The 72,089-nt window shown below is 44.1% G+C and overlaps 1 protein-coding gene across 1 annotated transcript; it reads right to left on the bottom strand.

Moving 5' to 3' along the window:
- Positions 1-42,041: 42,041 nt before the first annotated feature.
- Positions 42,042-47,676, bottom strand: LOC144771879 (uncharacterized). The gene is made up of 2 exons (XM_078656125.1): positions 46,393-47,676; positions 42,042-42,592 (listed from the first exon to the last, which is right to left on the bottom strand). The coding sequence occupies exon 1, from the start codon at positions 47,643-47,645 to the stop codon at positions 46,629-46,631; it is 1,017 nt and encodes a 338-aa protein (XP_078512251.1). The 5' UTR covers positions 47,646-47,676; the 3' UTR covers positions 42,042-42,592; positions 46,393-46,628.
- Positions 47,677-72,089: the final 24,413 nt, after the last annotated feature.

Raw genomic sequence — 72,089 nt, 5'->3', positions numbered from 1 at the left:
TCATATTTAACCTACAACTTGAATCAGTATGAAAAAATGTTGTTTACTCGCTTTAGGTTTTATATGTTTCACCGATTAATCTCCTTCCCTGAACAGAATGACTGGTCCATGAATTTAACTGTTTGCCCGTGTGATACCATCTCTGCACAATCCTCGATACATGTATTGTTTTTTTGTAAATTTTATATTACACCGCGTAGGCGATGGATTGTTCCTCTTTTGAGAGTACTGGGTATACGAGGTTGCCGCCCAGCACTTCTGGCGCTCCAGTTTTTGGAAAATGAACTTTATGCCAAAACTATAGCCTGTTTTCTTAAATTAGGTGTTAAGCATCGTCCTAATCTCTGTTAATTAATTGTACATAGATATTTTTTAAACTGAATGATTGCCATGATTCACCTACAATTGAATTAACTGATGAATCTGTAAACATATTAGGTACTCTGTATTTTAAATGGTCAAATAATTGATGAAACCGCAAATGTATTCTATATCCTGTATGATTTTATACTTTGCAAAGATATTGTTTTTTATATGCACTTTTATGGTTCTCTACAAATTATGGAAACCGAATAAAGATGAAAATGTAATTGAGAGAAAGGTAAGTACTACCTTTGGTGCAGATTTGGGTTTCACAGACTAGATTTAAAAAGAGGAAAAACACTGGCTACATGTTTACAGTTGAGTTCACATAGACTAGAAAGTCATCAAAGCGCCCTTACATCATACCTTGTTCCAGGTTCATCTAATGGCTTTAACACCATAACGGTGACCTTGTGTAATGCCAGTGCAGATGTTCAGTTTGTGAGTAGTGGCTAGATAAGTCAGGGGCATATTATCAAGACAGGCGATAAAATTATCGCAGTTTTAGCTGCAGAAAACTGCCTCTAAAACGGCGATAATGGGCTTGAAAACATGCTCTACGGAATTCCAATTGAAGCCTATGTTAGATGTCCTTCACATCTAACACTGGCTTCAATTGGAATTCCATAGAGAATAGTATCAAGCCCATAATCGCCGTTTTAGCTGCAGTTTTCTGCTGCTAAAACGGCGATAATTTTATCCCCTGTCTTGATAATATGCCCCTAAATTCTTACATAACAAAGTCAGTAAGTTAGAGATGAAGGACCTCTAGGGTGATATTTCAAGTGAATAAACACTGACCCACAGACTTTACAGGTTTGGCTTTCACACATTCTTGTCACATGATGCCTCTGATCAAATTAGTGGGAACGAACTGCAAGGCATGTCACAAAACATTGTTTGGTTCAAGGGTCTCAAACCTTTTCTCTAATAAGAGCTACTTAACTTTAATGAATATCATCCTGAGCTATTGTTATTGAAGTTTTAGTAGTGAGCAAATCAGACAATATTACATTAGTGTCCACCACATGCAAAATTACCAGCAGTGATGCCCTTACTGCTTCAGACCAGGCTGTCACCAGTAATGTAAAATACTTTGTCTATTTGGAATGCTTGTACACGGGCAATACATAACAGCCATAGTTGTAATGCCCCTGGTACCAAGGTAAGAATATGAGTAATAAGTCTCCCTGATGATGCATGATTTATAACTCAAGTAAGAGCTTTAAATACAGTTTACAAGTTAAACCATTTGTTTCCAAACATCAGCTTAAGAGTTCGAAAAATGCAGACATTTGCATCTTGAATACACAGATGCTACATGTTCTACTCGTTAGAGAAGTCAGGTTTAGCTCAACCAGAGTCCAGCTTCTTCTTGCAATAGAATACCAAAACCTTTTATCTGAAACGGAAATCACGGCTCTGCCCGCAAAATACAGACAATGACAAAACTAACATGTTGGAACTTGCTACCCAAGAAGGAATCCAGTATTATGAAACATCTGTTTATACATAGTAGTACAATACACATGCACAAAAGGACAATGGCACTGAATGAGGAAGTTAGTCATTGCTGTAGATGGGTATAAGGCAGTTTGGTGAAACATGCCAACTGCACCTTACTCCTCCATCACAGTGTGGAAGCGGCTTCTCATTGGCATGTGTGCGCGCTCTTGCACGTTTCTGGCAGTCGTTTCTAATTAGCATTTTTGATGTTCCCGCACTGAGTGCGGTTGGTGTCCAGTGTGACAGTTTCAGGCGCCCCCACACCCTATGACCACCTCTTTGGATTCTCTCACTGCCACCAGGCAAAAGTGCCCTTCATCTCAACAATAATAAGTTATTGCCAAACACAGCGACCCTACCCCGAGGTAGGCACCCCTACACAGGTCAGTGCCCAGTGCGGCCTCACCAGTTTCACTGGCCTAAAGCCGGCCCTGCCCACCTACCAGGGTAGCTGGGGACTGTGTGAGTGAGAAGCAGGGTGCAGTGCGGCTGAGCGACAGACCAGCAAATAGTGGGATGCTTACTTTGCTTACACTGTTTAGAAAAAGTGGCGATGGGTGCAGCTTGGGACCCTATAGATGTCTTGTTTCTTTCTTCTTTTTCTCCTGCATATGCGGTCGATACTGAGAAAAGAGCTTGAGCAAACCTGTAGGGCAGCAGCAGTGCAGGAGGTTTAGTGCAATCGAGCGTCAAGAATCTCAGGGCCTTTGGGCCTTTGGATGCTGTTATTATCTTCATTTCCATTGACAGCTCTGTACTCCAAGCCATATAAATGACATAACGACAATAATTTAAATCCTTTTAAAACCGTGTAAAACCTTGTAAAAACATCCAAAGGCAGCAGCAGCAGAACTTTGCCAGACTATGAGACTTAACTCTTTATTGGCTATATGGGCCCTTGCTTGTTGTTTTTTTTAATACGGTTTTAACCGCTGATCACTATAGGAGTCCCAGAGTCCTGTAGAATGAAAGAATTGGCTGTCTTCATGCGGTAGATTATCTTTCATTTTCCCTCCTGTTGCCCCAGGAACTCTATGTGTTCTGTTACTTTAAGGGTAATGTGTGGGGTTTGTGACAGGGGCGTAACACGGGACCCTGCAGCCCCTGCATTGCAGGGGGACCCGACCAACCAGGGGCCGCCCAACCCTTTAAGAGAGGCCCATTCAGCACCAGGCGTGATCGCGAGCAGGGAAAAAACTCCCCTTCACATTGCGAAGCAGAGTTTTCTGCACTCCACTCCGCGAGCTTCGCAGACTGCGGAGAGCAGAAAACGGAGTGAATTTCACCACCCAGGCCTATTCAGCAGAAGGCCAACGAATATCTGTGAGGTATGGGAGACTTGGGGGACCCTCATCACATTCTGCAGGGGGGGCCATCATTTTGTGTTACCTGACTAGTTTGTGGTCTAAAGAGACCAAAAAGGCACAAAGAAGATCAATTGCAGTTCTGCCTGGAGGTTCAAGGTGGTCATATTTTTCAGAAATTGTTTGTCCTAGAAAGCTGTAAGGATTAGGGTCCTCATTTACGAGGCTTTACCATAGGGCAGCGCCACAGGCCTCCCTGCTGCGCTGCCCAATGGTAAAAGAAAAGGGCAAGAATGCGCTGTATCTATGAGATGTGGCACATTCCTGTCCTTTTCCCCTGCTGTGCGCCAACACAGGCACCTTTGCACCATGGTGCAAGGGTGCCTGCATTGATGGGATGATTATTTTTTTGCAGGAAGGGAAACTTTCCTGCACAAAAATACTCACAAGGGCTCTTTTCCTTTTCCGTATATCTAGGGAAAGGTCAAAATGCCATGGATGTTTCTGGGAACGGCCCCAGCAACACCCATTTCATGCATCTTTAAAGGCGAAAACTGCATAAAAGGGGACAATATTTACGAGGCAGCATTAAACCAAAAAAGAGGCTTTGTCCTGCCTCGGAAATAAACCTCAACCTTTTCAAACCTAAACTTGGAGTAAAAGTCTAACTTTAGTAGTAGTAAAGTTAGACTTTTGGTCTAATTTAGACTTTTGGACTAAGCTTAGTCCAAAAGTCTAACTTTAGTAGTAGTAAAGTTAGACTTTTGGTCTAAGTTAGACTTATGGTCTAAACTTAGACCACAAGTCCCAATTTAGCAGTAGTAACTTTAGATGTTAGGTCTAAACGTAGACCTCAGGTCTAAACTTAGACTTTTGCTTTAAGTTTATTTTTGTGAATCAGGCCCATGTATTTTCAAACAGGCTTATGACTGAAACTGTGTGCAGTGTGCTATGTTTCTGTCATTCTAGCGCCCAGAAACTACTAGGTGTACGTGCGCTCTATGAATGTGTATAACATAACATTAAGCTGCAAGAGAAAGATGTTGCACTGCATTGCCTACTGGAGTGCCCTGTGCATAGGACCATAAGTAACTCATTTGTTAACAATCAACCCGTTGCGTGCACGTGATGGCCAATGGCCATTGTGAGCACTACCTCGGTAGTGCTGTGCATGCCTGTTGGCGGACACGGCCCGCACAGTAGAACTCCCGCACCGCGGCGGAATTTGCACAGCGGTTAAGGAGTTAACAGAAACTGATGTAGGTCTTGAAACGTTTGTCTACATAAGTGTTCCAGAGGAACGTGAAATGAAACTTAAAAGTTTAATCAAAGATACTAATCACAACATTCTGTGTCATGTCTGCATAGGTGAAGTAAACACAAAAATGATGGGTGAGATGCTTGAATTAAACTCATCCACTGGCAATTACTTGGGCCACATCCCAGTCCATCAGTTTTTGCCACTGTGCCAATTTAGATTAAACACAGTCATGTGCAAATTAGTCTTTATCCAGCTTCAATAAGGACATTCAAGCACAAATTCCCAAGGCAGATCTTCTGATTACAAGAAATCAAGCAACCCAGAACTTGTTTCTTCCTAGTTGGGGCTCTCACTTTGGGTGCAACTTGGTTCCAGTGGCACAGTGAGCAAAGGACCCACAACTGTGCATACATGCCACACTTAGGGCATCAAACTGAAATCAGCAAAAAAAAGTGGTAGATGAAATGCTTGAATTCATTTCAGCCACTGGAATTACGCAGCCCACATCCCAGTTCATCACACAGATGATGTATGGTCAAGCTTGTGAATAGGACAAATAAGCAAGTATCTTGATCTAATGTTGTACACATACAATAATGATTGCTCAAAAAATTGTGCAGAAATCTTGGAGGGGTGACATCCCCAACGCCATGGATTTAATTGCATGGCTAAATGAACAGTATGATAACCTTACATTCACACACACTATAAGAAATGATTCCTTAACATTTTTGGATGTAAGGACATCCCTGTATACTTAAAGTTACATGACCAGGTTATCATAAACTAGAATACTGACACTTTTCACAAGCCCTCAGAAAAAAATAACCTGTTGAGATTATACAGCTTCCACTCTCGCTTGTTGACAGAAAATCTCTCATATGGTCAGTTCCTCTGTTTATTGTGGAATTGTACCTGGTTCAGTGACTTTAAAAGACAGACAGAGACCTGGCTGAAAAAGTAAGAGCCCAAGATTATCTGGAATAGATTATCCAGAAGACAAAGAAAAGGGCTAGAAATCACAACAGTGAATCTCAACTCAAAACTCTGGTAAAAGAAAGCCAGGAACATGCCCTAGTAGGTATTACGACATAAAATATCACCTCAGGTTGCGTCAATAAAATAATCACAAGGAACTGGCATATCCTGAATACGCGACCCAAAAAGTAGGACTACCCATTTTTTTCACACAAAAGGGCAAAAAGTTTGAGGGTTCCCCTTGTGCATACTAGACCAAGACAGGTGTCAAGAGTGACCACCAACACCATACACCAGTGCTCTGGGCTTTCCGGGAGCAGTGGGACATTATTCGTGTGGGCAGTGCAGCATGTGTCATTTGACATCACCTACAAAAGAATTAGACCTGGACTGACCATTCCCTGGCATCTGTGGAGAAATGGCAATTGTAAAACAAAGCAGGCCATATATATGATAACCTGGCCATGTAACTTTAAGCATATAGTTATGCATGCCAGGAAGGTTTGGATCAGAATATGTGAGCACAGTAGCAACATCTGTTGCAAGTGAAGTACCAAGGGAAATGACTGAACATTTTATCACTAGGTCACACTCTGCATAAGTTCTCAGATGGGTTGTTTTGAAGCAAGTGGAAGGAGAGAATGCATATATTGAGAGTATTCTCTTTGAAAAAGAGCGGCGTTGGATATTATCCACACACAAACAAGAATTAAATTGTGACATTCCTTGGTGGTGTATAATATTGGATAAGTCACATATTAAGAGTCACCATCCTAGGATTCCTCCACTCACATGGAAGGCAATCAGTGGTGTGCATTAAGCGACACACAAGAATTGGCCAGCTGCCTCGCAAGGTACTACACACCAAAAACCATTATGTGATACCAGCCAGATTTTGTCTCTTGGCTTTTAAGAGGCCATGAATGGACTGAAGTAAGTTTCCCCAGCTATTGCCATCACAAAACTGTAACTGAAGTAAAATGAAGCAGCGACAAGTGGGTACTACATTTCCCAGCTAGTCCTGTGCCGTGATATCAGCCCTAAAACACATTGTTGGAGAACTATGCCCTTCACCGTACACTGCGAGTGCTCACCTCAATGCGCAGAACACCTCTTGTCCCGACACGAGGAGACACATCGGGATAACCTCTGAAATGTGCAGGGGGGCTAAGTATTTATAGCTGCAACTGCATGGGGCGGGTCACATTCAAGGCCGGGAGAACTCCAAGTAGGTGGAAGGCAGGACAATTCCCCTGAAGAAAGAAAATCTCAGGGGCTTACTAAATGAGTTTTACGAATGGCACTGCGAGCTCTAAGATTACTATCATGACCATTACCTTATTTCTTTTCATAGTGTCTGACTACTTGAGTTGTCCACCAATGAGGCCTTAAGGAGCTAGATATGATCTAAGGGAAGAGTAGGTCACTATGACTGTTGATTTGAGAATGTGTGTGCATGAAACCACTGTTCACGTGTTCAGTGTTTTTAAGCATTTTTAAATGAGTTGTCTGCCTAATTACGAGCGTGACAGTGTGGGATCTCACGTGTGCGCATGACTTGATGCACACACATAGCATGATGTTGCACTATGAGCGTGACATCTATCTGTGCCCATTGTGAATATATGATAATTGATCTCTCCTTCTGTAATTCTAGACAAAACAGAGGAACATTTCTCGAATGGTCTGTACTAGCGTGCATGCTTTTTTGTGTGTGTGATGGTGCCACATCATTAATATGGTAATACCAGCCACAGTAAAGTAGGGATTAGATCTTTATTGGTTCTGAAGAAAGCACATTCACCCTTAGAAGTACTTATTTAGACTGAAACATGTCGACTCCATTTTGATGTTTGGGCCATTATACCTAGCTACATCACTTTGATTTCTGCCTTTAACTTTGCCAAAGGACCTCAGATTAAAGACACAAACAAGAGGATCTTGCAGGCATTTTTAACTGACGCAATCCCTTTTAGAAAGTGCTTTGCTTACAAAGTACATTGAGCCCACCCACTCACATTAGGTGCAGTGTGTGAGGATCCGATGATGAAGCATGCCACTGGTAGTACCTGGAGGCGAGGATCCTAATAAAAAATCTATGAGATTTTAGGATCTCAGAATTCACCACCTGTAACAGGTAGAGTACAGAGAGGATAGTTTAACCCTCAAAGATTGTTTAGCTTGTGGCATATAATCAAGACCCAAAAGATACACTGAAAATACAAAGGTTAAAGTAAAACTATTTTTAGCTTGCTTATAGAACATTAACAAATATTTCAAGTGCTTTAGAAATTCATTTTAAAAACTCAGTTAAGGTGAGGTTATGGTTACAAATTAAAACTGAAAAACTGAAATGTGCAAGTTATGGTTAGGAACATAATCCTGAACTCAAACAGCATACAAACTATAACTCCCGCTCTAAAATACAATGCGTATGACCTCAAAATATTTATATCAATAAATAATAACACCTAAAAGTAACATGGAATCAAACAACTACACATAATCAAACCAAAAAAATTATACTAAATTCATAGTTGTCTTTGTAACAGTGGCAAGGGTAATTTGATATGAAATCTCTTATGTGAGATCATTTATTTGCACCTGTTTCATAAAGGGTGAAGCTACGTTATGCTAATTTCCAAAGAAAGTCAGCATTCAGAAATCAATTTTGGGATGCAAACTGGCACTAAATTCTTCCTAATTTGTATATGCCCATTGCTAACCATAGCTGCAAATATTTACATTTGAACTAAGTGTCAGCATTTTCTGGAAGCCCAGATAAAACAAATATTGTGCAGAATTTTCAAGTATTGCCTCGATGTGTGCACATGCGCACAAAACCACAATATTTACATCACTGACTATAATGTAAAAATGTTATTTCACGAAAAAATAAAATGGGCAGTTACTGTTGGCAGATGTGATATGCTTTATGAAAATTCTTCTTACTTAAAAATAAAATCAACATAAATAAACACTGCCCAGCAATAATTGCGTGAGTTCACCTTTCAAGTTCATAAATATGTCTAATACCAGTCATATGGAATAAAATAAAATCTTGCAGTATACAAATTTCGACAGAAAATGCATTGAATTCTCCTAATGGGCTTTTGTACTTATTTGTACTTGAATAGATATGCATGGTCTGTCTTCGCTTGTTATGGACTGAAAGTGGCAGACAGTGGGTTTGAGCCAATGAGTGATCGAGCCAGCACTGCAGATTCCACTTGCTGGTTCCGTGGGGCATACCTCATTCCCTGGCGCCTGCCTCTGTCACAGTAAAGGTTGCGCTTTCCACCTTTGGCAGTGCCTAAGTATGGATAATCAATTGAAAGTTCAAAAATGAGATAATTAGTGTCTCGCGCTTCTAGAGGAGCAGACATTTAAATTATTTTTAGACAATAGACTTCAGCTGAAGATGCATCGCTTGCCTATAACACTCAGAGGATCAATGTCAGATAGGGACACTGACCTTGCTATGCATCCCACGAAGCTATGACATTGGTTCATTTAAATACGAGTTATTGAGATGGGGAATCCTATTAATTCAGCATCGTGTCTTTACAAAGCAACCCAAGGTTACAGTTGTTAAAAATATAGAATAAGCATATTCACCTAGTAACCAGGATGGAACTGCGAAATGTGGTATTGCAAAAAGCATCAGTTACACAGATCAAAAACAGCACAAATAACAAAAAAATAAGGGCATTATGGAATGATGTCTACTTGTATTATTTTACTAGGCAACAATATCAATCTCTAAGAATAAAAGTGGTTTAAATGAAGGAATATGACATTAATTATATTAATGAGACAACTTTAGAATAAGTTATGAAATTCAAGCAATGTAGCAAAAACCTCAGAAATGAAACATACTGATCAAAAACTACTAATAATTGAAAATCATACAAGGCCAAGCATATGTCTACTTATAAGTAGAACAATCAATATTATAAAACAGAAGTCATTACAATTTTTTCGAAGAACTACCTGCTTAACTAATTTTTCAGACGAACAACCTGCTTGACTACAATTAACACGTTTTCGAGGACGCAGTAACACCTCGGTTTTCCATCAATGTAATTTTATGCGTAATGGGATTTTAGCAAGAAGACAGCTGATAAAACGCTGCGGTGATCATAAAGCTTGCAAATCTAGAGGGGTGGTTTAGATCAATCAGAATAGAACGACAGTCAAAATGATCAATTATTGAATAATAAATATATATACTTGAAATAATAGTCTTTGACTAAGCTAGCTGTGGACGAAACCGTTCAATTTTATTTTTCCTTGCGAATAACAGCAATTTGCATATGCATGTTCTGGGAAATTCCAGGAATTATACCATTACTATCCCTGGGCGTAGTTGCGCTACTCGAAGCTACGCGAAGATGTTAAAGCGCTACGCGAGCGTCCGTAGTCGCTTGTCGCGCCTGTTTGCGATGATTTTTCTTGTTCAGGAACACGTTTTGCATGTTCGGGATGCTGTTTGCATGCTTGGGGGATAGTATCTCGCGAACTTGCCTACACAGTCGCCTATGTGTGCAGCCATCTTGTTTTTCAATTGCCCCACCCGTTCGCGATCCCTTACTTCCTGTTCTGGGTCGCGTATAGTGTGTTCGCGATGTGCTTTTCATGTTCGGGAATTTGTTTTACTTGTTCGCGACGCTTTTTGCCTGCTCGGGGGAAATAGTGTGCAAACTTACCCACGCGGTTACGATGGGCGTGACCATCTTGTTTTTCACTCTATGCTACGGTTCTGGGCCTGCTTTTCTATCCTCCCTCAATCTTTGCAATCCTTAGTTTTTTTACACTGTTTTTTCAGATTTTTTAAATTAATTATCTATCTCTCTTTGTCCCTAAGTCTATATTTTGCTACTTTTACTTTTTTTCTTAAATTTTCTACTGTTTTATACTACTTCCTTCTTCAAGCTCCTACTTCTTCCCCTAACTTTATTTTTCCTTCTAACTTTTCTTTTCCGCCTCCCACACCCCCCAGAACCATGGCGAAGGGTAACAGCAGTACTGGCTCCAAGGGCAAGGCGCCTGCGCCCAAAAGCCACCTGCCTTGCGGCAGACTGCGCCCTGAAGGGGTGCAGGTCCGGCAGATTTTTTGCGAGGCGGAGGTGGCCACCCTTGTTTTTTTGTGCAGCGCCACCTCCCCTTGACCCTGGCAGCACGCGGCAGGCCAGGCTCCGGGTACCCTACCCAGGAGCGTCACCGCCGGTGGGCGAAGGTGTGCCGGTCAGTGTTTCGCTGCGCAGGTGCTCGGCGCTACTCTTACTTGTTTGCAACTTTGCGCTCACTTGGGCTGATTATGTAGGAGTTTACTTTAGAGAACTTAAGTTAGCTATTGCCAGAGAGACTCTAGTCCTTCCTTTGTCCTCCTGTCAAATATGGGTGGATGGATTGATAGGATCAGTTAGTATTAGTTAATAATTTTTTAGGGCCTGCGTGATGCATCCTCTGTCACTGAGTGCTGCTTACCCCAGTCCTTAGTAGAACCTTTTGTAGTTTGTTTAATGAGTGGTAGGCTTAGCAGTGTCAGTCACTAGCAGAACAGCATATGCAACCAACCAACAATTTGGTGTATGCACAAATATATGCATGTGTCCTCCTCTCATCTATGCAATTTTGAGGGTTAAAATAAATAGAAATGCAGACTTAGTGAACAATTGACCCGTCTGGAATAGGTGGGCTAGGTCAGGTGGTACTTCGGCTTAGTTAGAATTTTGGAATCAGAATAGAACACTGGATTAGTGTTCCTAAATAAGTAGACGGTCCATGAATCTCGCAGTAATACTACTAGTTGATCTGATTAGATAGGTCAATTTGATTGCAATTGTTGTTTCCTAAATGATTTTTGAGCATTTTAAAAAATATTTTATTTGTTTTCACAGCATTCATTAATGTTTGTCTCTTTCTTTATTATATCTTACATGATCAGCAGCACCCAGGGGCAAGAAGGTGGGGTCTGAGTCGGCGAGGCAACCAGAGGACTGCTCCTCTACCGAGGGCTCTGCAGCTGGCCCCCGTAAGTCATCCAATGGTTAATATTAACAATTATATTTCCCTAACTTTTACTGCACCTTATGTTTTCCGAACTATTAATTCTGGTTCCACTTCCTAAATCTTATTTTTTACAAAATCTTCTTTGATCTTGACTATCTGTTTCTAAATTCATTTATGCCGCTAAGTTCTAACTGCCTCTGCAATAATTCTCTGTACTACTAGTATTAGTCTGTCTGTAGCTAAGCTTGCCCAGTTGGCCACTTTTTATTTAAGGTTTTAAATAAAACTCAGATTGACCAACAGCTCTAGCCACTGAGTCCAGTCCTTTGGGTTGTCCTCTTCTAGTCTTCTTAATCCTGAGGCTTTGACAATTCCCGCCAACAAAATGCCCAACCAGATATTTGTCTATTTTTGATAGGATATAGTACATGATACTACTACTGTTGTGGGGATTCTGCACAGCCACATACAGAACTATGCACAAGAAAATAGGATGTTGGTGATGGGAGGTTGGACCTTCCTCACACCTCAGTCAGAACCCACAATCCCCTGACCGACTAGCTATAATGTCTCATTAGGTCCCCGAACCACCACCCGAAGATACCCAATGATTACACAACCCAGAACATAACACCCTTTTGCTCACTCACTCGTGTAAGTCCACCATCACACCAAATGCCAGAGTCTATGTGTAAGTTCAAAAGGTTTATTTTCAACTAACCAGCTCTGTATGGAGGGACGCGTCAACCAGACTGGAGGAGGTATCGCCATTGTCCACAGAAGCAGCATCCGAATCACGACCAACTCTGACGACACCCTCACCGCCGCCGAGCATCTTCACTTCCAGATACACACCGACCCCCAAGACCACCCTCAGAGGCACTCTCATCTACAGACCCCCGGGACCACGCACACAATTCAGCGAAGCCATCGCAGATTTCATCAGCCCGCACGCCCTCACCTCCTCAGACTACATCCTCCTCGGGGACCTCAACTTCCACCTGGTGAACAACAACGACAACAACACCACCACCCTGCTGGACAACCTCGGACTCAAGCAACTGGTGAACACCCCCACCCACTACGCCAGCCACAGGAGCTGGAGCAAGATCACCGCCGACCAGCTCACCACCTCCCTCAGCCAGAACCCTCCAGCCAACACTACGGACCCCAACGAAGCAGCCCGCAACTTCACACAGTGGCTCACCAACTGCGCCGACGACCTTGCACCTCTGAAGAACCCACCCAGCTGACCCGGCAGCAAGAAAGCCTCGTGGTTCACCAACGAACTCAAAACCTCCAAGAAAAACTGCAGCACCCTCGAAAAAGCCTGGCGACACGACCAAACTACAAAAAACCTGACAGCCCTCAAGAACGCCACCCGCATACACCACCAGTTGATCCGCACCACCAAAGGAACAACATTCAAAGAACGACTGGACAACAACACCCACAACAGCAAAGAGCTCTTCAGCATCGTCAAAGAGCTCTCCAACCCCAGTGCCGGAAACGACATCACACCCTCGCAAGACCTCTGCGACTCACTCGCCTTGTTCTTCCACCGCAAGATTGCCAACATACACAGCAGCTTCGGCGCACAGACCACGCAACCAACCACCGAACCAACGCCCCCCACCACCACCCTCTGCAACTGGACCCCGGTCAACACCGAAGACACCACCCGCACGATGAACACCATCCACTCCGGCTCCCCTTCCGACCCCTGCCCCCACCACGTCTTCAACAAAGCCGGCTCCATCATCGCACCCCAACTCCGGGACATCATCAACACCTACTTCACCACCGACACCTTCCCGGAGAGCTGGAAGCATGCCGAGCTCAGCGCCCTCCTGAAGAAACCGACAGCGGACCCCACCAACCTCAAGAATTTCCGCCCCATCTCGCTCCTCCCTTTTCCTGCCAAAGTCATAGAGAAGACCGTCAACATACAGCTCGCCGCCTTCCTCGAGACTAACGTATCCCTCAACCCCTCACAGTCCGGTTTCCGAGCTAACCACAGCACCGAGACCGCCCTCATTGCAGCCACTGACAACATCAGATCCCTGCTCGACAACGGGGAAACAGCTGCCCTCATCCTCCTGGACCTCTCTGCAACGTTCGACACAGTATGCCACCGCACACTGATACAGCGCCTCAACAACACCGGAATCCAAGAGAAGGCACTGGAGTGGATCATCTCGTTCCTCGCCGGAAGAACCCAAAGAATCCGCCTCCCCCCGTTCCTATCCGCAGCCACCGAAGTCATCTGCAGCGTACCCCAAGGATCCTCGCTCAGCCCCGCCCTCTTCAACATCTACATGAGCCCCCTCGCAGCCATCGCACGCCAACACAACCTGAACATCATTTCCTACGCCGACGACACCCAGCTGATCCTCTCCCTCACCAACGACCCCTCCACCGACAGAGCCAGCTTACATGAAGGAATGAAAGACGTCGCCGAGTGGATGAAGAACAGCCGCCTGAAACTGAACTCAGACAAGACGGAAGTCCTCATCCTGGGTTCACCCCCCTCCGCCTGGGACAATTCCTAGTGGCCCCCTGCCCTGGGCACCACCCCCAAGCCGACGTACCACGCACGAAACCTGGGTTTCATCCTGGACTCCTCCCTCTCGATGACCAAACAAGTCAACGCCGTCTCGTCATCCTGTTTCAACACCCTGCGCATGCTCCGAAAGATCTTCCGATGGATCCCCACCGAAACCAGGAAGACGGTCACACAGGCACTCGTCACCAGTCGACTGGACTACGAGAACACCCTCTACGCTGGAACAAAAGCCAAACTACAGAAAAGGCTCCAGCGCATACAGAACGCCTCCACACGACTCATCCTGGACATCCCCCACCACAACCACATCTCTGAGAGACCTGCATTGGCTCCCCATCAGCAAAAGAATCACGTTCAGACTCCTCACCCACGCACACAAGGCTCTCCACGACCTGGGCCCAAGTACCTCAACAACCACCTCACTTTCTACACGCCCACCTGCCAGCTGCGATCGACCAGCCTCGCCCTCGCCACCATCCCTTGCATCCGCAGAGCCACCGCCGGAGGAAGATCCTTCTCCTACCTGGCGGCCAAGACATGGAACTCCCTCCCCATCCACCTACGGCTGACCCAGGACCATCTCTCCTTCAGGAAGCAACTCAAGACCTGGCTTTTTGAGCAGTAACGGACCCCTCCCCTCCCAGCGCCTTGAGTCCCTAGCGGGTGAGTAGCGCGCTTTATAAATCTGTTTTGTGATTGATCGATTGATTGTACGTTGTTGCATAAGATTAAAACAATAAACATTGTTACAAGTGCAATAGAAGACAAAAGATCTGTGCTAATTCTGGGAGACCCCTCACCGTAGAACATAGAAGTACTGGTTACATGCATCATAAGCTCTGTAAATCTCTAATTCGTAGAAGGGAATCTTCCGCTTGTAATGAGAAAAATGGTGCATGTTAGATAGTATAATGCAAGCATTTCTCAAGTCATGCCAAAAAGTGTAACATATTATGGCTAAGCAATATAGACTAACCGAACTCCATAACAAAGTGACTTGTTTTTTTGACCTCTTGTACGCAACCCTCTGACAGTAGCTGTATGAACTCATGTGGGCTCAAAAGCGTCTTTCTGCACAACACAACAAGCTGCGAGGTAACATGCGCAAAAGATATGAAGCTAAAATGGTTGGATGGCTAGTAAGGCTAACTTTGCAAAGAGTAGAGTAGACTATAATGACGCTAGGGACCATAACACTGCTAGTGTCTACTGACTCTAATATAGTACCCGATTTGGACTAGTGATGTATGTTGTATATGTATGTATTAACTTTTTTTCAATCATGCTAGTGAAAACGGATAAATAGGGGGAGGTTTACAGGCATCTAAAAATGTGTAATGTTTTTTCTAGGTTTACTACCAACCACCAGTGCCGAAGATGCGGCCATTCCGGAGGGGGCAGGAGATGCGGCACCTGCAGAAGCTACAGGGGATGAAGCAGCAGCAGTGGTGGGTGGTGGTGACATTACACTAGCTACACCAGCTGGAAGGGCGTTCACTTCACTCACTGTACTGTTGAGCCTCAGTAAGTATGACGTTGTAGTGAACATTATACAGCGGTTGAAGAAGAAGACACCCTTTACTTAGCATTAGCATTAGCATTAGCAATAGCATTAGCAGTGTGAGTTGACTAACCAATGGCCTCTTCTATCTGACTCCAACTCAGCTATGAAAGTTTAATGTAGAAGACTAAAAGTCAGATCAGATGACCTTGATGGATGTCTTGAACAAAAAGGGAAAGAAGGGTGGAAGGAGGAAGGATTTGTTGAGATGTAATATGACAGGCAAAGAAGGATACGTGTGAAGCATGCATAGGTGGCTGAAAGGAATGAGATGAATGGGTTGTTGATGGATGGGTGGAAGGTAAAAGAAGTTGCCTGCCTGGGTGGGCGACACAGTATGGGTGGATACTGGATAGCAAGAACCATCAGCGGTGTTTGGGGCAAACTCAAAGTAAAGGCAAGCAAGGATGGATGCATGAATTTTGTTGTGCGCACTACATCGCCAAATGCCATGCAGTGCACGCAGCAACATTTGTTTTATTTATTCTTATGTTTACTTACCTGTAATCAGCCAGAATCCCTAGTTTACTACCCACCCACCCTGCCCCTCCCCTTCCCACATCACTGCCTGGCAGCACTCCCACCACCGACAGCTACTAACCTTATGTCATCGTCCCATATATAAGCAATGATCATTGGATCAGATATATAGGGAGAGGGGTGGGTCAGGTGTGGGATAGTTTATTTTTGTTAGGTTAATAAATTATATTTATACCTAAACATACGATGTTAATGTTTTGTTGGGCGTTACTGTTTTACGAATTTATGTCACATGGTTTCCTTGCTGCTGCAGGGCCACAGTCAGTGTTTGATTTAAATAATCTGCTGATTTTGCAGCACACAAACAGTTAGATGCGGTACCCCTCATTGATTTATTTGTCCTACTACTGTCAGTCTATCCTCCTAGTCCATTATACCTCCCACCAAACTTAACTGTGATTGATGATGATTAAGTTAGGCACAGCGATGGCTGCATGGTTTCCCAAGAGAATGGAGTAGATGCTATGGTTGTGGTGATAGTAGTAGACATTGGCAGTAGCATTTGCAAAAAGAAAACTACTAGACAGTCACCCCCCTGAGAGAAACTGTTGGAGGAATAGTAGAATGAAGTAAAGTACAGTACACCAGAAGAATGTCAAACAAACAATATTGCGAATGCTAAAGTAAAATAAAACATAATGGTGGCGGGGAGAGCCTAGTACAAGAAGTTACAAACTGTAGTTGTGTCGAGTCACTAAAACAATCGTAATTCATAACCTTTACTGCTGTGTGGTAAGATGTGGATGATGAATCCAATCAATGCCGACAATTAATTATGATGTATTAGGTCCCTTTGGGAATAAATTTGGCTTGCACATAGACTGAGCATGGGTGGACAAGCAGAAGAAAGATCCTCGCCCTGCCTTGAATTTGAATTAGTGTGGCTTTCACCACATCTGCCCCAGCAAGCGTGTGATCAATTGCTGGTGTACAATTAATGTAGTCACACCTCAATATAAATCACACAGTCCGGGGGAAGAGGGTTAGGGTTTGGTGAATTGTTGGGAAGGGGAGTTTGGGCAAAGGTTTGACAAAGAAAAACAGTACGCATGGACACAACAAAAGCAAAACACAATCTTGGCAGACGACCATGATCTTATCCAATAAATCTATAATGGGAGAAAAAGGAAATGCATGCATGATGAAGATAACTTGATGGTTAATGAGTAGTTCTTACTAACTACTGCTAGACAATTAGACAATACAGGGCAGCAGTATATTAATATGCTATTTTCCTTGCCTGTCTGCCCTCAGAGAGACCCAAATTACATGTTGTACCTGGCTTACTTTTAATAGCAAAGACAATTTAAAAATAGTTGTAGGGATCAATTAGCAAACAAACAACAACAACACTCAGTCATATTGATTGAAGGGAAAAAAGGAATCAAATTAATTAAAAGACAATGAATTATACTAAAGTTACTGTATTATCCTGGTCAAATTGTGGATTTGCATCTCATCATTCCTCTTGGTCCTCTCTTCCATGGACGCTCCGTACATCAATCTTGGGTGCTACTGTCTGCCTGATGCAGATTGGCAAGGTAAGTGTAATAATAATAATAATCCACATTTGTAAAGCGCACAATCACCCGTAATGGTCTCTAGGCGCTGGGGGCCGTCGGGAAGATTAAGAAAGCTATTGCCCAGAGTCACATGGTGCTGGGCTAACCTGCCGCCGGAGCCGGGGATCGAACCCTGATCCCCAGATTCCAGCGTCAGTCGCCCTGGCCGCGGCGCCACACCTCTCCCCTCCCCTAAGTGTGAGTTGTTTCTCACAGCATAGCACAGGGTAAAGGCCGACCTGTAAGTGTAAATGGAAAAACAAAAGGGTTTTGAAAAATCAATGAATAAAAACAAAGCATCAATTACAATGGAGTGCAAGAAGAGAAGAGAGAACACTTTCAAACTGAGGTGGCTTGGATACATCGAGTGTACTCTGTTTATAGCATTAAGCTACAAAAACAACAGAACAGAACAGGCCCACGGCACCGGGCCATGACCCAACCTCCATTTAGCTTACATTTTGCAGAGCCAGACAAAGGCATATACAGCAACCTAGCATTTTCAAAATTAAGTGACTAAATCAATGCACCACTGTCAGTCATACCACTACACTCAACTCCACCACTACACAGACATGTAGGTCTGCTGTGGCTCTTGTTGAATTGCTGTGTTTACCTTTTATGCCACTTCATGAAACGCAGTTATTCCATCAATCATCTCCAATCCTACAGACTGACTGCGAAGAGTATAGTATGTGGTTATCATGATCATGGTGTCTGAGTGAGTCCAGAGTCCATATTCAAATATCCAATGGATCGCCCTACAGTACAACTTTGTTACTAAACAACAAGTCTGTTTCCAGCATTAACCTGAAACAAGACACATACAGCAACATAGCATTTTCCAAATTAAGTAACTAAATCAACACACAGCTATCAGTCATACTTACACTCCTACACTTGTGACTACTAGTACTACTCAACTCCACCACTACACAGACATATAGGTCTGCTGTGCTTGTGGACTTATTTACCTTTTATGGCACTTGATTTGAAAGTAAACGCATTGAGTTATTCCATCAGTCAGCTCCGATCCAACGGACTGACTGCGTGCAAAGATAGTATGGTCATCATCATGGTGTGGTATGTGTTGTCCAACTCCAACTTGATCTGTAGTGACTTTGATTAAGTCCATATTCCATATAAAAAAAATGCATAGGTTATTGTCCTTCACATGCAGTAGTAGGAGTACAATTTGGTTATTTAACAGCAAGAAGGGAAACATTGACTGTCACTTGAGAAACTGTTACTTGGTAGATTAATTACTAGTAAAATTCGACTTCATGCACAATATGAACACAAACCACAGCAATCGCTCAGTCAGCAAGCATCCAAAGCATGCCATCATTACCTGTCTTGCTCTTCTCTTTGGCTGTCAGATCAGATGCCTAGTTCTGACAGGTGTGTGTTTTTTTAATGAGGCAGTGGTCTCATTATTACTCCACATTAATTTTGAGTGTTGTTACTGTTTTGGTATTCTTCTTATTCATCTGTGGCACTTTGTGGAAGTTGAAGTTGGTTCACATGGTCAGCACTGTGATGGGCCGCCGCCTGGGTAGCGGTCATTGGTCAATTGAGTTTGCAGAAATGTCAGCAAGTTTCTTCATAGAGTCTTGTCTTTCTCAGCCAAGTACCTTCTGTTCTGACAGTGATGAGCTTTGGATGACTGCAGAGGCTGTAGCCTTCTGAGAGTGATGAGTTTACTTGTGGATGCCTGCCGACTGGCGAAGGCCAAGTTCTGACAGTGAAGAGTTGTGGATGCCTGCAGAGACGGTAGCCTTCGGATAGTGATGAGTTTCGGCTCGGAAACAAAAGCTATAGTCATGTTTCACCTCTCCTGGAGGGACTGTTAGAGGCAACATTTCTTGTACTATTCTCCATCCAATGTCTGGCTTGATGGAAATGTATTTAGAGCGAGTCAGGAAGATGGAGCAGGACTCTGGGGAGTGGACAAATGCACAGAGGTGCAACTCCAATTGGTAAATAAAAAGAGAAGACAGTGGTGATGGATTTGTTCTGATTTGATTTGAACCAGAAAGACAGATACACAGACAAATAAAGGAAAGAAGAAAGTAACAATTTGAAAGCCTAGTTGTCAGGGAAGAGGAGCTCATCCTCAAACTCTAGTGGTTCGAACAGAAGTAGGTCATCTAAACCACTACTTCGTCATCAAAGCTTCTCTCCTCTTCCTGCTGTGATTCAGGTATTTTGCACTCCGGTGGTATAAGGTGCTGATTCATTTTGATCGTGGTTAACCTCGCCACGCGTTTGGGCGAGAGACTGGTCCTTTTCAAAGTTACAACGGCACCAGCAGCACTGAAAACACGCTCAGAATAGACACCTGTGACAGGGGAAGCCAGATACTTTATCGCCATCCTGCTGAGTACTGTCCATTGGCTTCTGTTCCCATACCAATACACAAATGGGTTTTGATCCATGAAGACCTCTGTTGTGTCATCCAGATAGGCCAGGACCGTGCTCAATGTTCAGGGGTGCTCTGATGTGCTCGGCCTCTTTTGCCTTTGCATCAGCACTGGCCTTACCATACCCCTGCCGTAGAAACCAATCAGTTGCTGATTATACTGTGGATGATCCTTTTCTTGCTGTTGTTGATGTTATTGGTAGTGTTGGTGTCAGTGCCTGCTGGGTGGCAAAAGCACTGGCCTCAGGCTCCGAAGTGGAACTTGACTCTGGATGCCCTTTAGTAGTTGTCCTGGCCTGGGGCGGTGGGGCCTCTAATTACCAGCCGTTCGTTTTCAAAGTCAATGGCTTGTTCAGCTATCAATGTTTTGTACTTGGCAACATCCACTTCTGAAAAAGGAATTACTGCCTTACTGTTTAGAAATATTTTGTATCGTGGATCCAAAATTGTGGCAGTAATTTGAATCCTTGTATTTTCAGATAAGCGAACGGCTAAGGAGTCCAGCCAATGATATGCATCTTGTTTGTCATCCACACTTGCGTATGTTTCAGACACCTCCTTCAGCTGTTGCTCTAGCATGTGCAACAATGGGATAGCTTGGCCCATAGTACAGTCCTCCCTGCTGACTTCATGTGTGAAGACCTCAAAAGGAAGTAGCATCTCTGTCAGGCATTTAACGAGGTACCATTGGCCCATCTCAGTGGTCATGCATTTCACAGTAGGATCCCCTAATCTTTGCATGACATACGCATTGAGTGATATGTACTGCTCAAACAGACGATCAAGCATGTAATAAGTTGAATTCCAACGTGTTGGCACCGCCTGGATGAGTGCTTTGACTGGCATTTTATGCTCACATTGAATGACCCTCAGCTGCTTCTGGGCTTTAAAAGAATGACTGAAATGTGTGCATATTCTTCTGCAGGTGGCCAGTAAGTTGCTGACTTTGTATTCATTTTTCATAAAGTCTTGAACAACAATGTTAATGCAGTGTGCCAAACATGGGCCCCTGAAATAGCCACCATCTTTTATGGCCCTAACTACATTACTACAATTGTATGTGGCAACAACACCAATGTTTAGCCATCTTTGGCGCAGCCACTCCAAGACCTTGCTGTTAAACTCATCCAAAATATTTGCAGCAGTATGAATTTTCTCCATGGCAAACATGGCTACAGTTGCATGTTTGCGAGTGGCATGAAAAATCTCAGTAGTGTCAACACCAGCAGATATCTGTTCTCTAAACCCCACAAAAGATATCCAGTGTGCAGTGATGCACATGTATCAGTGTCAGTCAGTCAGTCAAAACACTTTATTCGATTATTTAAAATCATAAAAGACATGATTACAAACATTTCACATGTATCAGTGGCTTGGCAACTGGTTCACTTGTCTGTTGTCAGGAGGATACTCTGAACAGCACTCTGCTTCAAGGCTTTTTCAAGCAATTCCAGCATGTCGTGATGTAGTGCTGGAACAGCAACTCTGGCGAAATAGTAGCGGCTGGGAACCTGCCATTTTGGGCAGATGGCTGTCACAAATTCCAGAAAACCCACCCCTTCAACAAAAGAAAAAGGAAGAAAGTCCGGTGCTAACATTTTAGCCAGCTTTGCATTGTACAGTTGTGCTTTTGGGTGGTTGCGTTCGTACTGCCCCTCCGCCCTATTCAACATGCTGATAATGGAAGGCTGCATGGTTTTCCTTCCTGTTAGGCTCAATAACAACATACTTTTTTTCATTCCGGTACTCCTTGGTGTCTCAGGCTGACTCTTACTCTTGTGCCACTTAGATGTTGCTGAGGATGTGGGCGTTACCACTGCACTGCTGTGGACAATCCATCAATCAATCAATCATTAGACTTATAAAGCGTGCTATTTACCCGTGAGGGTCTCAAGGTGCTGTGGGGAGGGGGTGCTGCTACTGCTCGAAGAGCCAGGTCTTGAGGAGTCTTCTGAAGGTGAGCAGGTCCTGGGTATGCCGTAGGTAGGTAGGGAGGGTGTTCCAGGTCTTGGCGGTGAGGAACGAGAAGGATCTGCAGCCGGAGGTCATTCGTTAAATGCCGGGGACAGCGGCAAGTGCGAGGCTGGCAGAGCGGAGCTGGAGGGTGGGGGTAGAGAAACTGAGTCGGTTGTTGAGGTAGGCAGGTCCGGTGTTGTGGAGTGCTTTGTGTGCATGGGTGAGTAGTTTGAAGGTGATCCTCTTTTCAACGGGGAGCCAGTGTAGGTCTCTCAGGTGGGGGGTGATGTGGCTGCGGCGAAGGACGTTGAGGATCAGTCGGGCGGAGGAGTTTTGAATGCGTTGAAGTCGTCGCAGGTGTTTGGCCGGGATGCCTGCGTAGAGTGCGTTGCCATAGTCTAACCTGCTGCTGACGAGGGCCTGGGTCACCATTCTTCTTGTTTCGGTGGGGATCCACTTGTAGATCCTGCAGAGCATGCGGAGGGTCTTGAAGCAGGAGGAGGAGACAGGGCTACTTTGTGTACCATTACCAGAGAGATGTCTCCCTCTTCTTCCTCTCCCACCGTGATTGGATCTTCTACTCTTTTATCCCCACCAACAGCAATGGTTTCAGTTTTTATGCTGCGAAGGTGGTCCTCCCAGTTGATCAAGTGGTATTTTTTCAGATGAGTTATTTGGACTCCGGTACCATAGTTTGTACCAAGCTTACCCCGACTAACAGAGGTATTACAAATGGAGCATATAGCAATGTTCTTCTACTTTACGCTAACCGTAAAGAAGTCCCAAACTGGGGAGATTAACTTTTGTCTCCTGCTGGAGAAGCTACTTCCAATGCCGTATGAACTGGAGGGTGTGCATTGAATTTGACTCTGTGCAGTACAAGTACCACTATCTACTTCAACTGAGTCTGTGGTTGTGCTGGATGTAGGTCGCTGCCGGGCCTTTGCTAATGCAAATATGGAAGCTGTAGGTGATGTTGGTGTTACCTGTGTTGATGTTATCTGTGCCACATCTCTCACAGCAATTTGAGATGTGGTAATGTCTGTCTGCATTGGGGCAAGAGTAATGTCCATGATGACTGGCTCATCCTCATCCTGCTGTTGTACATCGACCTCCATAAGAGTAAGGCTTCCTGGAACCTTCCTTTTCCCTAGCCTGGTCTTGAGACGTGTCTCCCTCTCAGGCTCTGGTTGTAGCTCCCAAGTGGTATCTAGATCATCAGAAGGGATGCTTGGCGAAGAACTCAATGGACTAACCTTCCTTTTTCTTGCTCGGGATGTGGAAGACAATGGATATTCTGAATGAGTAGCTTCCTCTTCTTCTTTCTCTGCATGAGGCTCGGTTTCCTGAACTGCCCCTACTTCGGGAGGAACAACTACTAGTATTGTGGGTGGTGGTTGCGGCTGTTGTTGACCACCTATCTGCTGTGTTTCCTCCTGCATTGAATGGGTACTACTTTGAGATAGCGATAAGTTTATCGCAGGCTCAGTATCACTGGTTTGCACCATTAGGCTGGCTACCTCTTCCACACACATGTTCTTTGGCCTAGGTTGGTGGGTTGGGCTCACTGATGTGGAGGTTCTGACCCCAGCATGCCCCCTGGACACGGCTGCTGCAGGCGTAATTTTTGTTTTCCCAAAAAAGATGTGGGGTGGAACAACAGACTTAAGTGTCACTTCCTTCTTCTGTTCCTTCTTCTCAGCAACTTTCTTGGTCTTGGAGGACCTGGTACCTGCTTTCTTTGGGGCCATCTTCTTCAGATGTCAGCAGCACTCAGTTGCACAAGTTGCAGAGATGTCTCAGGTCACACGTCACATCACGTACAACAGCAGGACGTCTGTCTGGCAGTACAATGGGCAATGATGACAGACACCTCCTCCTCAGTCTTTTGTGCACCTAAAAGCAAAAAGCCAGAAGAACATCAGTCAAACGTGGAATTTGTTGGGCTCAAATTACTACTAGTGTACTGTGTACACTCAGGAAGAATAGGAATAGCAGAGAACAAAAACAAAAATACAAATGTGGTGGAACCTGTTTGACCTTAATATGTGCATCATGTGGGATGGATGCAGCATCAGGGACCTGCAGCTGGCAATAAGGATGGAAGCAGTAAGCCAAGAGGGACAATGGAAAGACATGCAGGCATATGTGGCAAAAACAACACACTACTAACTACCACCACAAAATGGCCCCCAGCCACATGGTCACTCATCACAGGCACAAGGCCCAGAAAACAATGAACTCAACCAGGCCTATATCACTATATGGCCAGGCAAAGGATGCCTTTTAAACACCACAGCTTGAATGCAAAAAAGAAAATCCACATGGCTAAAAATGTTGGAAAATCACACAACAACCACTACAACACATACCCATGCAACAAAGACATTCATTTAACACACACCCAACTACATCCAAGAAACCACATTTTGCTATTCAATCAAATGCCATCCATGCTATAAATTATGTTTAAATTAAAGAGACACCACTAACACAGTTGTTTCATGCACCCATGAGTACCTCTGGGTCTACTGGCTGAAAAGGCCTAACGCACACCAAAAAAAAGTGAACCCCCCAAAAAAATCACATTTTGCAATTCAATCCAATTGCATCCAAGCCCTAAATGATGTTTAAATTCAACAGACAACATAGAAACAGTTGCTTCATGCACCCATGATGAGCACTTTTGGGCCTTCTGGCAGACTAGGCCACAAGCTTGGAGGCCTATGGCAAAAGCACAGTGGCTGGTCCCACAAAATGGCCGCCACCACATTGCAAGGCCACCCATAACAACAACAAAAAGGAAGAGAAGACAGACAATGCAGGCCAACGGCAAAAGCACAATGCCATTTGCAACAAAATGGCCGCCACCCACAAGATCAGGCCAACCACAATAACAGGAAAGTGAAGACAAAGGACAGGACCAGGAAGTTGGAGTCTCTGGAAAACTTCCTTCCTCTTTAAATTGTAAAAAAATTACTCCTTGCTCCAAGAACTACAGCCAAATGACAACCTGAGGACTTATTTGAGCAAAATTACCAAAATCATCTTTTTCGAGAAGGTTTTATGCTGCTCGAAAGATATTCTTCGCTATATTGGAAATTCTGCGTGTCCGGCATCACGATCTTCACAAAAATTCGTTACCGCGTGCGCGACAACGCATATTGAGCACGCGTAGAAGATAAAAATTATAAGCCCGCGTTGTCGCACAGTGCGGAGTTGCCAGAAGTCCACAAGCTAAAAGCCCAGGGTTAACTACGGCCTAAAGAGGCCTATTTATTTAACACACACCAAAAAACTGAAATACCACCCCAAAAAACACATTTTGCAATTCAATCCAATGCCATCCATGCCCTTAAAATTCAACAGACAACATAAAACAGTTGTTTTATGCACCCATGATGAGTACTTCTGGGCCTGCTGGCAGACTAGGCCACAAGCTTGGAGGTCTATGGCAAAAGCACAATGACTGGTCCTACAAAATGGCTGCCACCACATGGCCAGGCCACCCACAATAACAAGAAACTAAAGACAAACAATGCAGGCCTATAGCAAATGCACACTGCCTGGATGGCTCCACAAAATGGCCGCTAGCCACCCACAAAAAAAGAAATGGAAGACAGACAATGCAAGCCTATGGCAAAGGCTTCACAAAATGGCCGCCACCCACATGACCAGGCCACAACAAGAAGCATAATTAATGGGGAACAAAGGAAAGAAATGCAGGCCTATATGGAAAAAGCAGCACTCTACTAAACTACCACCATAAAATGGCCCCCAGCCACATGGTCACTCACAGTCACAACAGGCCATGGAAAACAATGAACTTAAGCAGGCCTATATGTGGCAAGAGAAAGGAGGCCTGCTATGCTAAACAACACATCTTTAATACAAAAATGCAAAAACAAAAATCCACAGGGCTAAGATAGGTTGGAAAGTTATACAACAAGCACACACGCACATCCAACAAAGGTATTTATTTAATAACACACACCCAAAAGTGAAATACACCCCAACCCACATTTAGCAATTCAATCCAATGCCATCCATGCCCAAAATGATGTTTAAATTCAACAGACATCACAGAAACATGCACCCATGAGTACCTCTGGACCTACTGGCTGAAATTACAATCAAAGAAAAACAACTAGCCCCTACTGAAACTACAGGCCACCCACAACAATAACTTTTAAAAATGATGAAAATCCCCCAAAAATGTAGGTACAAACCATGCCCCAATCATAAAATCGAGTACATCATTTCTCCAACTTACTTGTAAATCTCAAATCCAAAAGTCCTCAAATCCAATCCCATGATATGATGCAGCAGACAGACACAAAAAGTGATCCTTCCAGCTCCAAATGCAAATAAAAATGAACAGCACATGGACAAAGCACTGGGAGGGGCCTGCTGGACAGGAACAGTTTTTTTAGCAAAATGATCATTTTCGAGAAGGTTTTATGATGCTCGAGAGATATTCTTCGCCAGATAGTAATTTCCGTGTGCTCGGGATCTTACCAACACTGCCACCGGAAGTGAGATGGCATGTTTGCATTCGCACACTCTCTCGGGATCGTGTGGCCGGATACCAAAGCTCGTGGCGCGCGCTAACGGATAGGAAATCTCGTCGGCGAATGCAGAATCCTGGTAAGTCGATACTGCGTGTGCGAGAATGCATATTGAGCGCGCGAAGAAGAAAAACAACTACGCTACGTTGCAGATTGCGTAGTGTTCGGTAACTTAGAGGTCTACGCGAACCGCGAAGTTACCGAAAATATGCTAACTCCACGAGCGGAGCGGAGTTCACCGCCCAGGGTTAACCATTACACCTCACTACGCAGTTATGAGCTGTTCAAGGCAAAACTTTACCTGCAAGTGTTTTGTAATAAGTCAAAATGATTAGATCACGAGCGACCTCTGTTTGCAGCACTTGAGTTTTGCTATAATTTATATTGCGCCTATTGTATCCTCGCATCCAAACATGGATGCTAGGACGTATTTTGTTCTAAATTTTAGGACCAAATTACGGTTTTGCATTTTACATAAGTACATGTAATTTCACATAACTTTTGTAACATTTCTTATAATTAGTCCGATTGGATATAGAGCTTAGCAACCTTTTCTTGAAAGCATTATTAATGAGTATCATAGACTGATGATTGCTGGAAAACTGTGCTAAAATATAATTTCAAGTACAACTAGGCATCTTTTGATAGCAAAACATATACCACAGTTACAAGTATGTTACACAAAGGTGTAAATTCAGGTCACTAAACAGTGTACTTGATGCGAATAGTATTCAATGGTTGCAACTCATGCTGACGATTGTTTGGTCCATAGCTGTATTAAGAGAGGCATTCCCCTCAACCAGTGATTTACTATCAGATCCTTCAAAGCGTTTTAGCAGAAAAAGGTCCGAAAGTATTGCATCAGGGAATTGCCCAATAAGGGCAAGACTTATTTTTTGATTGTAGGTGCACAACATACCTTCGAATTAGGACTGAGATTGAAAGATCTAAGAAATGAAAGTCCACAATTGTGTCTACTAGCAAATGGTTGGTGCATTGAGGTCAAATAGCATCTTCAAAAAATATTAAGGCTTTTACAAAAAGCAATGAAATATATCAACCAGCCTGTCAACCAGTGGAGAAGTGTGGCTCAGTGGTTAGAGGCGGCAGACCCGGAATCTGAGATCGACCGTGGACCAGGGTCCGATTCCCCGCCTCGGCGGGTCTCGGGCTCATAAATTCCACGGTCTCGACAATTCTCGCTCCGGTGCCTACTCGACTCACGGGGTCACACTCTGCGACTCTGGGCAATAGCTTGCTTAATCTCCACATCGGCCCCTCGCGGCGGGATGCCTGGCTTTCACCTTGTGGATACCCTGCCAGGGTTTCTCACAGGGGAATACCAGGACGGGTTCCCTAAGCAAGCGTGGAGATGCCCCAGGGTAAGTCCTGCGCTATATAAGTTTCATACATTACATTACATTACATTGGGAAGATGCGCCTATTGTGAGTTGCTAGTGCTGTTCCAACAGTTCTTTATTTATGAAAAATAAATGCCAAGGCGTAAGGTATTCCATAGGAGACCACTGCCGCTTGAACACCAGGCCAGAACTGCTGAATGTCACTTCCACCATTACATACTAACGGCCACAAACCAACATATTTGACAATTTGGATTGTTCTGTGTCACCAAAGTAAGAATGGAGCAGATGAGGTATTAATATTTAATTTGTAATGTACATAGATTACTCGTTTTCTCCCCTGAGGCGGAAAGCCGGGGGCATCTCCTTCTCTCTTTGACTTTGAAAGCGGAAAATATATGACAGTGTGAGTGTGAAGTTTATTCCTGTATGCATGGTGATTTACTATCAGCTTACAGACGTAATTTACGTTTTGCTTTTAAAAATTGTAAATATTTTAAACAGTCACATTTTTAAAAATCGGAAATTGACCTCCTTGCCTCCTTGTTCTGACGAGATTACTTCGTCATAGGGGTCCCGACCTTGCTCTTTCTCCCACGGCGCAGCTGAGCACAGCGCTCTCGCCGGCCGGGAAAACGCCCACCCGCCATCTTGGGGGGAGGCAGCGTAGCGCTCCAGCTCCTGGACGCCTCCCGCCCTCCCTCACTACATAAGGATTGCTGTCCGAACTTACTGCAGATTACTCGTTTTCTCCCCTGAGGCGGAAAGCCGGGGGCATCTCCTTCTCTCTTTGACTTTGAAAGCGGAAAATATATGACAGTGTGAGTGTGAAGTTTATTCCTGTATGCATGGTGATTTACTATCAGCTTACAGACGTAATTTACGTTTTGCTTTTAAAAATTGTAAATATTTTAAACAGTCACATTTTTAAAAATCGGAAATTGACCTCCTTGCCTCCTTGTTCTGACGAGATTACTTCGTCATAGGGGTCCCGACCTTGCTCTTTCTCCCACGGCGCAGCTGAGCACAGCGCTCTCGCCGGCCGGGAAAACGCCGACCCGCCATCTTGGGGGGAGGCAGCGTAGCGCTCCAGCTCCTGGACGCCTCCCGCCCTCCCTCACTACATAAGGATTGCTGTCCGAACTTACTGCAGATTACTCGTTTTCTCCCCTGAGGCGGAAAGCCGGGGGCATCTCCTTCTCTCTTTGACTTTGAAAGCGGAAAATATATGACAGTGTGAGTGTGAAGTTTATTCCTGTATGCATGGTGATTTACTATCAGCTTACAGACGTAATTTACGTTTTGCTTTTAAAAATTGTAAATATTTTAAACAGTCACATTTTTTAAAAATCGGAAATTGACCTCCTTGCCTCCTTGTTCTGACGAGATTACTTCGTCATAGGGGTCCCGACCTTGCTCTTTCTCCCACGGCGCAGCTGAGCACAGCGCTCTCGCCGGCCGGGAAAACGCCGACCCGCCATCTTGGGGGGAGGCAGCGTAGCGCTCCAGCTCCTGGACGCCTCCCACCCTCCTCCCACCCACATTGTGACATGGATAAAAGGAATGGGCCATCCCGCCCGCGCAGCGGGCGGGCGCAGCGGGCGCGCCGATGGCGCGCCGAAGGCGCGCCTAAGGCAAGCCCGTCTGCGCCCGTCCGCGCCTTGCCCGCGCCCAGCGCCTGTCCCCCTGCTTCTCGCGCCCCATTAATCTCCTGGTCCTCAGATCAACTTTTATATTTACGTCAAGGCGTCTGCTACCCAGCTATGTGTTGTAACCCTCAAAGCCTGGTAACTACCTCATACTCTTGCCAATGCTGTAACTTTACTATTCCAGCCTTCTTCAAACCGCTCCCCCAGTCTAGGTATGTTGCTCACCGCCCGCCCTCGGTTACCTTACACGCAGCCTTAATCAACTGCAGATCTCTTCCAGCTCACGCTTCTGATATTTGGTTGTCGTTAGACACCCATAAGTGGGACCTATTATTTCTCACAGAAACCTGGATTAAGGACTCATCCAAGCCAGATATTCACCTGGCCATTCCCCCTGGCTACCGATTTTTAGGTATTAATCGAGAGAGCTCTAAAATTGGTGGGGGCATTGCGGTAATTGCGAAATCCCACTTTATACTTAGCAGTAAAAGAATTGCTAATACAGGTCTCATAGAAGCCATGCATCTTACGATTAAGGATTCCTCTTGCACCATCTTTGCTGGTATCTTGGTATACAATCCTCCGTCTGCCTCTGCAGCTTCTCTTAAGGCCTTGACGCACTTAATTGCGGATTTCTCACTTAAACACTCCCACTTTACAGTGTTGGGAGATTTTATTCTCCATATTGACAATCCTTCCTGTGTTCAAGCATCCTTATTTCTGGAAACCCTACAGGGACTTACCCTGTCCCAATTAGTCAAAGGCCCCACCCACAAAGCAGGTCACACACTTGATCTCATTTTCACAAACCATCCTGGTATTTCTACCCTTCCTACCGTCCCCCTTACTTGGTCAGATCATTTTCTTCTTCCCTTTGTGATCACCATTCCATCCCTTCCACCTCCCTCTTCCCTCAACAGAGACAGCGGGCGCAAATGGACCAATGTCACCTGTGAGTCCTTTGACTCCTGTTTTCAGTTTCATTTTAATCAGGCGGAAGATCTTGACAAGGAAACGGTAAGATATAATGCCGCCCTTACCTCCGCTCTGGATGCCATTGCCCCTCTTGCCCCTCTGGCATCCTCCAGATCTCGCCCCTCTGCTCCTTGGTTTTCCCCCATGTTGAGGGAAGAAAAGAGTAAGTGCAAGCAGATGGAACGCAAATGGCGCCAGGACTACGACCCATTGGCCAAATTAGCCTATAAATCGGCCCTAAATAAATTTCAAAAACTTAAACGCTCTGCTATGAGAGCTTATTTTTCTAATCTCATCCATCGGGCGCAGAATTCCTCCAAAACTCTCTTCACTATTGTGAAAGATTTCTTGAACCCTCCTGCCTTGAAAACCCAATGCGTCCCCACTCAAGACCTGTGCAATGGACTTTCTGACTTCTTTCAGGATAAAATTGTCAAACTTTCTTCTTCCTTTGACTCTGTTTCTCCCAACTCACCATTTGTTGTTCTACAGCCCTCTCATTGCTTTTTTAACTCTTTCTGTGAACTTACTCACGATTCTGCTTTGTCGCTACTCCATAAAGTCAAGTCTGGCTCGCCTTTAGACCCAGTCCCTGCTAAGGTAATGGGCAATCTTGCCCCTGTTTTAATTAATCCCCTCCTCTCCATCTGGAATTCCTCTTTGACCCAAGGCCAATTTCCCTCAGTTTGGAAACATGCTAGGCTACTTCCTATTCTGAAGAAACCTGATGCTGACCCCTCACAATTTTGCAACTATCGTCCCATTTCGCTTCTCCCTAAACCTGCTAAGGTGCTGGAGAAAGTGGTTCAGAAACAACTGGCTCAGTACCTAGATACAAATAAGCTGCTGCATGACTCGCAGTCCGGCTTTAGAACCGGCTACAGCACCGAGACTGCGCTGTTGGAAGTGTCCGAGATAATCAGGGAATCAGTGGATAGGGGCGAGGAGGCCATGTTGGTTCTCCTCGACCTATCCGCTGCATTTGACACTGTATCCCATGGTATACTCACAGCCCGGCTACAACAGCTGGGGATTGGTGGCAATGCTTTGGCATGGATCAAATCCTTTCTGGCCAGTCGGTCCCAAAGGGTACTGCTTCACCCATTTGAATCAGAAGAAAAACCCCTCCTGTGTGGTGTGCCTCAGGGCTCCGCCTTGAGCCCTCTACTGTTTAATGTTTATCTGGCCCCGCTTGCCAAGGTAGTTGAGTCATGGGGTGTCAGCGTGGTCTCTTATGCTGATGATACGCAGCTTGTGTTTTCATTTAGAGACCACTCTGACTCCCTCTTCTCCAACTTTCGAAACTGCCTTGGCAACATTTGCTCATGGATGGCTGCCAATCATCTTGCTTTAAACACTGATAAAACTGAGGTCCTCTTTTTTAGTCGGAAATGTACTCCCCCCGCAACTTTATGGTGGCCTACCGTCCTCAATCCTCCTCCCATACCAGCGAAGTCTGCTCGTAACCTTGGTTTTGTATTTGACAACACCTTGTCCGGCAAAGCCCAGGTCAATAAAGTTACAGCGGCCTGTTTTAATAAGCTGCGTATGATTAGGAAGATTTTTCCTTTCCTCCCCCTGACTTCCCGTAAAACGGTGGTCCACGCACTTATTACGGCACATCTCGATTATGCCAATAGCCTATATGCCGGTGCCCCCCAATATCTTATAGACCGACTACAAATCATTCAGAACGCGGCAGCAAGGCTCATTGGAAACATTCCTGCCCGCAACTCGGTCAGAGCATTCCGAGACGAGCTACATTGGCTCCCCATTGCCCGTCGCATTGACTTCAAAGTTCTGGTCCTTGCTTTTCGGGCAATTAATGGAACCGGCCCGGTCTATCTGAGAAAAAGGCTCAAATTATCATCCTCAGTAAGACACCTGAGATCTAATAGCCTACGTCTGCTGAATGTCCCCAGATTCAGGCTCTCCCGAAGTGGCGGCAGAACCTTCACCGTCACAGCCGCCAAGCTCTGGAATAGCCTTCCTCTAGATCTTAGGTTCATGGAGTCTGAGCAAGTCTTCCGCCGCAAGTTAAAAACCTGGCTGTTTGCCAAACGCTAATCTTATACCTGCAGCCCTTGGTTTGCCATTCGACTGGACATGTACTTGGCTTTCTTCTCGTGTGATTACCTGTAATCTTAGCGCCGGGACACCCCCGTTGGAGGTAGCCGCGCGCTTTATAAGCTTCATAAATAATAATAATAATAATATTATTACTCAATACTCTGCTCCTGTCCATTGCTCAATAATAGATAGCTAGTGCAACCTTGTGGTGGACTGTCAGAAATAAGTGCAGATGTTTCCAAATAAGTGCTAGGCCCTAGCACTAGCAAACACGGCCACAAGTTAAGCCCTTTGTTCAAGGCACCTTTTAGTACAGCCAGAGCCCAGGAATGAAACGTTCATCCATTTGACCCCACTCTCTACATTAGATTTACAATTGTACTTGTAAATATTGTATCCTTGCATGAAATGTTAAACTCATTATTCAACCATTTATACTTTATTAGCATATCCATGAACTTAACGCAACATAGTCTCTCCACGAGAGGCTTGAACACACACTTGGAATTCAATTTTTCTTTATTCAATCAAAATCAATCATTAAAGACACCTATAAACAGTACAATCTGAAATAAAAGACATATAATCTCATAGAATTTTTTTTTTTTAAAAGAGCATATCATTTTAAAATCCCAAATCTATTTAAAACAATGATTATGTTTAAAAAGGGAAAATTCAAAATCAAAGGATGTTAAGGCAGAACAGGGCTTAATTATATTCACCAATATTTAAAGTAAATATTTTGGGGGAGACTTGGGAACACCAACATATAAGCAAACAGGTTACATGCTGCCTCGCAAATTCTTCCTTCTAAGGACCCAAGTCCAGCTCAGGAACTTAGCCATGGCAATGACCATGACTTCAGTAGTTCAGATTTTTAGAATACACAGAGCTGTTTGACAAGATCTTGTACCAAGCATTCTACAAACCGGCTTGAGCCATTTCTGTCGAGGGCCCTTGTAAGCAGGGCACACAAAAAGGACATGCAATAAAGACTCATCCTATGTTAAACAAGTATCACATTTTGTATCCCGGTCATCCCCCCACTTATTAGTGAAAGATTTTAGGGGGAGTGTTCCCACTCTAAATTGGTGGAAGAGTTTTCCATCACCAGGACATGTGATGATGTCTCAATAGGCCTCAAACTTATACTCACACTTAAAATCTAGAAAGAGGCATATTAGGGAACCACTAGCAACTGAGGACAGAGACTTTACATAAACCTTGTCCCTATATAAGGCTTTCAAATCTTTTTTGGACGGGGATAAATTCCCTTCCGGGTGCTCCCACAGGTGAATTAGGCCCATATATAATAACAATGCCTTAATCTTTAATAACCAAGAGATTTTATTTGACTTGTCCGCTTCTCTAGTAAACTTAACAGCTCTTGCATATGGTGCAAGCCCTGGGGTAGTCCAAAGTCTTTGCCAATAGCCAAGTGGTCTGAAACCCGCAGCCTCCTCAAAGGAAGTACATCCTAAATCTAAAAGTAGGGGCCTAAATGCGAAGATTGAGGAAGGCCGGTCAGTGCCCTCAGAAACTTATTCTGGGCTAAGACTAATGGAGCTAGATTTTCGAACCCCCAGAGTTCCGCCCCATAAATTATTGAAGCTCTAACCTTCCCTTGGTAAATGGATAAAGCCGGTCCCACTGGTTTGGTTTGAGACTACTGGAATTCTTTTAAGAGGGCCCCTGCTAATTGATTATGCCTTAAGACTAGGCCTGGGCGTAGTGCGTGTAGTCCCGCTACGCAAAGCTACACGAAGCTACGCGGAGATGTTCTTGCACTACGCGAGCTTCGCTTAGCTTCGCAAGCTTGTGTAGTTGCTTGCCACGCCCGTTCGAGATGCGTTTTTCTTTTTCAGGAGCGTGTTGTGTGTGTTCGGGCGATAGCAGCTCGCGAACTTACCCATGCGGTCGCCTATGGGCGTGGCCATTTTGTTTTTTCAATTGTCCCACCCGCTCGCGATGCCTTATTTCCTGTTCCGGGTCGCATATAGCGTATTCGCGATGCGCATGTCATGTTTGGGAACGCTATCTACTTGTTTGCGACGACTAGTGTATGCTCGCAAGAAATACCACGCAAATTTACCCACGTGGTTGCGATGGACGAGGCCATCTTGTTTTTTCACTCTATGCTATGGTTCTGGGCCTAGTTTTCTATCCACCTTTAATCTTTGCAATCCTTAGTTATTTTCACTGGTTATCTCACTTTTTTTATTTATCATCAATCTCTCCCTGTCCCTAAGTTTATGTTTTGCATTTATTTCTACTTTTACTGTGTTTTTTTACCTTTTTACTGTTTTATTTTACTTCTTTCTTTAAGCTCCTACTTCTTCCCCCTAACTTTATTTTTTCCTTCTTTTCTTTTCCGCCTCCCCCCAGAACCATGGCCAAGGGCAGCAGTACTGGCTCCAAGGGCAAGGCGCCTGAATGCGCCCTGCAGGGGGGCAGGCCCGTCAGCTTTTCAGACAGGCAGTGTTTCGCTGCTCAGGGATCCGGCACACCCACAACTAGCAGGCCCACCGGTGGTCAGACATCCTGGACCAGGAGCAGGACCTGTTGGACCTGCTAGGTGTCGAGGTCATGAGGCTTGGCGAGTAGCTAATATATAGTAGTATAAGTATTGTGTATAATTTTTTGATGAATAATAACACGATTACTGATGCACTTAGTTACATTGCAGGTCAATTACGTTTCAAAATCTTCTTAGATTGTAGGACACAGGTGCTGCTCAGCACTACTCTTACTTGTTTGCAACTTTGCGCTAGCTTGGGCTGATTAATGATGTAAGAGTTTACTTTAGAGAACTGAAGTTAGTTAATGCTATTGCTAGATAGTCTCGTCCTTCCATTGTCCTTGTGTGAAATAGTGGTGGATGGATAATAGGCTTACTTAGTATTAGTTCATATTTTTTTTACGGTCTGCGTGACGCCTCCTCTGTCACTGAATGCTGCTTACCCCAGTCCTCCATAGAACCTTTTGTAGTTTGTTTAGTGAGTGGTAGGCTTAGCATTGTCAGTCAGTAGCAGAACAACAGATGATGCAACCAACCAACAATTTGGTGTTGGTGTATGCACAAGTTTATGCATGCGTCCTCCATCTCATCTATGTATTTTTGAAGGCAAAAATAAAATGGAAATGCAGACTTACTGAACAATTGGCCCGTCTGGAATAGGTGGTGTAGGTCAGGTGGTACTTAGGCTTTGTTAGTATTCTGGAATCAGAATGATTATGGAACATTTGATTAGTGTTCATAATAAGTAGATGGTCCGTGAATCCTGCAAGCCAGTAGTCGTTTTAATTCGAGAGGTCAATTTTATTGCAATTGTTGTTTCCTAAAATGTGTTTTGAGCATTTTTTAATGATTTATTTGTTTCACAGCACTCGTTAGTGTTTGTCTCTTTCTTTATTATTTCTTACATGATCAGCACCCAGGGGCAAGAAGACGGGGTCCAAGTCGGCGGGACAACCACCAGAGGACCGCTCCTCTACCGAGGGTCCTGCTGCTGGCCCCAGTAAATCCTCCAGTGGTTATATTAACAATTATATTTCCCTAACTTTTAAAGCACCTTTTTTTCCGAACTATTACTTAAGGTTTCACTTCCTAATTCAATTTTTTATAAAAGCTTCTTTGATCTTGATTATCTGCTTCCAAATGTTAGTTATCCCTGCCTTTAAGTGCCTTCTAACTGCCTCTGCTATGACTCTCTGTACTACTACTATTAGACTGTCTGTAGCTAAGTTTACCCTGTTGGCCACTCTTTATTTAAGATTTTCTTTTGAGTAAAGCTCTGATAGACCAATAGCTGTAGCCACTGGGTCTACTCCTGTCCTTTGGGTTGTCCTCTTTAATCTCAAGGCTTTGACAATTCCTACCAACAAAATGCGCAACCAGATGTTTGACTAGTATTTTTGTTAGGATAGTAGTACATACTACTACTGTTGCGGGGATTCTGCACAGCCACATACAGAACTATGCAGAAAAAAATAGTATGTTGGTGATGGGAGGTTTGACCTTACTCACACCTCAGTCAGAACTCAGAACCCACAATTCCCTGACTGACTAGCTATAGTGTCTCATCAGGTCCCGAACCCCCACATGAAGATACCCAATGATTATTACACAACCCAGAACATAACACCTGTTCGCTCACTCACTCGTGTAAGTCCACAGCACCACACCAAATACCACAGAGTCTATGTGTTAGCTCAAAAGGTTCATTTATTTCTAAATAACAAGGTTTGTAAGTTGTTCCAAGAAATTACTACAGCCAGCTCCAACATGCAAAATAAATAAGACTAAAACAGTAAACATTTGTTACAACTAGTGCATGATAGAAAAGATCTGTGTGAATTCTGGGAGATCCTTCACTGTTGAACGTAGAAATACTGGTTACATGCATCTTTTGTAAGCTCTGCACATCTCTGGTTCGTAGAAGGGAATCTTCTGCCTATTATGAGAAAAATGGTGCATGTTAGACAGTATAATGCAATTATGTAAGCATTTTGCAGTCATGCCAAAAAGTGTAACATTATGGCTAAGCAATAGGGACTAACTGAACTCCATAAAAAAGTTGTTTATTTTTCGACCTCTTCACTTGTATGCAGCACTCATGTGGCCTCAAAGGCGTCTTACTGCACAACAAGCTGCGAGGTAACATGCGCAAAAGAGTAGACATGAATCTAAAATGGTTACATGGCTCAGGCTAACTTTCCAAAGAGTAGAATAGGATTAGAGATTACCCTCGAGACCATATAATACTACTAATGTCTGTCTACTGACTCTACTCAAGTACGCAATTTGGACTAGTGATGATGTATGTTGTACTTTTACTGTTTTTTCAATCTTCCTTCCTAGTGAAAATTTGTAAAATAGGGGGAGGTGTACAGGCATTAAAAAGGTGTCATTTTTTATAGGCGTACTACCAGTACCAACCACCAGTGCCGGTGGGGCCAGCGTTGATAGCAATGCTGCCATTCCGGAGGGGGCAGGAGATGCGGCAAATGCAGGAGCTCCAGGGGACAAGCCAGCAGCAGTGGTAGGCGGTGGTAAGTTATATTCATTACTTATTGGCATTACTTGCAGCAAGGGAAACACTTCACTCACTGTACTGTGAGCCTTATTAATTAAGTTTGAACTTGAAGTTGTACTGAACAATATACAACAGTTGAAGAAGACACACTTTACTTAGCATTACTAATGCATTAGCAATAGCATTACCAGTGTGAGTTGAGTAACCAATGGTCTCTTCTATCTGACTCCAACTCAGCTGTGAAAGTTATGGAGAAGACTAAAAGTCAGATCAGATTACCTTGATGGATGTGTTGAACAAAAAGGGATAGAAGGGTGGAAGGAGGAAGGACGGGCAAGATGCAATACGACTAGCAAAGAAGGATACTTTGGAAGCAGCATTCAGGTGTCTGATAGGAATCAGATGCATGGGTTAGTGAAGGATGGGTGGAAGGTGAAAGAAGATACCTGCCTGGGTGGGCGACGCGGTATGGGTGGATAGTGGATAGCAAGAATCATCAGCGGTGTTTGTGTCAAACTCAAAGCCAAGGCAAGGAAGGAAGGCGTGGATACATGGGTGGTTGTTGGTGAAACCAGCTAAGGTTTGTTAAGCGCTATATAACAAAAGAATGATTGACATTTACTTTTAATGGATGGATGCCTGGATGTATTCATCATAGACAGCATAGGTGGAGACTGTTACTGGATGCAGACTAGAGTCTTACTTTGAAGAGAATGTAAAAGAAACTGTGCCAGAGTAGCAAAGCAGAGGGTAATACTTATATAGAAGTAGGATTTTATTTCAGAATACAGTTGATGACTCAGTAGTTTGCAAGCACATCATATATAGATATATATTATCAAGCGCCTTCCTCTGACTCCAAGGACCACTTCCTACCTATGTTAATTTTTTTTTGATTGTGTCAGCCAGCCTGCAAAGGGTGGCCTATCTGTTGGTTACACAATCAATGAACAAAGTACCTTATGCAGTAGCGGTCGGTGGTGGGAGTGCTGGCAGGCGGTGATGTGGGAAGGTGAGGGGCAGGGTGGGGGGTAGTAAACTATGGATTATGAATGCAGTGCGAGCAACAAAATGTGTTTTATTCGTTTATATGTTTGCTCCCCCCACCCTGCCCCTCCCCTTCCCCACATCACCGCCCACCAGCACTCCCACCACCGACCGCTACTGGACTGATAGGTCATTGTTCCATATAAGCAATGATAATTGGATCAGAAATATATTATATGAATCTGCCTTTTTGTAGTAGCCAGGGCACAGTGAAAGTAAAACTGAGCAATTGCCCTTCATGTAACAGAGAGAGTATGGCCAGTGCCACCCGTCATCGAAAAATATGAGCTTCCCCACTTGCAGAGTAGTAAATAAAAGTTAGGAGAGTCTGTGCATGGACTCGTAAGTTGGTCTTGGACGCAAGCTTAGCTGACTTAACTGGCATGCCGGCTACAACAAGGTTATGTAATTTAGCTAACCTAGAGATAAGAAAAAGAGTGGCGTTCTGTGTACTGGAGTCCATCCATGGTACTAGGGCAAGTATAATGCCGGAAAAAAACTCCTACAAATGTTAGAGGCAGAGGAAGCGGGAGGATAGATACTTACCACAAATGTTATGTACTGCGCTTGCTAGTGCTACTGTGCCACTATGTGTTGAATTCATTTTGTGTTACTGTTTTGCTAAGAGTATCGGTAACAATTCTGTTTCTTTCTTTATAGATCCTCCTTCCCAAAAACCAACGCAGAAAGAGTTGGCAGCCAGGGCCCGGCACCAGAAACTGGAGGCCGTCTGTGAAGAATACCACCGGCTGGTGGCTCAGGCAGAGAAGGAGGAGGCGGCAGCAGCTGCAGCATCTTCCAAAGACCCGGGCCCAGGCAGGCCCCGCCTCAAGTAGTACGGCGCCACAGTCAGGCAGCCGCCCACCGCCGCCCTTTTTCAACAACTGCTGCCCCCCCACATGGATGCAAATGCAAGTGCCGAGCATTTTGCCGGAAAATTCTCCAATTAGAGGAGTGAGTCTAAATCTTGGTGGACAAACACCTGAAAGCCCGCCGATTGTAGATGGACCCTGTAAATGTGCCCCTTTTTTAGTACTTTTGTTGGTGGGTGGGAATTGGGTGTTGGGGTTTCTTATTTTTTAGGCATTGGTTGGACTTGAACATTGGTTGGGGTTAGGGAGAGGGGTGGGTGAGGTGTGGGATAGTTTATTTTTGTTACAGAAATAAATGTTATTTATTTATACTTATACATACGATGTTAATGTTTTGTAGGGGGGTTACTGTTTCACGAATTTATGCACATCACACAGTTTCCTTGCTGATGCAGGGCAGCAGCCAGTGTATGATTTAAATAATCTGACTATTTTGTAGCACGCAAACAGATAGATGCTGTACCCCTCACAGAGTTATATTTGTCCTACTAGTACTGTCAGTCGCTCCTCCTAGTCCATTGTACCTCCCAGCAAACTTATCTTACCTGTGATTGATGAGGATTAAGTTTGGCACAGCAATGGCTGCATGGTTTCCCAAGGGAATGGAGAAGATGCCATGGTTGTGGTGGTAGTAGTAAACACAGGCACTAGCATTTGCCAAAAAAAAAGAGACAGTCACTTGCCTGGGAGAGATTGTGGGAGTAGTAGAAAAGTACAGTACAGAAGAAGACTGTCAAACAAACAATATTGTAACTGCTAAAGTAAAAGAAAACATAATGGTGGCGGGGACAGACTAGTACAAGAAGTTAAGAAGTTAAACTGTAGTTGTGTCGAAGGAGTGACTTAACACAATCGTAATTCGTAAACTTTACTGCTGTGAATCCAATCAATGTTGGCAATTAATTATGATGTATTAGGTGGGTGCCTTTGGAAAACAAATTGGCTTGTATATAGACAGAGCATGGGTGGGCAAGCAGAAGAAGATCCTCGCCATGCCTTGAAATTAAATTCGTGTTGCTTCCACCACATCTGCCCCAGCAAGCGTGTGATCAATTGTTGGGTACATTTGATGTAGTCACATCACACTTCAATATAAAATCAAACAACCCGGGGGAAGAGGGTTAGGGTATGATGAATGGATGGGAAGGGGGGTTTGGGGAAAGGTTTGACAAAGAAAAATAGTATGCATGGACACAACAAAAGTAAAACAATCTTTGAAGACGACGATAATCCACTATCCAATAAATCTATAAAGGGAGAAAAAGGAAATGCATGCAAGATGAAGATAACTTGATGGTTAATGAGCAGTACTTAACTACTACTACACAATTAGACAGTACATGGAAGTAGTATTATATGAAATTTGCCTTGCCTGTATGCCCTCAGAAGAAACCCTAATTACCTGCTGTACCGGGCTGAAAGCTAGCAAAGAAAATTAAAATATAGTTGTAGGGATCAATTAGCAAACAAACAACAATGCAACAACGCACAGTTGTAAAATGATTGAAGAGAAAAAAGGAATCAAATTATTTAAAAGACGAATGATGCATATGATACTAAAGTTACTGTATTATCCAGGTCCAATTGTGGAGTTGTATCTCGTCATTCATCTTGGTCCTCCCTTCCATGGACAGTGACTGTGCACATCATTCTTGGGTGCCACTGACTGGCTGATGCGGATTGGTAAGGTAAGTGTGAGTTGTTGTTCCAAGTATAATAGCACTGGGTAAAGGCCGGCCTGTAAGTGTAGATGGAAAAACAAAAAGGGTATTGAAAAATAAATGAACAAAAAAAGCATCAATTATGGTGTAGTGCAAGAAGACAAGACTCTTGAGCGAGAACACTTTCAGACTGAGGCGGCTTGGATACATTATGTCTACTCTAGTACTATTAACAACAAAATGTGATAGGAAGATCACTGCAAGGCGCGCTTATTTTACATGGAACCTGTAGGGTTCTCAAACAGTTTCGTGATATCTGATTGGCTTTTGGTTGGCTTTTTCAATACAGCGTACAAAGCATTATTGAGTATGACAGATATGTTTATTCCTTTTCAAATGGATAATCTTTGGTAGAATCGATGGGAATTCATTTTATTCATGAACATTCCATAGCATTACTTCATGCCCGCCCAATGCATTTCGGGTTAAACGGGGTAACCCTTCGTCAGGGGCCTAGAAAAATCAAAATGAAAGCATACAGGACCTTAGCATTCAGCGTTCGAACCTTAAGCGTTTAAATATAACAATAAAGTCAAAAAACATATTGCATATTGAGTTTAGTGACTTTAATCAACCTAATGGGAATCATCGTTAAATATATCATTGTAGTATATCATAACAAAAAGGAGCCTACAGGTTACCAGCATATGTATGTCGTATATGGGATCTCGGGGGCGAGTGTGGGTCAAGGAACGGTCAGCTGGGTGAGCGTGCCGCATTATATCTAACGTGGTGGAGAGAGTGGTATGCGGGTCTAAAAGCGTGAATGTGAGCAAACATATAAGCAGCCGAGTGCAAGGGTATCGTTACTAACTTACCGGGATAGTAACGCGCGGTGCTCACTGCGTTCCGAAATCAGAACCGATCGCTTTAGCTGTGGACCAATGGGGTGGAGTGTTATAGGTCTGTAGGGTGGTCACGTGATGATAAGGTAGCAGAGAAAGTGAAGTGAATAAGTGGATAAAGTACCTAGCGTGATGTTAATAGGAAAGTATAGACCTTCAAATAATAGTCAACATAATAGTGAGACGAAAATATCGAAATTTCAACCCGCGGTAGAAAGACCGTGTGATGAATAGAACCTGCTCGGAGATAGGATGACGGGCGATCACGTGATGGAACATACGGAAGTAAACAAACCCTCGGGAACGGGTTGTGAAGCAGATGTGGTGGGGGATGTATTGCACGGTACCCGATATAGGGGAGGAAGTGTGAACAAAACTAGAGTCCAGCGCATCAGGGAGACAATGTGTCATGTCCTACTCCTGAGTCATGTCCTACTCCTGATTCCTACTCCTGAGGCGGAAAGCCGGGAGCTGCACTATGTGATTGATACTGCTTTTAATAATCTTTTAATCATTTCAGTGTTGTTTAATACTGTGTTTTTAGCCTACCTTGACCCACTGCTTCACGTTCGGGGAGCCTGCTGATTAGGAGCAGCGCCTCCCTCCCTCAGTCAAAACGCCATTGACGGCGTGCAGCGAGGCCACGCCCCCTTTTTTGGCCACGCCCCCTCCACCGAGCTTAAAAGCACTGAATACGAGTGCATTACCAGAGATTCCTACTCCTGAGGCGGAAAACCGGGAGCTGCACTATGTGATTGATACTGCTTTTAATAATCTTTTAATCATTTCAGTGTTGTTTAATACTGTGTTTTTAGCCTACCTTGACCCACTGCTTCACGTTCGGGGAGCCTGCTGATTAGGAGCAGCGCCTCCCTCCCTCAGTCAAAACGCCATTGACGGCGTGCAGCGAGGCCACGCCCCCTTTTTTGGCCCCGCCCCCCCGCCTCTCCTACACTATTTAATGTGTCACTGGAGGAAGCGCAGCGGACGAGCGCAGCGGGAGCGCCGTTTGCGCGCCGAAGCCGCGCCTGGACCGGGCCTAGGGCCTCTCCCCCTACTCGTTCCACTATTACCAACCCTGCAACTACCATTATGTACAACTCCGACTACCTTCATTCGCTAAATTCCATTGCGCATCAATGCCAGCGCATTAATCTAGCAAAACAACCACGCCACCTTCCTTACATCTGCCCAAAATGCTCCTTTATCACTAATAACTACCGCCCCTCACAAACAACGATCACAAACAAAAAGACACTACCTAAATCATGTATAGCCGCTCTGATAAATGTGCGCTCCCTCCCTAAGCACAAATATGAAATCTCCAATTTCATTGAGAGCCACAACATCGACCTCCTCTTCATTACCGAAACATGGGGCGATCTCTCCTGCGGACCAGATTTCGCTACTGCTACCCCTGAAGGATACTTTAATGTTAGACTGGACAGACCTCCTCCTAAAAAAGGAGGCGGACTAGCCATCATATACCGTGGAAACCTAACAGTACGAACAGAAACTATCCCCACCTCTTGCTGTGAAGCTTTGTCTTTCTCTATCTCTATCCCTAATGCGCCCCCTTTCAAAGGTACACTTATGTACCGCCCTCCTGGACCTCGCAGTCCTTTCCTTGCTAGTTTACCCATGCTTCTTGAACCACTGGCAGGCGAAAGTCAGTACACCTTTTTAGGTGATTTTAACTTCCATCTTGAGCTATTGGACAATCCTGATACTACTGCTCTGTTATCTGAACTAAATACTATAGGACTCCCACAATTGGTTACTGGCTCCTCGCATACTGCGGGCCATCTTCTCGACGGTCTATTCTCTAGCGAGAAATCCCTAGTAATAAAGGATCTCCTTCCCTTTACCTGGACGGACCATTCTGCTATTCTTTTTGATTTTACACTACAACCTACTCCCCCACGACTCCACACTTCCTCACCCTTAAATAAATTCAGAGCCTGGAAAAGCATCGACATTCCTGCTTCCCAATCCTCACTATTGACCTCCCTACCACCCACTGAGGCTGATCCTGAACTAGCTGCCAATAACTATACCACTTGGATCCGAAACACTGTCGATCAAACAGTCCCACTTAAGAAACAATCCTCCAACAGAAACACCAAGTCCTCACCCTGGTTCAATGATACTCTTAGACTGGAAAGACAACACTGTAGGCGCCAAGAACGCAAATGGAGACGTGACTACGATCCAGAGCAAAAAGCCCTCTATAAAATCATGCTGCTTAACTACAAACAACTAATTATCAAGGAGAAAAGTAAATACTATAGCAGTCAAATTAATCTCGCTCAAGACTCAACCAAACAACTCTTCCAGGTAGTGACGCGTCTCTCTGGACAAACAGCATCCACCCCTATTACATATACCCAAGAATTATGTAACTCTCTGGCAAACCATTTCCAAAAAAAAGTCACGGACATCTTCTCCCAATTTAAAGCGCATGCCAATGGTACTGGACACCCTCACTTCGCCTCTAATGACCAAACTCCGTCGGACCTGAACTCTACCAACCCCCCTCGAACAAACCCTCCCAGTTCCTTCCAGGAATTTTCTCAGATCTCCTCTGAATTGGTGTCTCATCTCTTACGCACCACGAATTCCGGATCTCCGGAAGACCCATGTCCCCCCGCCATTCTCAAAAACTTCCCCGAAATTATAAGCCCTAAACTCACCGATATTTTTAATACAATGTTCCGGTCCACTACTTTTCCTTCCATCTGGAAAAAAGCCATTGTCAAACCTCTTATCAAAAAAAGCTCACTTGATCCGACGATAGTTGCCAATTATCGTCCTATCGCCTGCCTCCCACTCCCTGCCAAAATTGTGGAAAAAATAATGAATACACAAATTTCAGATTTTATAGATCAAAACAACTGCCTGGACGAAACACAATTTGGCTTCCGGAAGGGACACGGGACGGAAACTGCGCTTATTAAAGCCACAGAGGAAATCAGGAAGTCTCTGGACAGTGGAGGATCAGCAGTGCTCATTCTGCTGGACCTGTCTGCGGCCTTCGACACGGTCGATCACTCCACTTTGATCGACCGTGTCGAAACGGCAGGCATCACGGGTGCAGCGAAAGAACTCATTGCCTCATTCCTCACCGATCGAGTTCAATCCGTTGCCTTTGGCAACTTCAACTCACCTCCCTTCACTCTTCCTTGTGGTGTTCCCCAGGGGTCCTCGCTAAGTCCCACATTATTCAACATCTATGTGTCAGACTTAGCGAGGACCATAAAAATCCATCACCTGGCAGTTACATCCTACGCCGACGACACCCAGATTGTCCTGGCCATAGACAAAAACGGAGATGAAGTGGCCGCCAACTTTAATCTGGGAATGCTGGCAATAAGTAATTGGATGGCAAGAAACTGCCTGAAATTAAACTCCGATAAAACGGAGGTGATGCTGTTTGGCAATCTCTCCCCTGCTTGGTCTCCCACATGGTGGCCTGATGCCCTGGGACCCCCCCCTTCCCCTGTGACCAAGGCAAGAAATCTCGGAGTTATACTGGACACCAAACTCACCTTCATGCACCACGTCAACACGGTAGTATCCTCCTCATTCTATACCTTGAGAATGATAAAAAAACTCCTACCTTATCTTCCCATGAATATGACAAAAACGTTGATTAGCGCACTCATCATGGCCCGCATTGACTATTGTAATGGTCTGCTAGTCAATGCTCAAGAAGGTGTTCTAAAGAAATTACAACTGGTGCAAAATGCGGCGGCCAGATTGATTACGGGATGTCCTAAGTATGCCCCCATTTCTGGGACACTCCGAGAGCTTCACTGGCTGCCTGTAAAGAAGAGAACTAAGTTCAAGGCCCTCTGTATTGCCTTTAAAGCAATTCATGGTCAAGGTCCAGCGTATTTGAAAGATTCCTTCTGTCCTTACAAACCTGCTAGATCCCTAAGATCCTCAACCGCTGGACTCATGCAGGTTCCCAGGACTAAGAAAGTCTCCTGGGGAGACAGATCCTTCATAGTTACCACTTCTAAACTATGGAACAGTCTTCCACATTTCATCAAAGCCTCCACATCTCTTCTCTCTTTCCGCAAGCAGATAAAATCCTGCCTGTTCACGCAATAACTCCTCATGGACCAGTTCTCTCTCTCAGCGCCGAGACACCCACGGGTAATTGAGCGCTTAACAAATCGCCTAAATAAATAAATAAAATAAATGTTTACAAAGGTGCACGTGTTGAAATACAAATAAATTAAGGATTTGTGCAAAACACGAGTGGAGTGTAACACAAGGATCAGCAGCATCAAAATGTACAACACTGTACATACGGTGTCATCAGGATGTGGTGATAAGCTGTTAGACATACATCGGGTAATCATCTAGGGTTCAACATTATATGCTGTGTATCAATACTAGAGAAGATGAGAGTCTCTCATGGTACCAAGTGTTGTGTTACAATTCACAAAAAGCATGAATATTCAATTCTGTCATTAAACCCTGTTGGTTGGAGGGAATTAAGTTTTTTGATCCAATAGAATTCTGTCTGTAAGCGTTGTTTAATGGGGTCCGTGTCACATCGTTGTGGGAGTATCTCCAGTATGGTAAATTTCAGCTGTGAAATTTGATGATTGCATTCATGCCAATGAGAGGCCACCGCTGATTTCAAGTACTTAGTGCGTATGTTACTTTTGTGTTCCGATATTCTTATTTTTATCTTCCTTTCTGTCTGCCCTACATATATTTTGCCGCACGGGCATTTGATCGCGTAAATCACGTTTTTGGTGTCACACGTGCCAGTGTATTGGAGATCAATTTTGTGGCCTTTTGATGGGTGCATCAGTGTGTTTCCAGAGATTACATTATTGCAGTGTATGCAATTCAGGCATTTTGACATTCCTTTGAATTGAATTTTAGTTGGTTTTTTGAAAGTCAGCACCTCCTTTAGATTTCTTGATCTTTTGAACGCGAAGGTTAATTGTTCACTGTAAAGATTAGTCAAATCTGGTTCATTTTTGATTAAGGCCCAATGTTGATTAATGATTTTCTTGATCTTTTTAGTTGCTGTAGAGAATTTTAAGACACATACTGTTTTTTGTTCTGTGGTCTGTGGCTTGGGTGTTAATAGACTCTCTTTTGAGCAGGTGGCGACTTTCTTGATTGATTTTTCCAAAATCTCTTTGGGATATCCGCGGGCCAGGTATTGCTGTTGTTGATCTTCAATAGTTTTGTCCAAGATATGTTGATCAGAAGTAATTCTTTTCAAACGAATAAATTGAGATGTTGGAAGATGTTTTTTTAAAGTTTCAGGATGAAAGCTTTGAAACAATAAGCTCGAGTTCTGGTCGGTGGCTTTTTTGAAAACTTCAGTGTGTAGTTCACAATTGATCATGGTTATTCGAACGTCCAGGAAAGAAATGGTTTCCTTGTGTATAGTATGTGTAAATTTGATTCTGGGGTTCAATTGATTCAGTTCCATGATGTTAGTTAGCAGTTGTTACTTGTCTCCTTTCCAGATTAAAAACAAATCGTCAATGTATCTTTTGAATGTTACGAGATGATCTGTCCAGTTGGTATTACTCAAGATATTTTCATGTTCAAATTTTGACATGTACATATTCGCGTACGAGGGAGCTCCCCCGAAACCCATTGAGGTCCCGTTGCATTGATTGAAATATTTGTTGTTCCATTCAAAATAGCTGTGGTAAAGCGCAAAATGCATTAATTCAATGAGAAAGATCTTGTTAGTTTCACATTCTTCATCTTTGAGTAAGTTCCATTCAAAAGCTTTGAGACCTTCGTTGTGTGGGATGGATGTGTAAAGTGACACAACGTCTATTGTAGCTAGCTAATATTCACTGTTAGGTTCCAACTCAATTGTTCTGAGGAGATTCAGAAAAGCAGTCGTGTCTTTTATGTAGGTTTGTCCCTTTTGAACAATTGGTTGTAAGAAATAGTCTAGATATTTACCAATGCTGTCTGATATCGACCCACAAGCCGACACTATGGGTCTGAAGGGTGGCTTCTTCATGTCTTTATGAATTTTGGGTAGCATATATAATTTTGGCCTGCGGGGGTACTTGGTTTCCAAAAATGTATATGTTTTTTCGTCTATCCATTTCATTTCTAGAGCATGTTCCAAAATTGATGCCAGTGTTTTTTGATATTCTTCGGTTGGATCAGAGTCCAGAGGAATGTATGTGTTGATGTCGTTGACGTGTTGATTGACACTGTTTTGGTAAAAGTTAGTGTCCATGATGATGAGTGCTCCACCTTTGTCTGCTCTTTGGAAGGTGAGCTCCGTGTCTCTAGATAGATGCATGATGGTGCTTAGTTCTGTTTTAGACAAGTTGCTTTTGGTGTTTTTATTGAAATTGATCTTTCGAATATCAGCAAGTATTAGTCTTTCGCATACTTCAATGGTTTTGTGCGAGTATGGTGCACAAAATGTGCTCTTGGGTTTGAATGTTTTAGTGGTAGCAGCGGGTGTGATTACAGAATCTTTGAAGAAATATTTCAGTTTAAGAGTTCTGAAAAATTTAAATAGTGCAATCTCGGTTTCCGCCAAATTGGTCTTGTATGTTGGAACAAATGATGTTCATATGTTTAGCACAGCAATCTGGGCCGGTGTGAGAAGTTTAGAGGATATGTTGATCACTAGGTCGTTTTTGTGATTTTCTGACTCCTTGTTCGTTTGGCTATTTCTTCTGGAGATTCTTCTGCCCCTCGTGTTGCGACCATAGGTGGGGCGTTTGCTGCTGGGCTGATGTCTAAAAAAGGCTGTTTTTTGGTGGATGTACTTGGTTGTTGAGTTATGTCAATTGGCTTTCTGGTTTGAGAAATGTCAGATTCTGAAACGAGGCTTTCTTGTGAAGAGTTAGCTGTTGTTTTTGTTTTTGGTTGTTGCCATTTCTTTTGATTATAAATTTCTGCCCAAGTGTATACTTCGTCATATTTATAATCTATGGTATCTCTTTTGTATTTCCTGACTTTTCTGTCGTTTACTTCCTTAGCATACTTGTCTAATCTTTTGTTCACATCCTCTAGAGTTGAATCCAAGTCTGGGAATTTCTCAAGTTCTTTTTTCATATTTCTTTTAGCACTTTTGAAAGTTCTTGTATAATTAACAGAATTAAATCAAGTGAGCATTTATTTAGGATTTGGTACCATTTTTCCACAAATTGCTTACTATTTTTATACAACATTGGTTTGAGAGCGATTCTCAACCCTCTGGGGATTCTCTTATTTTTATGATAGTGTATCAATGTCGTCGCGTGAAGTCTTTGGTTGATTTCCTTTTTGCTAAGAAATTCAAATTGACGGATTAGTTGTGCTGTGGTTGAGACGTTCGGGCTGAAGGCTCTGGTCTCCTATATGAGTCCATATATTTCTTCTGCTGCCTCTGGTGAAAAGGCTAGAAGTTCAGCTTGTTTGGAGGTTATTTGGGCAATGTTGTCGAATTGCATTTTTAAATCCTTGTTGGTGCACAGGGAGATGAGGAAGGCAAAAATTGATAAATCAGGTTATTGTATCTCCGTGCACTCGATGTATCAGTGTAAGTTAAAGCGGTTTTGGGCTCAGAACAATTGAGTTGGAACCTAACAGTGAATATTGGCTAGCTACAATAGACGTTGTGTCACTTTACACATCCATCCCACACAACGAAGGTCTCGAAGCTTTTGAATGGAACTTACTCAAAGATGAAGAATGTGAAACTAACAAGATCTTTCTCATTGAATTAATGCATTTTGCGCTTTACCACAGCTATTTTGAATGGAACAACAAATATTTCAATCAATGCAACGGGATCTCAATGGGTTTCGGGGGAGCTCCCTCGTACGCGAATATGTACATGTCAAAATTTGAACATAAAAATATCTTGAGTAATACCAACTGGACAGATCATCTCGTAACATTCAAAAGATACATTGACGATTTGTTTTTAATCTGGAAAGGAGACAAGGAACAACTGCTAACTAACATCATGGAACTGAATCAATTGAACCCCAGAATCAAATTTACACATACTATACACAAGGAAACCATTTCTTTCCTGGACGTTCGAATAACCATGATCAATTGTGAACTACACACTGAACTTTTCAAAAAAGCCACCGACCGGAACTCGAGCTTATTGTTTCAAAGCTTTCATCCTGAAACTTTAAAAAAACATCTTCCAACATCTCATTTTATTCGTTTGAAAAGAATTACTTCTGATCAACATATCTTGGACAAAACTATTGAAGATCAACAACAACAATACCTGGCCCGCGGATATCCCAAAGAGATTTTGGAAAAATCAATCAAGAAAGTCGTCACCTGCTCAAGAGAGAGTCTATTAACACCCAAGCCACAGAACAAAAAAGAGTATGTGTCTTAAAATTCTCTACAACAATCAAAAAGATCAAGAAAATCATTAATCAACATTGGACCTTAATCAAAAATGAACCAGATTTGACTAATCTTTACAGTGAACAATTAACCTTCGCGTTCAAAAGATCAAGAAATCTAAAGGAGGTGCTGACTTCCAAAAAACCAACTAAAATTCAATTCAAAGGAATGTCAAAATGCCTGAATTGCATACACTGCAATAATGTAATCTCTGGAAACACACTGATGCACCCATCAAAAGGCCACAAAATTGATCTCCAATACACTGGCACGTGTGACACCAAAAACGGGATTTACGCGATCAAATGCCCGTGCGGAAAAATATATGTAGGGCAGACAGAAAGGAAGATAAAAATAAGAATATCGGAACACAAAAGTAACATCCGCACTAAGTACTTGAAATCAGCAGTGGCCTCTCATTGGCATGAATGCAATCATCAAATTTCACAGCTGAAATTTACCATACTGGAGATACTCCCACAACGATGTGACACGGACCCCATTAAACAACGCTTACAGACAGAATTCTATTGGATCAAAAAACTTAATTCCCTCCAACCAACAGGGATTAATGACAGAATTGAATATTCATGCTTTTTGTGAATTGTAACACAACACTTGGTACCATGAGAGACTCTCATCTTCTCTAGTATTGATACACAGCATATAATTTTGAACCCTAGATGATTACCCTATGTATGTCTAACAGCTTATCACCACATCCTGATGACACCGTATGTACAGTGTTGTACATTTTGATGCTGCTGATCCTTGTGTTACACTCCACTCGTGTTTTGCACAAATCCTTAATTTATTTGTATTTTAACACGTGCACCTTTGTAAACATGACACATTGTCTCCCTCCTGCGCTGGACTCTAGTTCTGTTCACACTTCCTCCCCTATATCGGGTACCGTGCAATACATCCCCCACCACATCTGCTTCACAACCCGTTCCCGAGGGTTTGTTTACTTCCGTATGTTCCATCACGTGATCGCCCGTCATCCTATCTCCGAGCGGGTTCTATTCATCACACGGTCTTTCTACCGCGGGTTGAAATTTCGATATTTTCGTCTCACTATTATGTTGACTATTATTTGAAGGTCTATACTTTCCTATTAACATCACGCTAGGTACTTTATCCACTTATTCACTTCACTTTCTCTGCTACCTTATCATCACGTGACCAGACTACAGACCTATAACACGCCACCCCATTGGTCCACAGCTAAAGCGATCGGTTCCGATTTCGGAACGCCGTGAGCACCGCGCGTTACTATCCCGGTAAGTCAGTTACGATACCCTTGCACTCGGCTGCTTATATGTTTGCTCACATTCACGCTTTTAGACCCGTATACCACTCTCTCCACCACGTTAGATATAATGCGGCACGCTCACCCAGCTGACCGTTCCTTGACCCACACTCGCCCCCGAGATCCCATATACAACATACATATGCTGGTAACCTGTAGGCTCCTTTTTGTTATGATATACTACAATGATATATTTAACGATGATTCCCATTAGGTTGATTAATGTCACTAAACTCAATATGCAATATGTTTTTTTACTTAATTGTTATGTTTAAACGCTTAAGGTTCGAACCCTGAATGCTAAGGTCCTGTATGCTTTCATTTAGATTTTTTTAGGCCCCTGACGAAGGGTTACCCCGTTTAACCCGAAATACATTGGGCGGGCATGAAGTAATGCTATGGAATGTTCATGAATAAAATGAATTCTCATCGATTCTACCAAAGATTATCCATTTGAAAAGGAATAAACATATCTGTCATACTCAATAATGCTTTGTACGCTGTATTGAAAAAGCCAACCAAAAGCCAATCAGATATCACGAAACTGTTTGAGAACCCTTCAGGTTCCATGTAAAATAAGCGCGCCTTGCAGTGATCTTCCTATCACATTTTGTTGTTATTACGTAAAGGCACCAACAGGTACGGTGCGACAAGGTTACGCGCCCAAAACCGCTTTAACTTACACTGGTACATTGAGTCCACGGAGATACATTAACCTACTGTAGTACTATTTACACAGCATTAATCTACAAGAACAACAGGACAGGAGCCAGCACAGAACAGGTCGACGGCACCGGGCGGTAACCCAAACTCCATTTACCTTAAATTTTGTCAGAGCCAGACAAAAGGCATATACAGCTAAATTGAATTTTCCAAATCAAGTGACTAAATCAATGCGCCACTGTCAGTCATCATACCACTGATTGACTCCACCACTGCAAGGACATGTAGCCTAGGTCTGCTGTGGTTCTTGTTGAATTGTTGTGTTTACCTTTTATGCCAGTTCACGAAACACAGTTATTCCTTCAATCATCTCAGATCCAAATGACTGACTGCGTGCAAAGATAGTATGGTCATCATCATGTTGTGGTATGTGCACGTGTTGTTCAACACCAACTCAGTCTGTAGTGAGTGACTCTGATTAAGTAAGTCCAGACTGCACCTGCAGTAGTAGGAATACAATGTGGTTATTAAACAACAAGGAAACATTGACTGTCACTTGAGTCACTTTTACTTTGTATATTAACTACTAGTATAATTCGACTTCATGCACATTCGCTCAGAGTCAGCAAGCATCCAATGCAATGCATGGCATCATTCATTAATCATATACCTGTCTTGCTCTTCTCTTTGGCTGTCAGATCAGAGATACCAAGCCTTCTGAAAGTGATGATGAGTTTACTTTACTTTTCGGTGCTTGCTCAAGTTCTGACAATGAAGAGTTATGGATGCCTGCAGACAGAGGCGGTAGCCTTAGGACAGTGATGAGTTTTCGCTTGGAAACAAAACAGAAGATGGCTATACTCTCGTACGTTTAACTTGTTTTGGAGGGACTGTTAGAGGCTACGTTATTGTACTATTCTCCATATCCATCCAATGTCTGGCTTGATAGAAATTTATTTAGTGTGAGTCAGGAAGATGGAGCAGGACTCTGAGGAGTGGAGTGGACAGTTAAATGCACAGATGTGCAACTCCAATAGGTAAATAAAAATAGGAGACTGTGGTGATGGATTTGTTGTGGTTTGATTTGAACCAGAAAGACAGATACACACACAAATAAAGGCAGGAAGAAAGTAACAATTTGAAAACTCAGTTGTCAGGGAAGAGGAGCTCATCCTCAAACTCTGGTGGTTCGGACAGAAGTAGGCCATGTAACCCACTACTTATGTCTTCGGAGTCGCTCCTCTCTTCCTGCTGTGATTCACGTATTTTGTAGTACGGTGGTATGAAGTGCTGATTCATTTTGATCATGGTTATCCTCTCCACGCTTTTGGGCGAGAGACTGGTCCTTTTCACAGTTACAATGGCACCAGTAGCACTGAAAACACGCTCAAAAGAGACACTTGCGACAGGGCAAGCCTGATACTTTATCACCAGCCTGCGGAGCACTGGCTATTGGCTTCTTTTCCCATACCAATACACCAATGGGCTTTGCTCCATGAAGACCTCTGTTGAGTCATCCAGATAGGCCTGGACCATCCACTCAATGTTCAGGGGTGCTCCGATTTGCTTGGCCTCTTTTGACTTTGCATTAGCAACGGACTTACCCATCCCTTTCCGTAGAAACCAATCAGTTATCATTTGGTTTGCTGCGTCTGATGAATCTGATCCTGTTGGTGCTGTTGTTGATGTTATTACTGGTAGTGTTGGTGACTGCTGGGAAGCCAACGCACTGCTCTCATGCTCTGATGTAGAACTTGACTCTGGATGCCCTGTAATTCTTGCTCTGTCCTGGGGTGGCACTGGCAGGCCTCTAATTAAGAGCCGTTCTTTTTCTAAATCAGTGGCTTCCTCAGCTATTAAAGTTTTGTACTTGGCAACATCCACTTCTGAAAAAGGAGTTACTGCATTACTGTTCAAAATTATTTTGTACCGTGGATCCAAAATTGTGGCAGTAATGTAATGTCAATGTGACACAATCCTATTTTGAATCCTCGTATTTTCAGATGTGTGAGCGGCTAAGGCGTTAGCCAAATAACATGCATCTACTTTGTCTTCCACACCTTCGTACGTTTCAGACACCTCCTTCAGCTGTTGCTCTAGCATGTACAAAAATGGGATAGCTTGGGCCATAGTGCAGTCCTCCCTGCTGACTGCACGTGTGAAGACCTCAAAAGGAAGTAGCATCTCTGTCAGGCATTTAACGATGTCCCATTGCCCCATCTCAATGGTCATGGCTTTCACAGTAGTGTCCCCTAATCTTCTTGTCATGACATGAGCATTAAGTGGTTTGTACTTCTCAAACAGACGATCAAGCATGTAATAAGTTGAGTTTCAACGTGTTGGCACCTCCTGGATGAGTGCTTTGACTGGCATTTTATGCTCACGTTGAATGACCCTCAGCTGCTTCCGGGCTTTAAAAGAATGGTTGAAATATGTGTATATTCTTCTGCAGGTAGTCAGTAAGTTGCTGACTTTACTTTCATTTTTCAGAAAGTCTTAAACAACAATGTTAATGCAGTGTGCCAAACACAGGACCCTGAAATAGCCACCATCTTTCATGCCCCTAACTACATTACTGTCATTTTCTGTGGCAACAAAACCAATGTTAAGCCCTCTTGGTCGCAGCCACTCAAAGACCTTGCTGTTAAACTAAACCAAAATATTTCCAGCAGTATGAGATTTCTCCATAGCAAACATGGCTACAGTTGCATGTTTGCGAGTGTCATGAAAAATCTCAGCAGTGTCAACGCCTGCAGATAGCTTTTCTCTAACACCCGAAAGAGATTCAGTGTGCATTGATGCACATGTAATCAGTGGCTTGGCAACTGGTCCACATGTCTGTTGTCAGGTGGATACACTCTGGTTTAAGGCTTTTCCAAGCAATTCCAGCACGTCGTGATGTAGTGCTGGAACAGCAACTCTGGCGAAATAGTAGCGGCTGGGAACCTTCCATTTTGGGCAGATGGTTGTCACAAATTCCAGAAAACCCACCACTTCAACAAAAGAAAAGGTCCAGTGCTAACATTTTAGCCAGCTTCACATTATAAAAACGTGCTATTGGGTGGTTGCGTTTGTTCTGTCCGTCCTGCCTAGTAAACATGCTAAGAATGGTACACTGTGTGGTATTCCTTTCTGTTTGGCTCGACACTGCACTTTTTTGCATCGCAGTACTCGTTGGTGTCTCAGGCTGACTCTTACTCTTGTGCCACTGAAATGTTGCTGATGCTGAGGATGTGGGCGGTACCATTGCAGTGCTGGGGACAGGGCTACTTTGTGTACCACTACCAGAGAGAATGTATCCCTCTTCTTTTTCTTCCTGTTCCACCGTGAGTGGACCGTCTACTCCTTTATCCCCACCAACAGCAATGGTTCCAGTTTTTATGCGACGAAGGTGGTCCTCCCAGGTGATTGCGTGGTGTTTTTTCAGATGGGTCATTTGGCCTCCGGTACCATAGTTTGTACCAAGCTTACCACGATTAACAGAGGTATGACAAATGGAGCATATAGCACTGTTCTCCTCCTTTACGCTAACCGTAAAGAAGTCCCACACTGGGGATCTTAACTTTTGTCTCCTTGTAGAGGTGCCACTTCCATTGCCGGATGAGCTGGAGGGTGTGTGTTGAATTTGACTATGTGGTTGTGCAGTACCACTACCTACTTTTGTTGAGATGGTGCTTGTGCTAGATATTGGACACTGCCGGCCCTTTGCTAATGTAAATATGGAATCTAGAGGGCGTGTTGGTGTTGCCTGTGTTGGAGGTATGCGTGCTACATACCTAGTCGCACTCGCAGCCATTCTGGATAGGTTAATGATGTTGGTCTCCATGTCCTCGGGCCGGGAGTGATCTTCGAGATAACTGGGTCTTCATCATAATTATCCTGCTGTTCTACATCCTCCATAAGTCTACGGCTTTCTGGAACCTTCCTTTTCCCTAGCCTGGTCTTGGGATGTCAGAATCAGAATCAGAAATCACTTTATTCGATTATTAAAAATCATAAAAGTATACTGTACATAGTTTTTTAAAAATGGTACAAAAATTCATAAAATGTCATTAAAAATAATTTTAAAAAACAGTTTCACTGTAGAAATCAGTTAATCGCTTTCGGTACACTTATAGTGAGAAATGATCCCTCTCCTGTTGGGCTGCCAGTCTAATCCTCCTACTGCGAATAGATGCGACAAGAAAACTTGCAACACCAAACATGATTACAGGGAATTCCATTAGTTGTAAGTACAATAATGCAGGTTTAGACTGCAGAAATACCTTCTCTTTTAACAATGGAAAAATAAACCTTTTTCTAGCTTCATAATACAAGGGACAAAAAAACATAAAATGCATAGTGTCTTGGGGTGAGTGACCATTGCATTAACAAGGGACCGCATCCTCAGGCCTACTCCATCCCTTTGATTCACATAATACCAAATAAATCTGGTTAAACCGAAATTTTGTTAGTAGCCATCTATGAAAAAGGATCGTAATGATGGAAAGGTACGATTGCATGGCTAGAGACGAGATAAGCATGTAGTGGGCCCTGACCGTGGGTTTGCTTAACTCTTCCGATTCCCGCTCTAACTCACTGAACTTAATGAAATTAGTTTTAACCCAGTTTAGGTCCGCTTTGCTCAGGCCCTCAGGATTGGAGAAAATCTCTGGGCGCCCCAGTTTCCTTGTTGTCATTTTAATAAATGACAGTCACTGGATTTCCTTCATTTTCTCTAATTTCATGCAGTCCTTAAGAATCTTATGGTTCAGGGTAAGATTGGGGTTCAACCAGGTTCTAATCCATAATAAGATTGGGGCTAAGTATGGGCGGGTCTAGCGGATCTCGCGTACGCGAATTTGCGGATTCGCAATACGCAAAATCCACGAACTCTCGCGGATTTGCGGATTTTTACGTTTTTTGTGTTGGCGAGCGTTCGCGAGGATTTGTGGACCATTTCGCAATTGCGAACTTACTTTTTGGCTCGCAACGGCCGCGACTATGTTGTTTCTACGTCTGGTTTATCATCACAGGTTCACAGCACCCTCTGTTTCACCACTGCCACCCTCTGGTACACCCATGCCACCCTCTGGTACATCCTCACTGCCACCCATTAGGTTTGTTTATCACTGTAGATTATGGGGGTGAAAAAAAGCAAGCACACCTGCCCTGCTTCAACTGCCATGAATTAATTTGGGGTTGATTAATGTGTCAGTGATTTTGAAACTTCCAATCTGGCTGGCACCTGCTTCCTTCCTTATCTGTAATTTGCTTTCTGTTGCAGTGAAAGCAAGCACACCTGCCCTTCTTCAACTGCCATGAATTAATTTGGGGGTGATTAATGTGTCAGTAATTTTGAAACTTCCAGTCTGGCTGGCACCTGCTTCCTTCCTTATCTGTAATTTCCTTTCTGTTGCAGTGAAAAAAAAATTCACAGGACCTTTATGGTCTACTTGTAGCTATTCCATGAGCCTGCTGTTTGGGTCATAGCAGGGTCATAGAATAGTTGCAAATAGGCAACTGAACTCTGGAGGGGCCCCTCAGGAAGCACTAGAGTGAATGGTTACTAATGTTAAGTTTGAACTTTTGCACCTGCTGATTGCTTTCAGTTTAGCAAAAATCGTTTTTCTGCAATTTTGCGCGATTTGCGGGGCGCGAATCCGTGCGAGATCGATTTCGGAAGCCGCGAATGCGTGCGAATACACTATTTTTTTTTTGCGGCGTGTATGTTCGCGTGATTTTTTGCGTGTTCGCAAGGCGCTTGTAGCGATACGTTTGCGAAGTTACCCTAGCGGTCGTGAACGGGCACGGCCATCTTGTTTCTCATTCATTGCTATGGTTCTGGGCATGCTTTCTGTATCCTCTCTGAATCTCTGCCATCCTTTGCTTGTTTGAAGTTTTTTTGATCTATTTTACTTATTATCTATCCCTTTATTTTTCTAGCTCTATATTTTTGTGTTTTCTGCTACTTTTTGTTAATTTTAAACTACTTTTTTCAACTCTTTCCTTTTCTTCTTCCCTATTCTATTTCTTCTTTATTATTTAACTTCATTTCTGCCCAGACCATGGTAAAGGGAGCCGGGACGCACCCTGAGAAGGGGAAGGGTCCCGCACCCCGTGCCCGGCTCCCGTGCGGGCGTTTGAGGGGGGAGCTAGTGATGCCACGGGAGATCTTTCGCGCAGAGGAGGTGGCCGCACTAATATTCCACGTCCAGCGCCGCCTCCCCAAGACCATCCTGGCAGGCGGCAAGATCGCAACCGGCTATGGCATCCGGGAGCGCCGGAAGCGGTGGGAGAAGGTGTGCCGGGCCATGTTTAAGCTCTCTGGGGTCCGGCGCACTTATAACCAGGCCACCCACCGCTGGACGGATGTCATGGACCGGGAACGCGACTTGCTGGACGCGCTCGGAGTAGAGGTCCCCGGGCTTGGTGAGTAGTAGTAGCTATTTCTAGCTATTTCATCACTACTCTGTTTTATCCGGCTCTGCTATTTGCAAATCTTTGTTCTTTACCAAGAGCAATAATGCTGCCGATTACATTGTAGGTAAATTATATTTCAAAATCTTCTATGCATTTCAGGTGCACTGCTCTCCTTCTCAGTAGCCTTGCTTGCTACTATGCTTATTTGTTTTGTATTTTGTGTTCATTTCATTGGCCTGAGAAATTATGTATGAGTGTAGTGTAAAGAACTGCGTAATGCTAGACACTAAGGGTCATATTTTCAATTACCGGCGCATCCCTGCAAAGTAGCAGGGATGCGGCAGTAATTGTGCGCCATGCCACCACCACCACCCATGGGCCCAAAACGTCACAGAAGCCTTACGCATCTGTGCCGTAAAGGCGGCGCATTGCTGGAGTTGCGTGCCAACGATGGCGCAGCTCCAGCAATGCTCTGGGGTGCCCTATCTCCCCAATGTTGCATCAAGCCGTACATCGGCTTCAAGCAGGCGCAGTGTTTCAGTCACGCATCATTGTCCTAAAAGTGACTGATTGACATCTTGTAGATTTCCCTCAGCCACTTTTAGGATTCGTTCCTGCGCAGAAACGCCCTCCCTTGCGCCGGAACGCCCCCTGATGGCGCAGGGCTTTACAACGTGATGCATCTCCCATATGCGTCATTTTTTTTTTTATATACGCCGCACCATGGCGCCTCTTTTGTTCTGCCGCTGCATCACAAAAGTCACGCAACAATGGAGGAAAATGAGCCGCAAGGGACTTCTAAATCAGCCCCAACAGACTGAAGTGAAGTACTTCCTTTAGACACATGGCTATAAGAAGAAATAGTGGTGGTGGTCGGTGGATTGATAGTTTGAGTATTCACTGATCTGCAAGCACGATGGACTTTGTCTGTCACTTCGCGTGCTGCGGACTGCTGCCTGCCAGGCCTAGGCAAACCTTTTTAGTAGTCTGTTTAGTGAGTTACATAGGAACTTTCAAAGTCAACGGTCCGCAAATCAGGCAATACGAATAACGTAGTATACCACATGAGATTGGTCAATATATCCCGTGGAATAGTTGTCTATCTATTTGCTATTTCTCCAAAATATTTTGTTATTGTTCTTTTGAAATGTTTGATTTGGTTGACAAATCTCATCCATGTTTTCTGGTCTTTCTTTCTTTCATGTTGTACATCAGCTCCCCCCAAGGGCAAGAGGACACAGGAGGAGGAGGAGGGTGCTGTTCAGGAGGATGCAGGCCAGGATCGGGCAGGCGAGGGCTCCTTTGCTGGCCCCAGTAAGTTTTAATTTCAATATAGAGTACCTATTTTTTCCTAGCGTTCCTCATTCTATTTTTTCTAAATCGTCTTTGATCTTCTTGTAGACTGGATCTAAATTCTTATCCTGCCTCGACTATGACTCCCTGTGGTATTACTAGATTATTCTTATTAGTCTGTCTATGTAGCTAACTAAGATTGCACATTTGGCAATTCCATTGGACTCCCATTCTAGTCAGCAATAGCTCTATGCACTGAGTGCAGTCCTCTGGGATTGTCCATAATGTCTTTTCAAGTCTTCTAAATGATTATGCTTTGACAATTGCCAACAATAAAAAGGTGAATGACCGCCAAGAAAGAATAAGATACTACTTTACTTTTGGTTTGGATAGGAGGACAATCCATTCTACTACTGTTGCAGGGACAAATCTGCACAAACCGAACTATGAACACTAAATAGTGCATTGTTTATCAATTATAATAGGGGCAGGTAGACTTTCTTTCCACATACCTCAGTGATATCAGACTTTGAAGAACCCCCAATCTCCTTACTGACTAGATAGTGTGGCAGAGTCATTTAGCTCCCAAAGTCACCGATGATTGATCCCCAATGATGATTAGATTATCCAACGCAGGACAAGAGTACGGAGTCACAGTCAAGAAGTGTCAGAGGCACTCATGCTTGCAAAAATTCCAAAACCTTTAGCTCATCCACTCTAGTCTGGAGGACCAAAAACCACAGAGTCTATTTAAGTTTAAAAGCTTTATTAAAACTAAACACATTTATTAAAATCAACTTTGTCATAAAAGTAAACGTTTAACTGAAAATGGAAAAGTGCTTAGTGCTAACGATTAATTGGACACATTTCTTGTGGTCGAGCTGAGCTCTCACCTGGTTTGAACTTGAGCTTGACCCTGATCGTGTTCTTAGAAGTCAAGCTTCTGTTAGGAGAAAAAGTGGTGTGTGTTAAAAATAAAAAGCAAGCATTTATCAGTTGTGCCAAAAAGTGCAGCAAGACAAAAGCCTTCCCTGGAAAAAGGGACATTTTTACTTTAGAGTATACAGTTACAAATTATTACATTGTATTTCGTTTTTTTAACATTTCTTTATTCCTCCTAGACCAAATACTATATAGTAGTGAGTGGTGTATTTCTAACATTCTTAAATGTACTTTGTAGGTGTAACATCTGGTGGCTGGGCCAGCGCGGAGGTGGTGGTGTTGGACGAGGACTCTGGAGAGGATGCGGTGCAAGTGCCGGACGTTCCTGTGAGGGTTCACACGGTGGTGGCGGGAAGAGGTAAGCTATATATTCCTTACTTATTGAGATTGAAGACTGCATAGTGTGCTTTCTGCCCGGGTGTATAATAAATCAACCAGGTAGTAGCCTCCTCTAAATGTACTTCGACTTAGCTGTGAAGTTTTTGGTGAGAAGAATCCCAATAAGATCTTAGATGAACTTGATGGATGGGATGAACGAAAAGCGAAAGAAGGGTGTAAGTAAGTGTGGAAGGACGAGAAATTTTATGATGGCTGGCAAAGAAGAATGATATGTGTTTGCTTGGTCCCCGAGGTGGCTGGGAAGGAAAGAATATGGTATGGTGCATGGCTGGGTCACAATGCTGCACCATCGACTCAAGGTCCTCAACGGTTCCTCCACTTTGCTTACTTTTTGCTGTGCTTGTGACCTTTTTTCGAGAACCATGCCCAAGCAAAGTTAGCCAATCCTCTTCAGCAGCCAATGTTACTCTTGTGTGTGGTGCAGATGATCCGGTTGCCGGTGTCTTTAACGGCTGAGAGGTCACTTGTGCCACAGCCACAGGTGCAGAAGTGGATTCTTTTGACTGGGGATGGCCTGCTGATGCTGATGCTGATGTACTGGCATCTCCTTCGATATCCTGCCGTTCTTTTTCAAACCTCTTGGCTGACCAGGCTAGCCAACGTTTGTACTTTTTAACATCTTCATCAGCAAAAGGAAAGAATGCTTGGCCTGCCAGTGCCTTTTTGTAGCGTGGATCCAGAATAGTAGCACAAATGTAATGCTTTTCTGAGTTGATCATTTTAAGACGTTCATCACCACGTAGGCGCTCTAATAATTTCTCCGACAAAACAAAAGGGTCTTTGTTTTTTTCATCTTTTTCTTACTCAGAAGACACCGCCTTCAGTTGGTGCTCCAGCATGCACAACAATGGGATAGCTTTTCCCAAATTACAGTCCTCCTTGCTGACTGCACGCGTGAAGACCTCAAAAGGACGAAGCATTTCTGTCAGGCTTTTAACTATTTCCCAGTGCGCCGCATCCATCCTCAGGTCCTTCTGAGCTGTACCCAGTGTTAAGAAATAGTGATCGAGTACCGTATACTGCTCATACAGACGCTCAAGCATGTAGAAGGTTGAGTTCCAATGTGTTGCCACCTCCTGGATGAGTGCTTTCACTGGCATTCGACGTTCATGTAGCAGGCTCCTCAGATGCTTCCGGGCCTTAAAAGAATGGCTGAAATGGTTGCACATTTTTCGGCAGGTGGCCATTACCTCGCACGCTGGACTGTCTTTATCACTCAAGAATTTTTGAACTACCAGGTTGATACAGTGCGCCAAACACGGCACTCTGAAATAGTCACCCAGCGCCATGGCCTTAACTACATTGACGCCATTATCCGTGGAAACATAACCAATCTGGCGTTTTTTTGGGGACAGCCAGTGAAAGACCTTTTTGTTAAACTCGTCCAAAATGTTTCGTGCTGTGTGACTTTTCTCCAAGCCAAACATGGCTAGTGTTGCATGTTTCCGAGCAGCTTTAAAAACTTGGTCCGGGTCAACACCTGCGTTTAGCTTTGCTTTAACCCCTGAAAAAGAGACCCAGTGTGCAGTGATGCACATGTAATCAGCGCCTGCGCCACTGGTCCACATGTCTGTTGTCAGATGTATAGTGTGAACAGCACTCTTCTGCAAAGCTGCCCCAATCACCTCCAGCACATCTTCATGTAGTGCTGGAACCGCAACTCTGGCAAAATAGAACCAGCTAGGAACCTTCCATTTAGGGCAGAGCGCTGCCACTAATTCTAGAAAACCTACCGCTTCTACAAAAGAAAAAGGGAGAAGGTCCACAGCTAGCATTTTAGCCAGCTTAGTGTTATACAGACGCGTCAGTGGGTGGTTGCGTTCATATGGCGCGTCTGAACATAACATGGTTCTAATGTTGCCCTGGACCAAGCATTTACGGGATGATAATGACTTCTTTGACCCAATTATGCTCGCTGGTTAACTTTTTCGCGTTGGTGTCTCACTCGCTCCAACACTCTTAGTGTGCCTCACATGGGGTGTGCTGCTGACAGGGGTACTGGGTGTAAGTGAAGTGTTTGACACGTCTTCTTCCTCCTCGTCATCATCAGATGAAACATCAACGTTTTCTTGACTTCCAATTCGGGCTTCCTTGATCGCCTTTAGGTGCGCAAACCATTGGACAGTGTGCTGTCTCCTAAGATGACCTCTCTGCCTCCGGTACCATAGTTGGTACCAAACTTACCACGACTAACTGCAACCTTACAAATGGTACAAATGGCGAACTTTTCCCTTTTTGGGCAAACAGTAAAGAAGTCCCAAACTGGGGACTTGAAGTGTCTGTGGGGGCCGGAGGAGGCGGCGATACTGGTGGTGGTGGTCATGCTGCTAATGCCAGATGAAGTGGAGGATCTGGATTGCCCAACTTTTGTACGTTGTGCACTTTCACCGCCACTAATTAAGGTCGAGGTGGATGGAGGTCCCTTCTTGTGAGAAAGAAATATGGAAGCGGTACGAGTTGGTGTACTAAACTCCAATGATTGTGGTGTTTCCACTGCCTCCTCGTCGACAACATCATCATCATCACGCTCAGCAGCTTTTCGGGCTAGGGTCAAAATGTCTGTTTGCTGCATGCCCGCTGGGGCTGCAGTGACCTTTATGATGACTGGGTCGTCGTTGTCAGAGTCTTCATCAGCAGCAGTATCCGCCACTTCTTGTTGAGCCTCATCATCACACTCCATAACTCTGAGACTTTGGACGAGCTTCCTTTTACGCTTAACTACCTTTGTCAGATCATGTGCCTCACTCTCAGACGGCAGTGGTGCTGGTTCCCAATTTTGATCCGTATCATCAGAAGGAGGTGTGCTTGAAGAAGATGTAGACACCACCCCTGATCTCTTCCTTGCTAGGGGTGTGGAAGACAATGAATGATCATCAGGAGGAGTGTCTTCCTCAAATGATACCTCGCCTTGATTGTCGATTTCCTGATGTGCCCCTACTTCGGGCACTTGTGACCCTCCATGCACCTCTGCTTGCGCATCTCCTTGCGCTGCCTCTCCTTCCACATGTACTTGGGCTTGTACTTGCACATGTGGTTTTTGTTGCGGCTGTGGTTGTTCAACACTCGTCAGATGAGTTACAACAACCTGTGTTGATTGAGGGACATTGCTGCTACTTTCTTGCGATGAGCCAACATCACTGGTCGATGGTGATTGAACAACTAGACTAAGTGCCTCTGCAGCAGTGAAGGGCTTGGACTTAAGTTGGCGTGGTGGTGGTGGCACTGAGTCCAATGGAGCGGGGTGCTGCTCCCAGCTTGGTCCCCAGCAGATCCCGCTGCTGCTGCAGGCATACTTTTTTTTTTACTCCCAAAAAAAGGGGCGGCCGGCACACCAGTCTCCTTGGTAACTTGCTTCTTCTGCTCCTTACTGGCAACTTTCTTGCTAGAGGAGCTACGGGTAACTTTTTGGGGGGCCATCTTCTTCAGAGCAGGTCAGAACAGCAGGCAGCAGTTGCACGAGTTGCAGAGTTGTCTGTGTCCAGACGTGACGTCGCGTGACGTTATGCTGCACACACACACCGCTGCAGGACTTCTTCCTGGCACTGGTGGTTCTCTTGAGTCTTGTGCACCTAAAAGCAATGGAAGACAGAGGAACATCAGTTCAGTTATACACCCCAAAAAATCGAAAAACACAGAAAAATCAGCACAATCCCATGCCATCCATGATGTTTACATTCAAGACACCCCACAGAAAGACTAGGCCCATGCAACACTCACTACCCCTGGGCATAATGGATGAAAAGTAGGCAAAATAAGTGCAGGCCTCAGACACTGCCTCTCTTCAAAATGGCCCCCTGCACCCCAAGCACATGTTGCCTGTACCAGCCAGCACTCAAGATGGCCACCACCACCACCCACATGGCCAGTCCACATCAACAGTACACCCCAAAAAAACTGAAAAACACCCAAAAATCACCACAATCCAATGCCATCCAGGATGTTTACATTAAAGAGAGTGAGACCACACCACAGGCACACTCAGTCCATGCACCACTACCCCTGGGCAAAAGGCCACACCAGCAGACCCAAAAAACTGACAAAAAACACAAAAAACAGCACAATCTCAGCCCATCCATGGCCTCAATGGTGTTTAAATTCAACAAGACACCCCACAGAAAGACTAGGCCCATGCAACACTCACCACCCCTGGGCAAAGGGCCCCACCAGCAGCCCCAAAAAACGACAAAAACCATAAAATTCAGCACAATCCCAGCCCATCCATGGCCTCAATGGTGTTTAAATTCAAGAAGACACCCCACAGAAAGACTAGGCCCATGCAACACTCACTACCCCTGGGCATAATTGATGAAAAGTAGGCAAAATAAGTGCAGGCCTCAGACACTGCCTCTCTTCAAAATGGCCCCTTGCACCCCAAGCACATGTTGCCTGTACCAGCCAGCACTCAAGATGGCCACCACCACCACCACCCACATGGCCAGTCCACATCAACAGTACACCCCAAAAAAACAGAAAAACACCCAAAAATCACCACAATCCAATGCCATCCAGGATGTTTACATTAAAGAGAGTGAGACCACACCACAGGCACACTCAGTCCATGCACCACTACCCCTGGGCAAAAGGCCACACCTGCAGCCCCAAAAAAACGACAAAAAAACACAAAAATCAGCACAATCCCAGCCCATCCATGGCCTCAATGATGTTTAAATTCAAGAAGACACCCCACAGAAAGACTAGGCCCATGCAACACTCACTACCCCTGGGCATAATGGATGAAAAGTAGGCAAAATAAGTGCAGGCCTCAGACACTGCCTCTCTTCAAAATGGCCCCTTGCACCCCAAGCACATGTTGCCTGTACCAGCCAGCACTCAAGATGGCCACCACCACCACCACCCACATGGCCAGTCCACATCAACAGTACACCCCAAAAAAACAGAAAAACACCCAAAAATCACCACAATCCAATGCCATCCAGGATGTTTACATTAAAGAGAGTGAGACCACACCACAGGCACACTAAGTCCATGCACCACTACTCCTGGGCAAAAGGCCACACCAGCAGCCCCAAAAAAACGACAAAAAACACAAAAATTAGCACAATCCCAGCCCATCCATGGCCTCAATGATGTTTAAATTCAAGAAGACACCCCACAGAAAGACTAGGCCCATGCAACACTCACCACCCCTGGGCAAAGGGCCCCACCAGCAGCCCCAAAAAAACGACAAAACAACAAAAATCAGCACAATCCCAGCCCATCCATGGCCTCAATGGTGTTTAAATTCAACAAAACAGTTGTATCATGCACCCATAACCAATCCTGGTCCTACTGGATACTGTGGCTACCCACAATATATTTTATTTAATGTTCTGAAAAAGTTCCAAAATTGTAGTTGCAGCAACTGTAATGCCCCAAACAAACTTACTTGTGAAAGTTGATTTCTAATCCAAAAGTGATCCAAAGAAAGTTAAAAAGGCCTCAAATCCAAATATCCAGCAGCACCCACAAAAAGTAATCCTTCCAGGTCAAGGTCCAAATGAAAGTGACCAGCACATGAAGAAAGCACTGGGAGGAGCCTGCTGGACAGGAACAGGAAGTTGGAGACTGTGGGGCACTTCCTTCCCCCCCCCCCAAAATGGACTCCTTGCAAAAAAAAAGGCCATGCAAATGTCAACCTGAGGAGTGATTCTGATAAAAATCATCATTTTCTGTTATCCTGTTTGCTGGTGGATTTCTTGTGCAGAATTGCAAAATCTCTATTTCGCGGGTGCGAGATTGTTCCTGTCCGCCGCAACTACGTGTTCACAATTGCGAACTCTCGCGAGGCGTGCTGTGCAAGGTGGCAAGCCGCGATTACGTATTCGCGGGCGCCAAACTCCCGCGGGATCCCGCAGCAAGATCCAAAATGGTGCAGCACTCGCAAAATATGATCGAGGAAAACAACTCGGCAAACGCTTAATGACGGAAAGTGAACGCCGTGCACCACGCCGCGCGCCGCAATATTGTATCACCAAGCAAAAAATCCGCCGCGAGCGAATTCACGGATTTTCGACAAATTCGCGAGAGTTCGCGGATTGCGAATGTGCCGAAAATCCGAAAAATCCGCGAGCGGAACGGATTTTACGCCCATGTTTAATTGGGGTCATATTTATTGTGTCTGAAATGTAGCCCATCCCCAACTCGAGTTGAACGGTAAAAGTTGCAGTCGATTGTGGAAGGCCTAGAAGGGCAAGAAGACATTTATTTTCCTCTCTTTGGATGGAATCAGATTTTGTGTACCCCCATATTGCAGCCCCATACCTAGTGATTGAGATAGTTTTTGCTTTGTATATGGCTAGGATTGCTTCACACGGCTTTCCTCCCAATCTTTTTGCAAAACCTAATATTGCAGCGGCAGAGCTTCTCACAGCATTTACCTTAGTTGAGAGTTGCGGAGCCCAGTGCCCTTTGTCGTCAAACACGACCCCCAAATAAGTAAAAACTTTCACTCTTGAGATTGCTGCCTTGTTGCAAGAAAACGATTTAATACTGTTTTTCCTCGCACCCAGTGACATAATGTGAGATTTTCCATTGTTAACCACAAGGTCCAGTGAATTCATAAAATCCCCAAAGGAGTCTAATAGTCTTTTTAGACCAAGGGGGGTTCGTGCTAATAAAACGGTGTCATCCGCGTATAGGAGTACAGGAATGGGCGTTCCTCCCATACGCGGAATGTCTAGTGTCGCCGTTAACAAATTGTCTTTCAGGGAATTTATATATAACGTAAATACCATAGGGGCCAAGATATAGCCTTGGCGGACCCCTCTTCCTGATTTAACCACTTCGGCGCTCATGACGAGCTCAGCTCGTCATGAGTTACGCCGCTCGCACGCTGATGACGAGCTGAGCTCGTCATGTAACGCGGCTTTTTAAAAAACGCAGCGCGCAGCGGGAAAACCGCTAGCGCGCATGCGGTTAAAACCTGCAGTGCATTTCCCCTCCTGCGTCATCCTTATAGAAGCTTTCAAATCTCTGTGTAACTCGGCTATAAAATACACCAAGGGCCGATCAAGGCCTAGGTCCAACAGCACGGTCCACAGCCTCGACCTATTAACTAGGTCGAAGGCCGTGGACAAGTCCATGAAACCCAAAAAAATTGAGCCCTTAGCAGCCTTCGTGTATTTGGTTATAATTAAATGTAAATTGAGACATTGGTCCTCCGTTCCTCTGCCTGACCTAAAGCCATACTGGACGTTGGATAGAATGTCTTTCTCCGTAGCCCAGTCTGTTATTTTAGCTAGAATGACCTTCCCTAAGATTTTGATGGAAGAATCTAGTAAAGATATTGGCCTATAACATCTGGGGTCTCCCCTTCGGCCCTTCTTAAACACAGGGATTATAATTGAACAGGACCATGATTTTGGGAACCCTGATGCAGCCGATGTATTAAAAACATTTGTCAATATTTTCGCCCAGTATTTGGAGTTAACCTTATACATGTCAGATGGCACACCGTCGGGGCCTGGGGCCTTACGCCCTGCCGTTCCCTCTATCGCTTTCTCAACCTCCTCTACCGTAAAACTAATTGGTGTCAATGGGGGGTCAGTGCTTGGTACCTCAAAAGTTTCCAGCTCAATATTACTCCCGTAGAGTTTTTTTAAAGTGACTTAACCAGTCCTCCTCTGAGATGTTGACTTCTAATACAGAGTTCTGGGTACCAGTAAACAGAGGGTTATTAACGATTGCCCAAAACTTAGAACTATCTTTCATTGTTGCTTTTTCCATCAGTGCTGCCCAGGCAGCTTGTTTGATTTCATTTTTGCGTGCCTGCACTATTAATGAATACTCTTTCCTAAGCTGAGCTACTAAGAGTTTGTTCCTAGGTATCTTAAGTAGATTATGCGCTTTAGTGCTTTTTTGATCGAACCAGCCTTTGGCAGGATTAGCTTTAGATCGAGTATTGATTGTGAGTTCTTTAGCCACTTGCAAACAGATTGCTTCGTATCAAGCGATTACATCCCCCCATATTTGAGAGGGTCTGCACATGTATCTAGTTCCGTGCCAACCTTCATAATAATGGTGTGAAAAAAGTCTTCGGGAGTGACTTTGTTCCATTTTAATCTCCTCCCTCGATCTTTTACTTTTACATCAGCCACAATGTGTGTCGTGGCCGTTTTATTCAAGAGGGAAAGACCATTGTCCAATTCTATCACTACCGGGTTATGATCGCTGAAAGTGGAGGGTATGGCATTATAAAAAATTACGTGACTTAAAAGTCCTGGGGATAGGAATATGTAGTCTATTATAGATTCACTGTCCCTTGCTCTGTATGTAGCGACACGGTCACTCCCATCAGAAAACCTCACCTCAAACAAGTCATTATTGGACAAGAGTGCCTCCATTTCTTCACCCTTAGAGCTGTGTTCGAAATGAGAGGGGTTGTGAAATCGGGGCCATCGCTATCTCTATACTGACAGTTTAGGTTGCATAAATGTACATTAAAATGGCCCATCAAAATATAATGAACAAAAGTGGTTTGTTTTTCCTTATAAATTTAAAAAAAATTAGACAACAAATGGAGATGCTCGTTTGGGGACTCCCCTTGAATTGAATTATAACAGTTAATAAGAATTAGCTTGATGTTGTTTGCCAAACTTACGTCCAGTATTAGATAATTAGGGGAAATACAATAGACCATTTTAATTCTACCTGCTATGTTTACTGAGACCGGAAACATAAGACCCCCTCTGTTTCTCCCCGCTAGCGAACTCAAAGCAGGTACATAGTATGATGTGAAGCCGTTTAACCAGAAATCACAGTCCCTGTCCCACGTCTCTTGGAGTGCAACAATATCGTACTGTTTCACAAAGTTTAACCAGACATTATCTTCCCTTTTTGACCTTAGACCAGCAACATTCCAACTTAACATTTTTACCTTTTCCCCCATCCCCTCAGTCATGCCTACACTATTATGTTGGATATTTAAGATCAAGTTAACAATCTCCCCTACCTGGGATAAGAGGGAAAATCTATTCAATAAAACCAGTCCCTCCCTGGTCTCCTGTCTGGGGGTATTATTAGGCTTAGGCAGCAACCGTGATTTTTGTGTTACCCAGGTGGGTTGGTAAATGGAAAGATTTGGGGTAAGAATACTATGATTACTGGAGCTCCGAGCCGGATCTTTTCTCTCTACCAAATTATACATGTTCGGCTGCGGGTAGAAAAAGCCCAAAGGCATAGCTCGAATACCTCCATCCTACAGATCTAGTTTAGAGGCATCCCAAAGCAAACGTGTTGCCCCGTCAGGATTATTAAAGTTTACAATGAGGAAATCCCCCTTAAGATGTTTTTTTGTGTGACCCAGCCAACCTACCCGTCTGCCCATATTTATGCTAGAAGAGATGTTTTTTCCCCCAGTGCAGTTTTCATTGCACCACATCTTTATGTTACTCAACAGGACATCGCCTGCTTTCAGTGGGGGGACATTTACAAGAATAGCAACAAAAGGGGTAGCTTTGGGGGGAAGATTGATAATCGGCAGGGGTACCGGGGTTCTGTCCCTAATGGGTTCCCTCCTTACTGACAGAGCCCGTTTTGGAGTAGGGTGGCTTTTAGGGCCTATTCCCAACAATGAACCCTTTGAATCTGTTCCGGCCCGGGATGACACTGTGTTAATAGAGAGCATTTCTAACTCTTGAGTCCTAGTGGGGGATAATGGTGCACTCACTTCCCTTCTCCCAGGGCTTTGGGATTTAGGGGCCTGGCTAATAGATGGAAAGATGACTGCCGGCTGGCTAAGGGAATGTACCTGTGCTAGAGAAGAAGCGTTTAGACGCTCACATTTTTTCATAATCCCAGCCACACAATCATTCAAGGTGTCAATAATGTCTTTGGATATCCGTATCAAAGTAGATTCCAGTTTCTCTGTGAAAATGTTCTCCACCAAGTCCCTTATGGAGCTTTCAAGTTGGCTGGATAATAAGGTTCCTTTCTTTGTCAAGTTGTTAACCGGTGTCTTAGACTTTTTGTACTGTCTCTTTCCACGTTTCTTTACGTCATTATGACCTCCCTCTGAGGACTCGATCACAGTCGGGATGTTAACAGATGACCCCTGCTCTGGGCAAAGTGGGATAATAGAGTCAGATGTTATGATACTCTTAGCAGTGTCAATTATAATCCTTGGCTCCAAAGGGATATGCCTAGTGGTGGGGCTAACAACGGGCAACAACCCCTGTGACTGAATATCGATGCCTTCCAGACCCAATTCTCGTTCAGTGTTAGCGATTTGGGTTGTTAGTTCCCCCACAGCAGAGGTTAAGTAGGATATTATAATAGCAGAGTTTCGTGGGATTTTAGCTTTAACTCCCCCTCCTGTGGTCGATGTTTGTAATTTTCGCTTACTCATTGTCCTTTAGCTCTTCGTTAGGGGGGTTGCCCGACCCGACCCTTGCCGTCCCCGGATGGCCACAGACGGCCCGCCCTTAGCCCGGGCTTCGCCCGGCGCTCCCGCGCGCTCCTGCGCCACGGGGGCTGCGCTGTGATTTAAAGCGCCTCCAGTCACGTAGGCGTCGTTGGCGGCTG

This window comes from Lissotriton helveticus, chromosome 8 (genome assembly GCF_964261635.1).
Source record: "Lissotriton helveticus chromosome 8, aLisHel1.1, whole genome shotgun sequence".
Taxonomy (NCBI): domain Eukaryota; kingdom Metazoa; phylum Chordata; class Amphibia; order Caudata; family Salamandridae; genus Lissotriton; species Lissotriton helveticus.
The sequence above is the reverse complement of the archived record's forward strand: the minus strand, read 5'-3'. Positions and strand labels throughout refer to the sequence as shown.

Excerpts from the sequence above, each read along its gene's own strand:
- LOC144771879 (XM_078656125.1), bottom strand. The coding sequence starts at position 47,645 with ATGGAACTGAATCAATTGAACCCCAGAATCAAATTTACACATACTATA.